Genomic DNA, 61,603 nt, shown 5'->3' on the forward strand with positions numbered 1-61,603 from the left:
TAAAATGGCCCCCTACTTATGTGTGCATGTCAAAATATACCTTTGCTTCCAAAAGACACTATCTTATGTTAATATTTGCTACAATAGTTCTAACACATATAAAATAAAAAAACTGATGCTCTTCAAATACAATGCTTGTTAAATTTTAACCATGAATGTATACTAAAGCAGCCTATGAATGGGTATACATGAACACTCAAAGGAGAGAACCATCCACAGATTACTGAAGCCTGAATAAGGTGGTCAGCCGCAGACTGGCAACTGGTGCAAAGCTTCCATGGGGAGGGGGGGCTAGCTGGCAAGATCATGACATCACTTCCAGTGGGACCCAGAAGTGACATCATCACATGGTATTGACTTGCTAACATTTGCCCAAAACTATTGTTAAACCACAGAGATTGGGCAAATAACTCAATGTTGGCTGGCATGATGACACCACTTATGGATCAGGCCAGAAGTCATGTCACCATGTCAACAACAATATTGATCCCTCTCTAATTCCTCCTAGAATTTTTCCCCCACCACGTACCTCAGTGGCAGCAGGGAGAGCCATCAGGGGGCAGGAAGCCAAAGCAGAAGTGACATTCATGCCTTTGGGCTGATCCATCTGCACAATTTCTTATTTGTAAAAATGCCCGTAACAGTTGTAGTTAGTTCACTTGGACAAGTGTTTCCCAACCTGAAGAAGAAGAGTTGGTTTCTATACCCTGCTTCTTACTGCCCAGAAAAATCTCAGAGCAGCTTACAATAACCATCCCTTCCTTTCCTCCCAATAGACACCCTGTGAGGTAGGTAGGGATGAAAGAGGCCTGACAGGACTGCTCTGTGAGAACTGCACTAACAGAACTGTGACCAGCCCAAAGTCACCCAGCTGCTTGCATGTGGAGGAGTGAAAAATCAAATCTGGTTCTCCAGATTAGAAGTCACCACTCTTAATCACTACCCCAAGATGGCAACCAGTTACACATAACCACAGTATTACTACAGAGTCCCAGAGGGGTTACATTGGTAGGGGGAGATTTAATTTTTAACAGAATATTAGATAGATGAGAGAGAGAGAGAGAGAGAGAGAGAGAGAGACTGGGGTGGCTTTCACCTTGTTTGGGCACATTGACCCACCCCTTCCCAAAATGGTCAATGATGTCCCTGGAGGGGAAGGGCCCCAGGCATACAAATCATGGTGGCAGCTGTCGGTGGCACCTGGAGTCCAGTGTGATGAGTCCTCTTAGCATGAGTTGGGGGGGGGGAGGTATTTATTTTTTCTTACTTTGGGTGGGTAGGTGGGCTGGAGGGAGAGAGAAAAAGGCCTACCTCAGCTTCAGACTCGGCAGAGCAGGCTGCTAGGCCACTTTAGGGCTTGGGGGTGGGCCTAGCTCTCATCTACTGCTGCGACCTGGCATTTCAGTCCCAGCAGCAGGCAGGGCAAGCTGCCAGTCTCCATCTAGGTGAGTCCTCTTGGGGTTAGTTGGAAGGGGGGTTGTTTCATTTAGTGGGAGAAAGAGGGAGTGACACGTCACTTACAGGAGCGTGGTAAGGAGGCGTGGCCAGCTGATACCACCTCAAGGTTACCTCAAAGCCTGCAAAAATTTTCACAAGTTATTCCACAGTTGAAACATTGAAAAAGGCTCACTTAGTCTAATGTCCAAGAAACAATTTCATCCTAAATTTAAAAACAAAATTTATGTAAGAGAATCATTTTTTCAAATCATCTGGAAAAATATGATCTCCAGATATACGTAAGAAATTGTCACAAAAGTTGGACCTTGTAATAACATCTATAAATATTGTTTACAGTGCAAAAGTAAGAAACACAAAACGCTGAAATCTGATTGAACACAATTTTCTTTAAAGAAGAACAGCAATTTCAAACTTAGTGACAGACATCCAAAATAGTTTTGAAGAACCCCTGAGTTGCGTTTCAGAAAGAAAATTAGTATCACAAAAAGTAAGATTTTGTATAATTGTGGTACCACAGTACCACCTTGTGGAAAGAAATATAATTCTTATTTCTTATGCAGTAATATTCTTGAAAGGGAAATTATGCCGAAGCATGTGTGCATATATGAACGCATCTTTCAGGCTTGCAGTATAGGTTCATGTAATGTTGTTTTGAAAAGGCCAGACTTTCATGCTCTATATATTGTGATTGTTTATTTGTTGTCTAGCTGTGATAAATTTGTTTTTAGCAATCTGGAAGTTCATTTTGCAGCCACTAATATAGTCAATTATAACATCTCCTGATCTATCTTACCACATTGGAAAGATGCTAATGATCTAATCAGTAAACTACTATAATGTGTTCTGTCTTGTTTTAATATCTGAATGAAATTTTGTGGCAACCTCATTAGCTGAACTATAAAATTTTGATTTATTGTATAGTAGATAATGGTTACGTATTTTATCTTCAAAAATGCAAATTGCTAAATTTTGGAAAAACAAGAATACACCTGCCAGAAGTACTTGGCATAGAATTTGGGAAACTTTAATAGCTGACAAAATAGCTGTACAAATTTCAGCTGTACAAAAACTTCTCTTTCATAAATAACTGTATTGAAAAATGGCTTCAGGCTTTATCATTTGTTGATTCAAATGGAAAATCTGGCATGAGGCCTGAAAGATTAAGATTTTATGAAATAAGTGGTCTTTTACTCCTTAAAACAGCCATATAAAATTCTGGAGATTTAAGAGACAGATGATGTATTATGTATTGTATGCAATTTCATTTTTGTTACAGTTTACTTACCTGATACAAATCTTCTCGTTGTATTGCAGCATCTTGAATTGTAAGCAAGAAATGTCCTCCTGTAACAACAATTTGTTTTGAAAAAATTAAGAGTAAAAAAAAAAATTACATTCCCAATTCCATCCCTCAAAAAAAGCCAAGAACTAAGGTTCCCAGCAGTGGGCAATGAGCAGTGGTAAAGGGACAGGGATGTGGTAGGAACCAACAACACAACAGCATTATGTCACTTTTGAGGAAAAAACAGAAGTGATGTGATGCCCCTCTAGAAATAAACATAAACCATAGATCCCTCCCTCAGCTCAGGAACCTAGCATCCCTAACAAGAACTGAGTTCATGGGAGAAAGGGGAAGAAGCACGTGTGGATGGGTTGGAATAACAAGGGGTCCTGACGAATCAATAATAGTAAGATAAATAGGGTAGTACGATAAATGCCATTTTACCAGGTGAACCAAGAGGCAGGTGATGTTAGTTTCTGCATTTATAGATTTTGGATGTTTTTCAAACCAGTGTAAGTTGGGCAGGTGGGGGAGGGGAATATCCATCTTGCCTCCTTTCCCTAGAAGACTTGTAATTAGTAATATTATTATTAAACTATTCTCTGTCTTCATGACTTATGAATGCACAAATTATAAAAGCAGCTCTCATGTTGAGCCCTTCAAGGCCAGATTAATAATATAAATAGATTGTAATTAAAATGTTACAAATTTTGTTCTCTGCAATAAGTGTATTTTTGTTTCAAATGTTGCCATTTAAAAAAATAGAATCAAAATTAGATAGAGACCCTCTCTGCATCAGTTTTGGTCCCAAGTTCAGTGCTGTCTGGAGGCAGGTTTGTTTTCGGCTTCAGCACAGCACCCTGGTGCTTTTGCGCACATTATGGGATTTCTCCAGCTATATGAACCAAAGAGCAGAAACTTGAGTGAATACCCTATTCCTGATTTGCAAGCCAAAGTAAAATGCATATTTTAAAACAATAGAAAAAAAACAATGGTAGTGATGGTTGGTAGCTACTGTCAGGAAAATGGGGCAGGGAAACCTGTGATATGAAAGCCTTTTTCTCTAAGCTGTATCAGCAGTCTCATTGGCACTAGGGAAATTATACAAGGCTGTCCCCATTTGGAACCCACCACAATTATGTACCACATTGTCTCACTCTCCCCTATCTTCTCACAGATTAGAGCTGCCAACCTCCCACTACCATTCAGAGTGAAAAATAAAACAACTTGTTGAGCCAAGGGCATGATGTTATTTCCAGGGCAAACCTAGGACTGATGTCAATTATGTCCCTAGAGGAGAAGGGACCTCTGTAGCAATTGCCGGAGGGGGGGGGATTGTTTTACCATAACGTTTTCAGTGATACCCAGAAAGGTCTGGGAATTCCAGGGGCCATTTCGCACAGAGCTCAAAGTTGCTATTTGGTTGCCGTTTGTGAAAGCGCTACTTCAAGTAGCGAAATGTAACTAGCCGTGCCCGTAACGCACAGCTGCGGTTTTTGCGGAATTTGGCACTTTCACTTCTCGCCACTTTCGTAACCCACAGGCTTCCGGTTCTCCGTCTTATCGCTACAAAGGAGGTCCCTTTTTAGCGCTTCTGGCCTCCCGTGCCCGTCAATCAAACTGCAGGCACACCTTTGACCTCGACCCTAAAGCCAAACTTGTCGGGGTTCCCTTTTTTTTTAAAAAACCCAGGAAACCCCGTAGCAACGCGTTATCGTCCAATCATTGGCGCCCTTGGAACGTGTTTTCTATTGTTTTCTAGGAACCAGATGCATTGACATGTTTGATTGGTTAATCCCCGCCCACAGTACACGCCCACAGGTTACCTGCTTATATGCACCTGGGCAGACACGCGGTCGGCCTCACTCTTTTGTTTGCGTAGCCTACTGCCCGCAGCACAGGTCAACGTTGCAATGGAGAGGCTTATTTTTCAATTGCTGGCTCACATGCTCGCGGTGGTCCAGCGCATGAATACCGCCTTGTCGCGTCGGACGTCTGCTATCGCGGAGTACCGAGAACGGGTGCCCGGAACGCTGACCAGCAGCAGAAGACGTTCTGTAAGGGTAACCATGGCGGCCAAGAAACGCTGGCAAGCTCTGGCAGAGGTCCGGTTCCCCAGACAGTTCTGGGTGGACGAACGATCCTCTGACTGGTGGGAGAATTTTGTGTAGACTCGCTGGGATGATGACCACTGGATTGCCAACTTCAGGATGTCGAGGGGGACATTTTTTGAACTCGTGGAGGCTCTACGTGGACGCATGGAGAGGCAAGTCACTGGCATGCGGCGCCCCGTTCCAGTTGAAAAAAGGGTGGCTGCCGCATTGTGGTACTTGGCCACCCCTCAGTACTTCCGGACAGTAGCCCAGCAATTCGGACTCGGAGTCACTACGGTTGGCGATATCCTTAAGGAGTTCTGCCTCGCCATGGAGGCGGAATTGTTCAGCAAAGTCGTGTGCCTCGGAGACCGGCTGGGAGCGGTGAGTGTCATTCTATCCCCTTTGCCCTTTAAATTTTTTTTCTTGTTTGACAGGTCAGCAACGAAGACGCGATACACCCCACGCTGACATGCAATGGCTTATATTCTTTTCTTTCCCTTATTCCAGAGTATGGACGGGTTTGCCAGGCTTGGATTCCCGCATTGTTTTGCGGCCGTCGATGGAAGCCACATCCCTATCCGTGCCCCCGGGGGAAGCATAAAAGAGTACGGGAACAGGAAGGACTTTTGCTCTGTTCTCCTGCAAGGAACAGTGGACTTCTCCGGCCGGTTTATCGATGCCGAGGTGGGGTGGAGTGGCAGGAGGCATGATGCCCTTGTTTTCAGGGAATCCAACCTCAGGAAAGCCATGGACGAAGGGGTCTTTGTTCCAGGAAACCCCACCGCCACCATTGAGGGCGTGCGTGTGCCGGCGTTGGTCCTCGGGGACGGAGCCTACCCATTACGACGCTGGCTCATGACTCCCTACAAGCGGCCAAGGACGGACGTGCAGAGCCACTACAACCTCAGTCACTCCCGGGCAAGGAATGTAGTGGAGCGTGCCTTTGGACGTTTGAAGTCACGGTTCCGTTGTTTAATGTCACGACTCCATGTACATATTGACAATGTGACTCCGCTGATAATCGCATGTGTGATTTTGCACAACATATGCGAGGACAAGGGACATAACATCCCCTTCCCTGAGGACGAACCTGAACCTGTAGTCCTTCAGGATACACAGGACATCCCTGAAGCAAGGAGAAAAAGGATATATGCTGAGGGGTGCAAGGTTCGGGACGCCATAGCCACCCACATCTACAGAAACAGGAGGCGTGTTTAATTGTTTTTCCTACTCTGTTGTTGAATAAAGTTTTGTGTTCTTTGTTTAACCTTGTCTTGTGCGGTTTGTGTACTTTGCCAGCAAAAAAACGGGGATTCTCTGGTCCAAAAGCACTTTGACAGCCCTAAATGCTAACTCCCCACTGAAATTGACAAACACAATACGGAAGCGCTGAATGGGGAAAGTTCGGGGAGGCGGGTAGCCAGGAAGTATTGGCGACCCCTGTCAAACCGGAGGATCAATCCACTCATGTTCCAAGGAATAATTTTATTGGTGGGCAGCTTTGATACATTTAAAAAACGGGGTGGTCGATCGGAGCAACGCACGTTCGTTCCCTAACCGTCATTCCGAAGATGCCGAAGCCACGGAAGGGCTCCTTCTGGCAGCGCGCCGAGGCTGAGGCACTTCTGGAGCTTGTGCTCCAATCGAAAAGTGTTGGCCGCCTTATGGCCAGCACCCACTGCCACACCAAGGGTGCTTACCTGGTGTTGGCTTCAAAGCTGAGGGAGAGGGGCTACGTCCGGACCTGGGAGCAGGTCCGGACAAAATTCAAGCGACTTAAGCTGGACTTCCTAAACAGTCTGGAACAGTGGGGGGGGATCCCGCAGCCAAGTGGGAGGACGGTCTTCCACGACCAGATGGTTAAAATATGGGAGAAGGCTGGGAAGCCCCCCCTGGACATGAGGAGGCATATGGGTGAGTGCTGCCCTCGTTGTGTTTTGCCCTTAAACATGCATGGAATGACTAGCTGCCTCTTTCCCCTACTGTCCCCAATGAAATTCGAGAAAGTATTTAGATGCTGTCAACCCCCTCAGACTTAGCCAGCCAGTACTGTAGAACCACTTTGGTTATGCGCTTAGACTCTAACTGTGGTGTGTCCACCAGCTGTGTTTCATCTCTGTTTTGTGTGCTTTTAATTATGATTTGTCTTTTTCTTTGCCCAGCCACACAATCACCATCCAAGCTGGCAACAGCACCTGAGCGTGAGGAGGGGGAGGAAGAGGGACCTTCCACCTCGGGACAGGCTGCAGGTGAGAGTTTTATGTCTGTGAGGGAGACCCATGTGTGTGTACCCCCATGGAGCCATATGGGAGCCTGATGTGATGCTTCCTTTTGGAGTGTGATCAAATTCTTTGTTTGATTTCTATAGCTGAAACTGTGGAGGCAAGGCTGCGTGCCATGGAGGCCAGAGTTACTTCCCTGGAGGCTCAAGTGGCAGAGCTGAAAGGGGAGATTGAGCAGCAAAGGCAACAGAGGGAGGCGGAAGAACGTAGGTTATGTTCCCCACTGCCCAACTCTTCTCACACTGTGGCTAAGGCCACTTAAAAGTGTATGCATGTAAACTAAAGAAATTTGAAAATATGTGTGGCACTAATGTGTACTTTTTCTCCCTCCCCACACAGTTAAGAAGAAGGAGGATGAGGACCTCTTCCGCCGCAAAGTCCGGGGGTCCGTGGGAAGGTTGAGCAGGAGAGTGAGGGAGATGGAAGGGGCTGGGCAGGGGAGCAGTGGGACCTGAGTTTTGTTTCCTGTTTGTGTTTTGGGGTAGGGGTTGGGGGGGGGCTCCAAGTTTCATTCCCTAATGTTTTTCCCCTGTTAAATGTATACTTTTGTTAAAAAAAATAGGTTTTCCAGGGGGGTGGGGGGTGGTGGTGCTGGTGGGGCTCCAAGTTTCATTCCCTAATGTTTTTCCCCTGTTAAAATGTTTTTTAAAATAAAATGTTATTGCAAATTTTATAACAAGATTCCAGTGTGACTTCTTAAACTCGCACATATTTAACCCCACACCACACTCCTAAAACTCCTTGAACTAACACCCCTCCAACCTCCAACCCACACAGCAGTACCACAATATAGACAATCACTAGAGAGGCCGCTTTCGGCCTTGCAGATTCTACAGTAGGGTACACAGAGACAGAGTCAAAAATATAAACTTTATTCAACAAACAACAAAACACAGATAACATGAAATAGAAAAAGTGGGCAAAACTAGGAGGGGGAGTACTTGTCTGCTGGTTTTATTTTTCTCTTTCCGAGAATAGTCCTCCTTCTTGTTTGGGTGGAGGCATTCTGAGAGGGAGTCGGTGGGGTGGGTGCTGGAAGTGGTGGTGTTGGTGTGGGTGGTGGTGGGGGGGGGCCGATTTGTGGAGGGTAGGCCCTTTCCATGACCACTACAGCCCTCTCCATGAGTCTCCTTATCAGTCGCACCTCCTCCACGCCTTCGCGTAGGATTTGGTTTGTCTCTCTAAGGACTGCCCTCAATTTTCTCCCCTCCTGGGCAATGAGTGTGAGCATGGCTTGGTCAGTGGCCGCGGCACGCCGTGACTCCTCATAGCAGTGCTCAAGGAGCCTCTCTCCCACGCTTGTCAAGACGGAGACGCGCCTCAGCCTGCCGCGTTCCCTCGTAAGCCTCTCCTCTGCTGGGAGCGCACCTCTAGGTGGTGGGCTGCCTGGAGCCAGGGGTGGTTCCTCCTCCTCATCTGAAAGAACCTCTGTTGGCAAAAAATGAGAAACAAAACTGTTAGTAACATCAATAAAGTCAAAACACACCATGGTGGACATGGTGTTCTTTTTTGTCCCCGTGTTTTCCTGCCAAGAATTTAAACAATCCCCGGCGAGCACATGGCTATTGTTTGTTTGCCCATGGTGTGCTTTTACTTTTGCCTACTTTCACAGCAGGACTCTCAACAATTAAAAGGGAGCACATGGTTAGTGCCTAGCGACATTGTCCCGCAGCTATGGCTCGAAAGGAACAGGTCATGCACGCTCACCATCTTGAATCTGTATCCGCCTGCGCCGGGCAGGAGGTCCAAGCACCCCAGGCTGTTCCTCCTCCTGTGTTCCGGGTATGAAATCTGCAAAAAAAGGAAAAAAAACAGATCTAGGACCAAAGGGTGGCAAAGCCAGCTTCAAAGCCTACACCAGCAACGCAGAGGGACTCTCTTCTTTCTCTTAGCAGTGCTGCTGCCCTGCACAAACAGAAAAGCACAAAGCAGTTAAAACAGCCCCCCCCCTATTTTTACTAATACTTACCAATGTTAGTTGATGCCCCCGAATCACTATCCACGTCAGGTGCTGCTGGAGACTCTAGGGGCCCCGTCCCTGGCAACTGTGTCTCTGTGGACAAGAGCAGAAAATAGTGAAAAATGAGCAAGCATACACCATGAACCACAAAGCAAGCTCCCAAAGTAGTGAGCCAAAGTACTGCAGAAGGCCTATGGGCGAGGCATGCAGCAAATATTTTGGGGCTGTTGGTTAAACATTACCGTTTCAAATACTAACCACATCAAGCACTCCACAGCCAACCATCTTATTAAATCTTTTAAAAATTAAAATTAAATTATAAAATTAAAACCGTTTCAAATAGTAACCACAGCAAGCACTCCACAGCCTACCATCTTTTAAAATCTTTTAAAAATTAAAATTAAATTATAAAATTAAAACCGTTTCAAATAGTAACCACAGCAAGCACTCCACAGCCTACCATCTTATGCGTTGCAACGAACACACGAGAAAACGATGCCCAAACGTCAGAACACACATTTGCTCAAAAGGAAATATAAAATAAAAAGAAAATCACTTACCGGAGGCAAGGGGCGTTTGCTCAGGAGCCTCCTCTGGCTCCCCAGGAACGATGGCGATCAGGTCCAGCGTTACCGATTCCGCGGCTCGTTGCTGGACGGGGGGTGGAGGGCGAAAGCTGGACGAGGTGCCCTCGCCCGGATCCTCCTCACCGGTTGGTTCCTCGACCGGGGCAGCCGGCTTCCGAACCACCTTAAGGCTCCGGCCGACGCGCTTCGGCCTGCCGGATCCTTCCCCGTCTCCGTACAGCTGGCGCTGCTCCTCGAAGTAGGGGCAGGTAACCTTTTCGTTGCCGGAACCCTTATTATGGTTCACGGCACGCATGTACTCTGCCCTCATTGTCTTGGTCTTCGACCGGCATTCAAGGCCGGTCCTGTTGTGGCCCAGGGCGCGCATCTTAATGGCCACTTGTTCGAAGACCTCCCTATTCCTGTGGGAGGACTGGAACGCGTCCTGGATTTTCTCCTCCGAGAAAATCCCGATCAGGTCCCTGATCTCCGCGTCCCTCCAAGTTGGGCCACGGCCGGTTGCAGGGACGGACGAGGCTTGAGAAGACGATTCCATGTTGCTTTCGCTAGTAGCTGAGCAAAATGGTGGTGGGAGGTGCAGGGTGCAACGGATCATATACCTTCCCGCACACAAAGACAAAGGGACTAGCCGGCTCCTGATTGGTAGAGGGCAGTAGGGGACACGCGCATTGGCCACATTAGGTCACATGTCACGTTCAAAGCTCCTCGCGCGGGAACAGGATCTGCTCCTAATGGCCAGATTGGCGCCCTTGTTGTTTGACTTAACGCATGCGCTTATTCGTTTACACGCGAGAAGAGCAGTTTGAACATGCAGCGGGAGCCATTTTAGGAAAATGCCCGCCATTACACAAACGCATGCCGGTGTTCAACCGAGAGCAAGTGCGGCAGTACTCGGCAGTTCCCCAATAATATTCACCAGCCACAGCATAAATCAACCAAACATGACATGTTACTGGCGTACGTTCGTTGGCACGCTCAGAGGAATGTTTTTTAAAATGAACGGGGGACGGCGACTCCGCTTGCCGGAGGTCTAGCTGCCAATGGAAGGGGTTGTCCGCACCCAAGCACAAGCACGCACCGGGAACCACACAAAGACCCACTACACATAAGCCGCCCCTCATGATATCACCTCGAATCATGTCTATTGAACCCCTGTAAGCTAAGCAGGAGACTGCGAGCGGCGACCGTTCGTTGGCACGCTCAGAGGAAAATTTTTTAAAATGAACGGGGGACGGCAACTCCGCTTGCCGGAGGTCTAGCCGCCAATGGAAGGGGTTGTCCGCACCCAAGCACAAGCACGCACCGGGAACCACACAAAGACCCACTACACATAAGCCGCCCCTCATGATATCACCACGAATCATGTCTATTGAACCCCTCTAAGCTAAGCAGGAGACTGCGAGCGGCGAATGTTCGTTGGCACGCTCAGAGGAAAATTTTTTAAAATGCTCCCTGTACGTTGACTCCGCTAGGACTGGCCGATGGTAGACGGGGTTTTAAGCTTTGGGCAAATTTTGGGAACGTGACGGTGTGTGCCACTGTGCTTGTGAAAAACTCTTGTGGTGTCCGGGCAGAATTTCCGAAAGTGATCGTGCTTGAAAGCCAGTCGCTGTCCCGTTGCCTCGTAGATCCCCGCTCGCTCGGAGAAAAAAAAAATGGCGAACAGTTCGCCGGAAGTTTGGAGGACAGGCTCGGGAGGAGGGACTTTGAAGAACCCGCAACAATGGTAACGCACAGGTCTTTAGCGCTACTGTTGCAGATTGGTTGCAGGAGTGTATCGCTATCCGGAGGGTGAATCCAGTTTTCTGGATTCCCCTAAAAGCGCTACAACGAAGCGCTTTTGGCGGTTCGGTTTCAGGATTGTTGCAGATCGTTAACGACGTCGTGCGTTATGGCAAATTAGTAGCGTTTTCAATCAGCAACCATTGTGCTATTTTTAAGCCGTGGGAAATGCCCCCAGGTTTTCTCCAAAAGTAACATCATGCTGTCACCACCCTACATCCCCCACCTCTTGCACTGTCATAAATCACAGCAGTGCCTGGCAACTGTACCACAGATCCTGCACAATGATATTTATTTCTCCCATTCCAGACTTGTATCCATATTCTAGAGTATCAGTACAGGGAGCCAGTTAGAGATATGTCCAGAGGTCATTATGTGGCACCCTTACTGATCACAGAACTGCATCAGCTGAGCTGGAAGAAAGGAAGACCTCAGGAAAGAGCTTCTGGGGAGGTGAGATTTCTTAGCTTTTTTGCCTTCCCAAATCTGCTAAATGACTGTGGGGCTTTAACTGAGGTTGCTTTGTGAGAGGACAGAGTTTGAGTGGGTGCTTGTAGCCTTCTGTAGAGCGGAATTTTTGTCTAGGTCTGTTTGGGTCTTTTGTCTGGTCTGTTGCCTGAGGTTGATTGCACTCCCCACCCTCTGCTGTTGCTGCTAGGAGGTTGAGACTGTGGACCTCTGAACTGTAAGGCTCCTCCTAGCAAGAGTTGTGGGACTTTGACACCAGCCAAAGGGTAGGAGTCAAAGTGCTCTTGGCCTGGGAATCATGGGTGTGTGCTTGCTCCATAGAGTTTGTGACTCCCGGGGAATTGGTTCATAGAGCTCATGGCTCCCAGGTTGCTGACCTCAAGAAGCTGAGTAAGAAAGAGAGATTTGGGGAAGAGACTGTCAAGGACTTATCAGAACAGTTACATCTCTGTGCTGACAGCACTTCTGCTGTGGTGAAGAATGAAAAGCTTGAAGTTGGAGGGCCCCCCTCCTATGAGATCCCTTTTATGGGTCACAAACTAATATCTTCTCATATTGAGGATAGCCCTGAGGGGCCTAGAGGAAGGTGGACATCTGGTAGGGGGTGATTCAATCATCATAAGTGTGCAGGGCTGTTTGACTGGCGAAGCCACAAATGCCTCCTTGTGTGTGTTGTAGCCTTGGAAGGCTGCCTGCCTTCTCTGCCAAGGCTGCACCACCACTGCCAGTCCCCTCCCTGCTCCCAGGGCCTGTGAAGCCTGCCTGCCTCCGCCGCCTGCCCCCTCATCACTAACAGTGGCTGGGAAGGCTGCCAGGCTCCTGTGCCTGCCCCCTCGCACCTATTGGGGCAGTCAGCAAGAGGCCAACCGCACACTCTTCCTCCATCCCCAATGTGCTCCCTGCCTTCTTTACTTTGAGGCTGGCCACCAGGAGCCCATATCCATTTCGCCCCAACCCCACCACCCATGCAGCCCCCCAGGCCTCAGTTGCAGGTGGCAGGGGCCTGAGTGCATGTTCTGCCTTCACTCCCATGAAAGCTGGCCTTGGCAGAGGGGCAATCATGCATGCTACCTACATTTTGCCTCACTAGCAAAGCCACTGCATGCCTCCCTCCACCCTGCCCACCTGCCACTAGACCTCCTGGGGGCCTGCTGCCAACTCCAAGCCCCACACCAGGTGGGACCATCTGGGTCCCTGCCCCCCCCACCCACTTAAAGCACACGAGATCCCTGCCCATGCGGCAAGAACTTCCAGAGTGCAGGGGTTGCTCCTGTTTATTCCCTGCCCCCACACGGGGCCAGGGCCATGACCCTCTGTGCCATCTGGCTGCTTGCCTCCCCATGGTGTGAGGAGCAACAAGGACCTGGCTGGGTGGCAGGGAGGCTGCTGCCTCTCAGCCCTGCATGCTCGTGGCTGCCCAGCCATGGGAGCCCTGACAGCAGGCAGCATGGAGGGTTACCACTGGTTCCTATCCTCCCATCTCCAGTACACGAAGAGCACCAGGTAGGGTGGTCTGGTGATGCCCACTTTAAAAGCAGTACTACCACTGCCATGGTGGGGGGGCAGTTTGGACTCTGCTGGCTTCTAGCCTGATTTTAAAGCGGTTTAGCCCCTACTTAGAAATAGAGAGAGTGACAAGTGTTTTCACTGCATGGTGACTTGCCTGGCTGGAGTGGTTTATGTACATCACATCGTCCAGATAGGTTGATAGACTGTGCTTCAGAGGAGTCTTCAGTCATGGTGCACAATTGAGATTGGGAAATGTAGTTGTGTGGTCCTGGAGGAAAAATGTAAGTTACTAGGCAGAAAGTGAAAGACCAGGTTGTCAAAGGTAGCTATAACAAATTGTCAAAGGCTTTCATGGCCATGGTATGGTAGTTTTAGTCCCTGACATTTTTGCAGTAACTGTGGCTGGCAGGCTCAGACATAAGACATGGCAAGTTGAGAATCTCTCCTTGTCAAAGTGTGGAGTGTGTGAACAGTTGCTGGGCATTTCTAAGGAGTGACATCACATGTCCTTCCCCTGTGACTGTTTCTGCACTAGCAATATTGTTAGGATTTGTACTTTTAAAGGGTCACCTTTTTCATCTGTTTCCACACTAAAATTTGCTTCTTCAGGTATAGTCCCAAATTGCCCCCCTCACTTGCCCTACAGCAAAGGAATCCGCAGAAAACCAGATTTCATCTTTTCACGCAGGGTCTAATGGGGTCTAATTCAGGTCTTCTCAATGCTGTAATGCATGCAATTGGGGTTTTCCCCATACCCACCATTTTGAGTCATTTGTGAACACCCCTTTCCTCAGAATCATCCTCCCTCCTTCCCTCCTCCCATCATCCCCTCCATTCAGAAAAATCTGGCTTTAAAAGGGGGGATGATTGCATTACAACACTGTTTCTAAGGGTTTTTTTAACAGCAGCCTTGCTGTCTTACACAGCAGAGTTATAATGTTATAAAAGTATAACATTATAACTCAGGGCTTTAAAAAATATATTCAGGACACTTTGGGGGGAAGGATGGAGGTGATCAAGGGTGCAGAATGGTGGGATTAAAGGGCAGAATCAAAATAAATATGCAATCAGGCATCATTTTGCAAAAAAAACTCACATTGTTTGAAAATAGGAATACAGCAAAGGGTGATGGGAGGCTGCCTCCATTGGACTCAGCACAGGAAGCATGTTGCAAATTTCAGCCTGGGAAATAAGGGGAGGAAAACCCAAATGAAGAAAGGCTAGAGTCAACTCACAGCATCCAAATGAAAACCAAAGTTAGACTAAAACAAGGTATGTCTCTTAATGAGGAAATGGTCTATCACTGTTAGATCTTTTGGACTTTACTCAGCCCTGGAGCATTTGGGGAAGTTGTAGAGAACTTTTTCTTCTAACCCCTTAGTCAGATTTTGTTTTACAAAGAGGGAAAGGGTAGTTGAAATGATGAATCAAGTTTTTCATAGAAATCAGTTATTTTACAGTTTTAAATTCTTAGTTACAGGCTTTTTAAATGTTCATGTGTTGAGATTACTTTTAGACTAAACATCCAGAAGAAGTTCCTGACAGAGTGGTTACTCAGTGGAACAGGCCTTCTCAGGAGGTGGTGGGTTCTCCTTCTTTGGAGGTTTTTAAGCAGATAGCCACCTCACAGAAATGCTGGTTCTGTGAATTTAGGCATATTGTTAAGTGGCTGGGCAGAAGGGATTGTGTCTATTATTGGCTCTTGTAGCCGTTTCTTGCATGCCTAGGGAAATGCCAAAAGCCACTTGGGGGTAAGGAGGCAAGTTTCCTCCAGGCCAGACTGGTCATGGATTCTCTTTTGTTCAGGGGGGCATCACCTGGGCATATAATTGGGGTCACTGTGGGTGGGCAGATAGTTGTGAATTTCATGAATTCTGCAGGGGGTTGATGACCCTGGAGGTCCTTTCCAACTCTATGATTCTATTATTGTATTAGAGGTTTCATTACTGTATTTGTCCTCAAAACACATGTTTTTCTTTATCTTTTTAAGTTCTACTGAGGCCTCCTGGCTCCTAGAAAATGGGCACTCTTTCCTTATCCTACCACTTTCTTCCTTCCTAGATGAGCCAGTATCCCTCTGCCTACTGAGGAGTCTGAAGCACTTTCTCACAGGCAGAAATCTGAGGAAATACACACACCAGATTTCTCCTTTCTAACTAGGCAGGACCCTCCATTTCCTACTAGAATTCTCCTTCTACTTTGGCTTGATTTGAGAGTTAACACCTCACTGCCCAGATTCACATTGCCAAATATCTGTCCTAGTTGTCCAGACATTATGTGAATTGGCTGTCCATAGAAAACTCAGTTCTCTGAACTAGAATTTCAGCTCAGAGCAGATGGTCATCTAAGGTTCTGTCAGTATCTGAATGAATTTCCCTCCAGCACACAGCCACAAATCAATTCCCACTCAGATGTTGCTGGCTAGTTCTCTTACTCACTCTGCCTAGTGAAGATTTTAACACTTCACTGACAGTTTTTACCTCAGCATCTGGAATCTAATTTTCTAAGTCTTGTCCATCACAGTAACGTTCTCAGAAGGGCTGCCAGTTCCACATGCAGGCCAGCTAGACAAGCACAGATCAAGGGTCTCAATATGTGCACAAGAAAGTGGTGCCAGAAGGGAAGGTTTAGATTTGATAGGCACTAGGGAACTTGTTAGGACAAGTTGAACATGTACTAAAGAGAGGGGATTCAGTTAAACCAAAAGGCAACCAGGCTGCTGATGAAGTGAAAGAGCACCTTTTAAAATAATCCCAGGGAGCCTGAAGTTCAGGACAAGTCAGTCCCAAGTGATTGTCAAGCGCAGACAAAACTCACAAACAAACTTCTATGGAAAGAAAGCTTTAATTGGAAGTCAATCTGGTCACTATAACATTCGAAGTCAAGACTGTTCGATACCAGGACAGCAAACAGTTATCAATACATTTCTCCCACCTAAACCCAAGCATTCCCATGGGAGGGAGGATCCCCTCACCCAGGTGCCATCACAGGCTTCCTGCCAAGGTGTTAAAGTTAGCACGGCCTTGGTCAGGCTGGCGCCTCGGGCTAGCTGATAAGATGTTTACAGGAGCTAGGCAACATTGTATCACAGCGGGGAGACTATGCAGTGTGAAAATGCAAGGATCAAAGGAGGGGGGAATCAAAGGAAAACTACAGGCATAAGCATTCTGGTTACATGGGAACGTTCTGCAAAGGCACAGCACTCCAAGATTGAGTCTCTCATGTTCATTGAAACTCAAGCATGGCAGAGAGCAGGGACTGATTCTGACAGTGATGATGTGAAAACAGTCTGTTTTGCACCTATTCTGGGGTGGTTTTCTCATGCTGAAAATGCTTAGGAAGCTGCCTAACTGGTGCCTTGCCCCTGAAATGCCCATTTTGACACTGGTACAAGGGTTCATGCCATCACTCTGCCAGCATGTGGCTGAGAGGCAGCTGTGTTGGTAGAAGTGTGTGGCACTCATACCCTGTACAAATGTAAATGCCCCTTACATTGGCATAACTCCAGGTTATGCCAGCATGAGAGTCAGCTTCCTGTGCTGATTGCATCCCCCTTAGGATTGTGCTATTAATGTCCTCAAAACAAAACATTCTATTGTTAACAGGCTTGTTCAGGTCTTCAAAACTGAGGGTTGTGGCTTCATTGATTCAATCCAGTTTATAGTGGGTCTTACTCTTTTCCTGTTGCCTTCAACTTTTCCTAACATTATTGTCTTTTCCAGTGACCCTTGTCTTCTCATAATGTTGAACTATAAAGCATTAAAACTATGTATAAAAAAACAACAGGAAATAAATAACCACTAGGGAAGTAATATGTGTTTATGATTTATTTATTATGTATCATATAATCTGTGTAGTATAGCTAGGTGATGCAAGGATTGTCTAGCAGCCAGGCAAGGAAAATTTGGAGATGCTTTGCCATTGACTACCTCCACATCATAACCTCTATTGTGTTACCAGAAATCACATACACACGTGTCCCATGACACATATATATTCAGAAGTAGGGGGAAAGCTTTGCAAGAGGTTGGTAACATAGTGAAAATGGATCATTTGCCAATGTCTTTGAGGTGATAAAACCCTTAAGAACTCAAGGTGGACAACAGGTATATAGTAAAAATAATAACAATCTTTATTAGAAGGAAAATAATAAAATATATCTAGCACACTAGCAATCAGGCATATAGGGAAAATAGACTGGGAAAGGGGGTTTCAATATAATTACCGTTCCTGTAGAGAGGATGGTCAGAGATCAGTGACACAAACCAGCATGAAGAGAAGCTCCAATGGGTCCTGAGTTGGAAAGCACTCGATTTGACTGTGTGCAGGCACTATTTGTACATGTTTTTGGGAAGGGGGCTAAATGTGGTAGCCCATGTGAGCACATGAAGGAATTTTCCATGGAGCAGGATGTTGGGCAATGCTCTGGCCAGGTCCGGAGACGGCCATTGATGGGCTTAGAAGAAGAAGCGTTGGTTCTTATATGCTGCTTTTATCTACCCGAAGGAGTCTCAAAGTGTCTTACAGTCGCCTTTCCTATCCTTTCCCCACAACAGACACCCTGTGAGGTGGGTGAGGCTGAGAGAGTACTGATATTATTGCTCGGTCAGAACAGTTTTATCAGCGCCATGGTGAGCCCAGGGTCACCCAGCTGGCTGCATGTGGGGGAGTGCCGAATCGAACCTGGCATGCCAGAGTAGAAGTCCACACTCTTAACCACTACACCAAACTGGCTCTTTACCCAGTGAAGCAAAATGTAATGTTCCAGAGCCATTTACTATCAGGAAAGTAGAGAGGGAGCATAGACATTTCCTCCCTGAATGTAACAATGCTGATTAAAAGTAGGCTCACGTGAACTTCAAAATTATTTTTTTATGATATCTCCGTCCATGGAACTTCTAGCATTACACAGAATTTATCTCTAAAATTTTATGGTGACTTTAAGTAGACAGTGTCCTGAACCTCCTGTTTTACATTGCATGGTCAAAACCTGGTCTTGTTTTCTTTAAAGTATTAATAACTAGTAACACAAAGGCATTAATGGGTCTAAGAAAAGGGAGCCATCATGTCTCAATAGGTCTAGCTGCTGGGTTTGGGAAAGAGATTTCCCCTGGCAGAGGAGCCAGACATAAGTCATATGCAAGACAAAGAGGTTTGCCTAGGAGCCCCTGGACAGAGGTTTTAGCCAGGCCACTGAATCAGCAATACAATGGGGGAGAGGGGTTAGGAGGAGAGCAGTATTTGAGTCAGGGGATACCTGTGTCAGGCAGAGGCTGCCATTCTGAACCTGTGGCTAAGAACAAGCTCTTAAGATGGGGTCTGACCTGGCTTGGCAGACTTTAACAGGCTTTGGCTCAAGGCTAGACTACTGAGCAGTGCCACTGGTTGTTAACAACAGTATGCCAGTTTGTGAGGCAGGGGTCCTGACATACTTAACAATTGTTCCTTGGAAGAACTCTATCCAAAGACTCAGGGATCTCCCATCCAAATATAATATGTAACAAAATAATATGTCAAGAACCTACAAAGGTCAAATTAAGGGAAATGAACTTATGCCTATGTAGGGTAGGACACAATTTTTTTAAAACATAGTATTGATATTTAAGCTAAAAACCCAAGGCTTATAGCATAGCCTTGATAAAATCAATGCATATATGTATACTAATGCCTCCACTGACCAGTCACGTGTTACCGTCTTTATCAATTTTCTGGCATCAAATAAAACCAGAATAATGTGTAACAAATCAAATAACACTAACACTAACAACGAGAATGAACTTCTGAAGAAGTCATTATGGGAGATCTCTACACCCTCCTTCGCCGCACACACACCCCTGGAGGTTGGCAGCACTAAGCATCTTGGAAGAGTACTATGGGATGAGGCCCTGGGGCATGATCATTGCTATCAGGAGCTCCTGGCAATAGAAATATCACCAGTAGGACTGTATAGTCTTTGGTTGCTTTTATTAAAACAATTCTTGTGTTTGAAAATCACTTCCCTCTTTGAGCATACTCACCTCCCAAATTCCTAAAACAATCCGCTGCCTCTGGCAGAACAGTCATGTTCAAAAAGACAAAATACAATTATCAGCAAAATGCCTGGGGAAATAAATGTTTGAAAACGTAAAAGGTTATTGCAAGGACAAGCAAAGGATGCTACAACTGAAAACGCCTGAAAGCAAAAGCAGATGAAGCCATGCCTCTATAGAAAATCTCAAATGTAAGGTACATTAATATGGGAGCAGGAGATCTCTTTGGTCCCTACCACAAGCTGTTTATAAAACTGAGAAAGTTCCACTTGTAACCACCTCCTGCAAAATAGCAGGCCTTCCAGAGGCCCTGTGTGCCTGATGAGTTTGCCAGGAAACCCGGGCATGGGATTGCTATCTGTTAATTCCTTTTACCGTTGGATGGCCATAAAGGGGGCAGATTTTCTCCACATGCTGTGCCACGCTGAGTTAGGAATAAAGCTGTGGCCTAATTCTTTGCCAAATATGTGGTGTCCTTATTACAATGCGTTCAATGTCCTGCAGTGGAAGCAAGGTACATTAATACGAAGCAGATCTCTTTGGTCCCTGCCACAAGCTGTTTAACGCTATAAAACTGAGAAGCACCACTTTGACTTGGGCCCACAAGTGGATAGGCAGCCAGTATAATTGTTTCAAGATTTGCCCAATACAGTCAGTGTAACTAGCATTAGTCACAAGTCTGGCTGCAACATTTGGAGCAAACTGAAACTCTGAAGTCATCATCAGATGTGGGCCCTACATGAAGTGTAATTGTTGTTGTTAGGTGCAAAGTCGTGTCTGACCCATCGCGACCCCATGGACAATGATCCTCCAAGCCTTCCTGTCCTCTACCATTCCCTGGAGTCCATTTAAGTTTGCACCTACTGCTTCAGTGACTCCATCCAGCCACCTCATTCTCTGTCGTCCCCTTCTTCTTTTGCCCTCGATCGCTCCCAGCATTAGGCTCTTCTCCAGGGAGTCCTTCCTTCTCATGAGGCGGCCAAAGTATTTGAGTTTCATCTTCAGGACCTGGCCTTCTAAGGAGCAGGCAGGGCTGATCTCCTCTAGGATTGACCGGTTTGTTCGCCTTGCAGTCAAGGGACTCGCAAGAGTCTTCTCCAGCACCAGAGTTCAAAAGCCTCAATTCTTTGACTCTCGGCCTTCCTTATTGTCCAACTTTCGCAGCCATACATTGCAACTGGGAAGACCATAGCCTTGACTAAACGTACTTTTGTTGGCAGGGTAATGTCTCTGCTTTTTAGGATGCTGTCTAGATTTGCCATAGCTTTCCTCCCCAGAAGCAAGCATCTTTTAATTTCTTTGCTGCAGTCCCCATCTGCAGTGATCTTGGAGCCCAGGAAAATAAAATCTGTCACTACCTCCACTTCTTTCCCATCTATTTGCCAGGAATTGAGAGGGCCATGATCTTCGCTGCCTTGCCGTGGCAAGGGGGCTTGCGTAGCTCAGTGAAGCTATGAGCTATGCCGTGTGGGGCCACACAAGACGGACAGGTCATAGCAGAGAGCTCTGACAAAAGATGATCCACTGGAGAAGGAAATGGCAAACCACTCCAGTATCTTTGCTATGAAAACCCAATGAAGTTTAATAAAAAGTTTCAAAAAACAAAGATTTTAGTGTACACTCCAAACATTGGCAGGATTGGATCTGTCATCTGGTTTCCCTGGGGTGTCTGCCAAGCGGAGAGGCATGCTTCATCAGAGTTACCTAACACCCTCCTAATAAGCCAAAAGGACTTCTCTGTATGGCTCTATCCGAAGCAGCTAAGCATGCTTAGCATACCAGCACAACACCCACAGGCCTCCCAATGAAACTCATGTAGCTGTTCTGCACGGGTAAGAATGTTCTGTGCACCGGCCGCACAGCTAAATTCTCTTGTCTAGCCCACATCAAATATAAACTGGTCCAGAGTGTGAGTTTGGGAGTTTATCATCTGTTGCCCAATCCTCAGCATCTGTACCAATGAAAAACAGCGTAGCAACCAGTTGTGGGTTTTCTGGACTGTGTGGCTGTAGCCACTACCAAATCATGGCCACATGGCCCAGAAAACCCACAACTGGTTGACTTTGGTCCTGAAAGCCTTTGACAATTCCATGTAGCAACCACTTCATAAATCAGGGGTAGTCAAACTGCGGCCCTCCAGATGTCCATGGACTACAATTCCCAGAAGCCCCCTGCCAGCGAATGCTGGCAGGGGACTCCTGGGAATTGTAGTCCATGGACATCTGGAGGGCCGCAGTTTGACTACCCCTGTCATAAATGTTGCTTTCTAACAAAAATAAGATTTCTTGCCCAAATCTACCCATTAGCAACAGATGTCTTTTTTTTTTGTAGTGGTAGTAGTAGTAGAAAGCCCTTTACTATTCCAATGATGTCGCTTATTCATTCAAAATAGTTTGCTTTCTCTGTTAGGCTTCCAGACGGGCATGGCAAATGGAAGCTGTGTCCCAAATGCTTTAATTGGCCAGCTCCCCCTGATTTGCAGTAAGGTTTGTTGAAAGATCACCCTCTGAGATTCATGAAAGAGTGGGGATTTAGACACAGTTGTCCCAAGTCCTATACTATGAGCCTAAGTAGAGATGTATTGTTGCATTTCCATTGACTGCAATGGACTTAGAACTTTTAACTCTGTTTTAGCCACAGTCCAATTGCTATATTTAACTGGATTTCATTATTTCATTCCAAGGTACATAACACTGGGTAAATTAGTAGCAGACAAGCTATAATTCACCTTCTTCAGATATTACATTCTCCATCTTTTGACATTTCACACTTACCTTTTACTGGGATATTATAACTGACTTTTACCATTCTATCATCTCTGTGCAGAGAAACTTTAAAGTTTGATTTCACTGTTGAACTTGAGGAAAGATCAAAGGTTGCTTTAAAAATGTACTCTGGAAATGAAATATAAAATCATAGCGGCAGGAAGCTTGACCACACAATTGTGTGTGAATTGCTTAGACAACATGTTCACGGATTTCTTGGGCTTGAATCTCAATTCATGATGTGGCAACTCTGTTGGTTCAAACCAATTATCTCTTTCTCAGTGTGAAGCTGAAATTTCTGTTCAATCTCACAAAATGATTTACTACTCACACAACAAACAGAACACATTTCTCAGTAGCTAGTGACCCATTTGAGGCTATTTTTAAAAGAGTTTAATACCCAGTGGTTTCGATTGTGTTATCTTGCAGGTAGGGAATATGAAAATCAGCACAGTGTACTGTTTGAAGACTTTGTTTTGATGATGAGATGAGTTCTGTTCTTTAAAAAAAAGTTTCTCTTTCACTTTTCAATTAAAAGAATGTGACACAGAACATATGAAAGTTATTTGTGGTACCCATTGAGAATACAGCATGAAGACCTGCACAAAAATGCATGTTTTCCCCTCAAAATTTATCATTGTAGACTTTGTTTTCTAAACTTTCTTTAAATACAATTCTTACCTGCCACAGGACATCTAAAGATAAGGTGCTCTTTCTCTGGGTTACACACAACAGAAATAATGATAAGGATCATGATAATGATAATAAAGAGGTTTTGATATAGTTACTGATCTTGAAGAGTAGAGAGGCAAAGATCAACAATAGGAACCAGCGTGAAGGGTGTTCTAATGGATTTGAATCAGAAAGCACAAGATGGCTTTGTGAAGCCACAGTTTATATATGTTTGGGGGAGGGGCTACGTGATGTAACCCAGGTGAGCACATGATGGAATTTTCCATGGACTAGGATGTTGGGCAATACCCTTGCCAGGTCCAGAGATGGGTGTTGATGGGCTTAGACAAAGGAGTTAATGAGTCTAAGAAATGGAACCATCATGTCTCAATAAGTCTAGCTGCTGAGTTTGGAGATTTCCCTTGAGAGAGGGGCCAAGTATGAGCTATATGTGAAAGACAAAGAAGTTTGTCTAGGAGCCTTTGGACAAACAGGTTTTAGCCAGGCCACTAAATCAGCAATAAAATGGGGTGGGCGGGAAAGGAGGAAAGCAATTCCTAAGTCAGGTGGTACCAGTGATTCCCAACCTATAGTGAAAGACAAGCTGAAGAGGGGGGTCCAAGATGGAGTTGGTCCAAACAGTGTCTTGTCAGGTTTTTACAGGGTCTGGCTTTGGTACAAGCATAGATTATTGAGCAGTACTACTGGTTGTGGAAAGACAGGGTGCCAGTCTGTGAGGCAGGGATCCTGCCATTCATAACACCATGTTATTTTTGAAATAACAAAATGTACACCATACAATGCTAAATCTACAGTGATAGACATAACATATTTCAGCCTGAAAATGGGTCTTCCTCAGAGATCTAATTCTGAACACACATATGATACAGTGGAACATGTAGCCAGCAAGATTAAAAAGTATCAATTTATTCTCTATGAATAACAAGCCCAATATAAATGGAACGGATGGAAGATGTCCACTTATCAAATGTAAATCTCCTTTTCCACGGCTGCTAAAGAATTCTGCTGTGTGTCAGTAAAGCTGATGTTCTGTTGCTTCTTTACTCAAGTATTCTTTCATGTCATGGCTCACATATTCTCCTCCATTGTTTGCACAAATGGCCTGTGATTTTCTCTGGAACCTGCTGCTTAGCATTGCAACATATATCTTGAATACTTTTCTCTCTTCTATTTCCCCCTACTTTTGAGTCCTTTTTGTATATATTGTTTAACTGGTGATATTTAAACCATTCACATTATTTCTCCAACTTCAATTCATCCCTCAAGTCTGAATTCTTAATCCTTATCAGTCAACAAATCTTCATAAGTAATCCACTTACTATTTAATTTTTTTCTACTCTAGAAACCACCTCTAATGGAGATAGCCATAACAGAGTTTTTGGTTCCAATTTGTCTTTGTATTTTTTCCAAACTTTCAATAAACTATTCCTAATATAATGATTTGAAAAAAATCTGCACGAATTCTATCTTTCTCATGCCATAGGTATGCATGCCACCTGAATCTCCAGTTAAATCTTTCCAAATCTAAAATTCTAGCATTTTTCAATAATATCAATTCTTTTAACCAAATTAAACATGTTACTCCATAATACAGTTGTAAATTCAGTAGGTTTAATCCTCCTCTATATTTGACATCTGATAAAATTTTGTAGCTGATTCTTGGTTTTGCCATATAAAGTTTGTTGTCTTTTTGCCATATTTTAAAACAGTAGGATTATTATTGTAATTGTTTGAAAAAGGTAAAGTATCTTGGGTAGAACCATTATTTTAATAACTGAGATTCTTCTGATAAAAGATAAATGCAGTCTATCCAAAATTTTGAAGATTTTTCTTTACATCCTGCCACATTTTGAAATAATTATTGTGAAATAAAGTAATATTTTGATTTGTTAACCATATATACAGGTATTTAATCTTTTTTCTATCATAAAACCAGTTTTCCTTTGAAGGATTTTCTTCTTATTCTAGTTCATATTTTTATCAAAACTTGTTTTGTTATTGATTTTTAAATCAGAAATCATACAACAATTTTGAATTACCTTCAGCAGGCACTCTATATTTTGTATTCGAGTTATGAGTGATAACTCTCATCAAGGAACCAGCTTCGTAGCATGCTTGGCTACCAGTAAGTTGCCATGGCCAGTTTCAACTCAGAGAACATGGGGGGGGAGCAGGAGCAGCCTTTGTGTGCCTTCTGGAGGTGGGGGGCTGCAGGTCCCTCTGCTGGCTGTCTGGGACCCAGGGTACCCAGGAAAAGCCTCTGCCCTGGAAACACCTATCATGGAGAGGAGCAGGATATCAAATCTTGCCCCAGAGGGATGGACCAGAACCAATGGGATGAAATAAATTCAAAAGAAATTCCATCTAAACATCAGGAAGAAGTTCCTGACAGAGCGGTTTCTCAGTGGAATAGGCTTCCTCGGGAGGTGGTGGGTTCCCCATCTTTGGAAATTTTTAAACAGAGGCTAGATAGCCATCTGACAGAGAAGCTGATTCTGTAAAGGCTTAAGGGGGTGGCAGGTTACAGTGGATGAGCAGTAGGGCTGTGAGTGTCCTGCATAGTTCAGGGGGTTGGACTCGATGACCCATGAGGTCCCTTCCAACTGTATAATTCTAAATCCAGCTCACCACATTAGATGCCACTGCTCTTAACCACTATACCAAGGTGTACAAATTGCCATTGCTTTAAAAAGATGTAGCTAGAGCATAGGTAGATGATGTTGCAGGAGGATGGTGTAAGTCTTTTCTGACTTGCTCACTGACTGTTATGGGATTCTTTTCCTTTAAATATGGACCTTCTGGCCAATGGCTTCTCAGAGCAATCCAAGGAGGGAGACACTCGGGTATTTCCTACATGGAGAGGTAATTGTCTTCTGTGTTCTCTCTCTCTTTTCTCTCTGGGTAGCTATGTAGCACAACAAAAATAGAGTCCAATAGCACCTTTATGACCAACAAAGATTTATTCAAGGCATGAACTTTTGTTTATATGCACTCTTTCTCAAACTAAATGAAAAACCATTGTAACTGTGGAGATATAAGGAAAATGCAAATTATGGCAAATTAGTAAACTATCATAATATCCAAATTAAGCCATATGACAGTACAGCACATCATCAGTGACTTACAACCTCTACTGGATAATGACAGTTCTCTTTCCCAAGTACTAGGGGAAAAACCTTCAGACACCCCCCAGTCTCGAACTCCTCACCCACAACAATACTATAGCTTGCAACAAATCCAGATGCCAACTTTGCCACCACATATACTCCAATGACACAATCACTTGACCTAACAACATCTCCTACACCATCAAAGGCTTATTCATAGTCCCCGTCCCAAGCAGCCCTTTCCTCCAGGAAATTAATCTCTGCAATCTGTAGAGGACCTTTCATTCTGGGGGTTCTTCTGGTTCCACCTGGAGGCTTGCATCCCTGAACAGTGGCAGGGATGCTGGCCTCCAGCTGAGACCTGGAGATCCCACTTCTGGGATTTCTTGAAGCCTTGAGAATGTTTCAGGCCTTTCTCAATGGTTAAAAAGGTGAGAAAAGCTGACATCACTATCATCACTTCACTAACATTATAAAGTTGAAATTGCCTGCAGCCCACCCACTCCCTACCTGATTAGTCCTGGGAGTATGCTGCCAGTAGGGAGATACCACTCTGTCAGTGAGGGCCAATCAGTTCAAACTGCACTCTGTCAGTGACAGCCAATAAATTGAAATTGCATGCAGACAACTCAATCCCTACCTGATTGGCCCTCCCCGTGAGTGTGCAGCCAGTAGGGAGAGAACACTCTGTCAATGAGGGCCAAAGGTGGAGCTTATCTGTCCTCTTCTTTCTCTTCCCTAGTGGGTCTATAATTCTTGGCACCTTGGTTTCTTTGTCATGTTGGGGTTTAACACCATGTTTGCTTCTTTCCAGGTGTTATCCCTTTCACTAATATCCCATTAAACATTATTCACATTGACTGTACTAAAACATCCTTAAAAGTTTTATAATAGCCAGCTAGCAAAACATCAGGTCCTGGTGTTTTATTAATTTTACTTTTTTGTATTGCCTTCATAATTTGTTTTTGATAGATTCATTGAAATTGTATAATTGATGTTTTGTGAGGCCCCATAAATGTTGATTAGAGAGATATTCATCTATTAGATTTTCCTTTGCTGTTTTTTCAGTATTTAAACTAGGATATCTGTAAAATTCTTTCTTATGTTAGTTGATCAAAGGGCATTTTTCTTCTTTCCTAATCTTATTATTTTACTATCCTTTTTTAATCTCAGTTGCCAAGCCAGTAATTTCCCTGGTTTATTAACTAGTTGTCTGTACTTTCATTATCCAGTTGATCAGTTCCAAAATGGAATGGGAAAACTGGTTTTTGTTTTGGTATCTAGTTGTATGTAGTTTCATTATCCATTTGTAACTGATCAGTTACAAAATGGCAGGGGGAAAACTGTTTAAATCACAATCATGAGGTTGAATAGAGACAATGTGCATATTAATAGTTTGTTTTCTAAAAACATTGCAAACTTCTTCAGGGCCTGCTGATCAAAAAGATGGCTAAATCCACAAAACAAATTAGTATTTCCATCTTTTACCTCCCACCCCTTCCCGCAGGAAACAAAATCCAATTTCCTCTATTCCTCCTTTTTGCTGTTTCCAAACTGGGAGGAAAGCTATGGAGAAATTGCTCTATGACATTGGGTTGCCATCTCCTCCAATTGGGTTGCGGCAAACTTTTGACAGGTCCAAATTCAAACCGTGCTGGAGGCAAGCCTCCACTCCTCGCTTCCTGCCAGTTAGGCAAACTTTTAAAGGCCCAGGAGCCTCCCCCAAGCGGGGGTGGGGGGGGGGTGCGTGTGTAAATGGCAGTTTCTCCCCTCGCTGGCCCTCGCATGCTCCGGCTAAAGGACCGGAGTGGTTCAAGAGAGGCTCGCCGTCTTCCTGCACCTCCCCTCGGGCAAGGGAAAGCGCCTCCGCCTCGGAGGGCTGCAGGCCCGGCCCGGCCCGGCGCGGCGCTCCGTCCCCCATTCCCCTGGCGGCCTCTGGGAGGCGGCAAAGGCGGCAGGCGGCGGGGGCGCTCCGGAAAGAGGGAGGCGGCGGAGGGCGGAAGGAAAGAGGAGGAGCGGCAGCTGGTGCTACGGCGACAGCTTGGGCCAGGCCATGGCCGTGGTGGGGCTGCCTCAGTAGCCGCCGCAGGAGCCGGAGCGCGAGAAGGAGCCCGCCGGGGAGCGCGTGCGGCCTCCTCGCTGCCTGGCAGGGGCCCCGATGCCCGGGGCGGCGAGCGGCGCGGCCTTGCCCGGGGCTGGCCTTTGAGCGGCTCTCCCCGTCCTGCTCATTCAGCCCTCCGCCGGAGGGAGGGAAAGAGAGGGGGGGCGGCCGCCCGCGCAGCTCCCAGGCGCCGACCGAGCGGAGGCCGCGGCCTGCGAGAGGGCAGCGAGGCGCGGGATGTCGCGTCAGGCCCCCGCGGGCCGGCCTGCCAGGCGGACCCGCTAAAGCCGCGGCGGAAGAGCCTCGCATGAGGCCTTTCCGCGGTTCAGGGGGTGACCCCGCCAGGCCCTCCTTCCGCCGCTGCGGCTGAGCCTGGGAGGGCCGGAGGAGCAGCCCGGCGCCAGGAGCCCCACACAGGTCCCCTCCCCTCCCCGCCGGGCCCAGCCCCTGCCCCTGCCCCAGGCGCGCCCCCGCCGCCCGCTCACCTACAAGCTCGCACGAACTCCGCCGCAAGTGAAGGGATGTCTTCTGCCAGCTCTGCTGACATGATCGAAACCTCGCCGGTACTCAACTTCGAAGAAATTGACTACAAAGAGATTGAGGTGGAAGAGGTGAGTCCTGAACTCTTAGTGGGCGCGCAGGTGATTTCCGGGGAGGAACACCTGGCAGGATTCGGAAGACATCCCCCCCCCCTTCGCATTGTTTCTACGGGCCCACATAGAATTGCAACCTTGGTGCCTCCAGGTAAAGTTTGGCAGCAATGCCATGGATGTCTTGCCCCGAGGATTAATTTCAAAGAGGTACTGGGGTTCACATCTACTTGGAAGCTGTTTTTCCCTCCCCCTTACCTACAGTGTAATTGTATTTATTCGTTGGTATTGGAGTGGTTCTTAGGATATGTTCAAAGTGCTCTTTCATAAATGCCAAACTTTTTTTTAATTAAGATACTGCCATTAAATCTTGTTAAGCCATAAATTGTGTTAAGATCTGAGATCATACAAGGTATGTCAACCTATGCACACAACAAACTGTGTCCCATATTAGTGTGTTGAAGATTTCAACTGAAATATTATAGGCTTAAGGGTGGAAGGTAAAAGTCACAGTATTTGAAGTACCAAATGCCAAGTAGCATTTTGGGTTCCCTTATCCTATTGGAAATGAGGGGGGGTGGATCACCCACTAAGGAAACCCCTCCAGGGCTGTCAAGAAACCCCAGGGTTTAGCAATTTTCTGCCTGCCAAAGGTGTTTCAAGCAAAGTTCTTGTCTCACATGGGCAAGAAAGCACTGTTTACATTACTGCTTGCAACAATCCTGCCTTTGTGTAATATGCATGTACATGCAGAAAAGCGGATTGACTGCAACTTTCCAGTATACATGGTGAAGTGGGCACATGATGATGTCTTTCTGAATTTCACACATTCTATGAACTAAAATATATAAGCCATGAAATGAAATTGTTCTTGATTCATCTAGTGCTTCTCATTGTCAACCACATTTGTTTTTGTGGGGAAAGAAACATAATTACTCTGACTATTGATTTATATCGAACTACTTATATCTAGAAGGTGCCTTATTCAGTTATCCCAGGGGTCTCTAGGGTGCTTTCCCATTAAACAAGCATCCGTCAACTGGGTGAGAAGGTCTGCCATGTTTTCATATAGTGAAGCCAAACATTCTTTGGATCAGGGTAAGTGATGTTGTCATAATGGAGGTTCTGCTCCCTGATCAGCTTGGCCAGAGAAAATTCAAGGTGTCGCATTTGGCTTTATAGTTATGTTCATTCTAATACTTATCCTTATGTTTATGAACCCTGGTTTCCTAAGCATGGGAGGAAAAAAATACACAGCCACCGTATTATTGTGCTACTTTTTCCACAGCAGTGCAGGATATTTGAGGGTTAAAAGACTACTTCTTCTAAGACCATACTTGTCTCCTGACAAATGGCTTGTACAATTAAGTGAAGGAGGCAGAAAGAAAAATAAATGGGCATAAGTGTTTATCATCACACAGTCATTGGAGTTATGCCTTTTGCCAACATTATGTGAAAGAGTTGTGATGCCTCTTAGGTCTGGGTTCTAGTCTGTTGTGACTCAAAATATTTTTTGTCAGTAATTGAATTACTGTACAGAATCAGCATGTAGAAACATAGGATCCATTGTTGTGGAGAAAAGGTGGGATATTTGAATGTAGGATATTGATGATTTAAAATGGTGGTCAGTTTTTGCAATCATGAAGTCTACCATAGATCCCTACAGACAGTACAGGCCTCATTGAATTGAAATTTTATGGCAGAAAAATCACATGACATCTGTCATGTGAGACAAAAAGAAGAACCCAGAGTCCTGAGCTCATGAGGGGTCCACATACTGAGCATCTTGACTGGGGGTTTATATTTGTTTGGTTTAGTAAATTGCAAGTTGTACAAGCCTGTGTTAAAACCTGAACAGTGTGATTTCATTTTTCCTCCTAAAATCATAATACAATAATGGTTTTGGCCCATGTAAATCATTTATGGAATATTTATCTCAAAGTTATCTTGTGTTGATCCAGGTTGTTGGAAGAGGAGCCTTCGGTGTGGTATGCAAAGCAAAATGGCGAGGAAAAGATGTGGCCATTAAACAAATAGAAAGTGAATCTGAAAGAAAAGCCTTCATTGTAGAGGTACAGTTTTACATTACATTTTTTAATACTGGCAGATTTCCTTTTTGCCACAGTAACACTATCTTGTGTGGGAGTTTTAAGTAATGCCCCTAAATTATCATATTTGCTATTTCTCTTAGAATATATCCTAGAAACAATCTGCTGGAGTTGTTGGTATTGGACTTAAAATCTCTGATGCTGGTTGACCTTGGGCCTGCCACATTCATCATAACTTATAGTCTAGTTGGAAATGCTTTTTATTAACCTAAACACTTGTAAGGGTGCTTATACCTGTCTGGTTGTATCATAACATGTATTTAGGTGTGTTCTTGATCTGAATTTGAAACCCTTCAGACCTCTATCTCCCCTGGAACATCAATATTAGTGGCTCTGACCTTGAATCAACCCCAAGTCTCCAGTTGGTACAGCATGCCACAGCCTGGTTATTTTCAGGAGCTAGACAGGGCACACACATTGCTCCCACCCCTCAATCATTCCATTCACTGCCCATTATTCCATTTGCTGCCCATCAGCTATTGGGTTCAAGTCATGGTACCATACATGTCATGTACAATGTCCCACATGACCTTGGACCTCATATCTGCAGGGCCATCTTTCTCCTAGGTTCCACCATGCTAACTCCCACTCACGTTTCAGAATTTCTGCAGGTGCCACTCTGCCAACAGGCAAGATAAACAATATACCATATAAGTGTTTTCTTGGTTGTGGCCCACCCACCCCCACCTGGTGAAATGGCCTGTTGAGGTCAGGAAAGGTCCCATCATTCTGCAAATTATGTAAAACAAAGTTGTTCAGGAAAGCTTTTCTATAAAAATAATCGGGCTGTACTATAGCAAGATAGTTCAGGAAGTAATTCTATAACGGGAAGGGGACTGTGTATAGAACATACCAGTTTGCTGCATATTCTTAATATGTTCACTCAGATTTCAGTAATCCTTGCCCTAGTACATATCTCCTTCATGTTGATTGTGTTGTGATTTTGTACAAATTCACTGTGACATAAAAAAGGTAAAGGTATTCCCTGTGCATGCACCGAGTCATGTCTGACCCTTGGGGTGACGCCCTCTAGCGTTTTCATGGCAGACTCAATATGGGGTGGTTTTCCAGTGCCTTCCCCAGTCATTACCGTTTACCCTCCAGCAAGCTGGGTACTCATTTTACCAACCTCGGAAGGATGGAAGGCTGAGTCAAACTTGAACTCCCAGCCTCATGGGCAAAGCTTTCAGACTGCATGTTTGCTGCCTTACCACTCTGCACCACAAGAGGCTCTTTCACTGTGACATAAGTCTATTGAAATCAAATTTTGACCAGCCTTGAGAGTTAGACACTATTTGTAGTCACCCCACTCTCCCATTCTCTGGCATGCACTGAAAACTCAGATTAGGATTTAATCTCTTGTTTATGTCATTCTGCATGTTGATGTTGTTGTACGTCATTATGCATAGCAAGGGTCACTATAGCAGTGAACCAATGAAAAGTTGCCCTTGAAGAGGGAAAGCACAGGGATCATAGTCAGTCTTTTTTATTAAAGTCTGTTATTGTATGTGAAGCTCAGCAGCATCTAAAGACGAAGAGTTGGTTCTTATATGCCACTTTTCGCTACCCGAAGGAGTCTCAAAGCAGTTTACAGTCGCCTTTCCTGTCCTCTCCCCACAACAGATACCCTGTGAAGTAAGTAAGGTTGAGAGAGCCCTGAAATTACTGCCTAGTCAGAACAGCTTTATCAGTTCTGAGGCAAGCCCAAGGTCACTCACCCAACTGGTTGCATATGGGGGAGCGTGGAATCAAACCAGATTAGAACTCGTGCTCCTATCATTACACCAAGCAGAGGACCGGTCCCCTATACTGTGTTAAAACTATTTTTCTAATTCCATACCAAATATTTCATCATAGCAGATGATATGGTAGTAGAAGATTATATTCATATATGGAAAAATCCAAAAAAACAGTGATATCCAAGTATTTGGCCTTTATATTCTAACTTCTTTATTCCAGCTTCGACAGTTGTCACGTGTGAACCATCCTAATATTGTCAAGTTGTATGGAGCTTGTCTGAACCCAGTAAGTTGTACCATTTTTAAGATTTTGAAATCACAGTAAGATTGTGGCTGACATAAGCTGTCAGTTGCCTTTACTGGTGTTGTTTAAATTGGATATTTAAACTTTTTAAAACAATTCTGGGGGGAAACCTCAAGCTTTATATGAATTCTACTCTATTTAAAGATTCTAGCACCTTGCAATCAGGGTTGCATAATAAACATTACACATTTCTTCTGTTTTGGCTATTTTTGTGCAGTATGTTTTTAAAAGGAAATGTGCATTATAAAAGCTGAGTTTTTCTTACCTTGTGTGCTCTGCTCAGGTATGTCTTGTTATGGAATATGCTGAGGGAGGCTCTCTCTATAACGGTGAGTACCTCTTGTTTTATGACAAATAACTTTTCATTTTACATAAGATAGAAAAATACAGTAATAAAACATTACACAAAATAGAAATATATAAGTACAATAAGGCATGATTATGAGTACTAATGATTATACAGTTTGTAATATCCCCCCACACTGTAACGTCCCTTTATGATTTATTTTGCAAGATAATTCAGGTATGGGCAAAAAAGCTAGTGTAATGTTATGCCAAGTAAAAATGGTTGTATAATTGGTTTGCCATGACCATGCATTTCACAGATCATCATTTATCACATTTCCCCAAAGCTGCCAAAATGATACTGAGTACCTGGATTGCAAATATAGGTTGAATTGTACTGATGGCAAGCAACGATTGATCTCTTTACCACAAGCACTGAAACATGGCATTTCTGTTGGCAGAAGAAAGTAAGCTTTCTAACTTTCACTTAAGTGGTGCACTTTATATGACCATGGGCCTTATTTTTGTGCCCAGTCTTGGCATTTATTGCTCATTGGCACCGAAAACAAATGGTTGAGAGCAGTTTTGTTACTTGAGTTACAATTCAATTGGCCTCACCATGCTCTTAGATGAATTTCCAATTAGAACAAAGACTTCCTGCTCCCAAAAGTAGTGTCGCCATTGTTTTATCTGCTGTAATATACAATGAAGTTCTTTTTAGTTTGTACCTTTGTTTTCCAGTCCTACATGGTGCTGAGCCTCTGCCTTACTACACTGCTGCACATGCAATGAGTTGGTGCTTACAGTGTTCCCAAGGAGTGGCATATCTTCACAGCATGAAACCGAAGGCTCTTATTCACAGAGACTTAAAACCACCAAAGTACGTTTTCAGCAGTTACATAAGCCGGTCCCCTAAATTCAGGAGGTCTACTAACCATTCAGGAGGTCTACTAACCTATTTTGTGTTCCACTTAGAAATCACTTTAATGTATAATGTCTGTTTTTTAGATGGGATGTAAGCAATGATAATTTGCTTGTCATTGAACTATTCAGTGTCAGAACTATGAACCTTATGCCCATACTAGGGGCAAAGCCTGTTGCATTCAGGAATACAGCGGGCGCTAGATTGGGGGGTGGGGTGGAAGAACTCTGCAGATGGCCTGTCTGTCCCCCCAGAACCCGGGAAGGCTGCAGGCAGCTGTTATGGAACTCACCAGCAGGGGCAGCTCTCAAGCAGCAGAGATCTGCAGACTCTGAGCCTCAGAGGGAAGTGAAAGGAGGAGGGGGCGGTCAGGGGTGGGGGATAGAAGGCAATTGACTGGCTGCTGGACAGACAGGCAAGCCAATTGGAGGAGGAGGCACTCGGGTGGGGCAGCCGCCCTGAGTGGGTGTTAAGCACTGAGTGGCACTTAAGCCATGAGACAAACTCCTCCTCCAAGGCCTTGCCAGAAATATATAGTGGAACAGTTACCATTGTTAAGATTTTTAAGAGCATCACAATTAATTGGCAGTATGTAATGCTTAAATACTGAGTACTAGTCTATTGACAATACAACAATAAAAGTATAGCCAATAAGAGGATTAATTTTAAAAATATGTGTATAAAAATAATGCTGTTTAATGATGAACTATTCATAAAACAGTCCTAGGTCTGTCGCTTTGTCTACGCTTTTTAACATTTTTAGTGTAATAACTATCACATAGTTTAAAACCTATTCAACTTTTTTTTCTCTTTAACAGTTTGCTCTTGGTGGCAGGGGGGACAGTTTTAAAAATCTGTGATTTTGGTACAGCTTGTGATATTCAGACACACATGACCAACAATAAGGGAAGTGCTGCTTGGATGGCACCAGAAGTATTTGAAGGTAATGAACTACCATTCAATACATTATATTACTGGCATTGCGTGAGCATTATTATTTCATTTTATGGTAAATTCTGTGGTGAAATTATGTTTTGAAGAACCACTACATCAAGAGCCAGCTGGCCTCTAATTGGCAAGTGGTGGCCGCTAATATCATGAACCAGGTTTGACTCTCCATTCCTCCACATGCAGCCTGCTGGGAGACTTTGGGCCAGTCACAATCCTGTTAGAGCTGTTCTCACAGAGCTGTTTGTCTCAGAGCAGCTTTTTCAGCCCCACCTCTCTCACAGGGTGTCTGTTGGCTTCCACACATGCTCTATATTGCAGTTTCAATGCACTTTAGTGACTATATGCAAGTGGATTTTGCCATTTCACACAGCAAAATCCAATTGCACAATGCATTGGAAGTCAATTGAAAGTAGGTTACTAGTGTGTGTGAAAATGCCCTATGAGTAGGGTTTTCTTAGTGATTGATCTGTAGCTCTAGAACTGCATGCATTTGAGGCCTATGTGATGCCAGACACCAGATAAAACAGTTGTCAGCTGGAGAGCCTGGGTTTTCAGGAAGGTTCTTCCCCACCCTCAATTGCCACCTTGCCATAGTACCTTCTGAATTGCCCCATTCTCTCATACTAGTTTAAAAAACCTGAAATTGTTGCAATATATTTTGGATTTTATAACCCACAGTATGGGAGGTTAGTTGCTGTAGTTCCATTTAGCTGCTTAAATAAGGAAAACATACTTTATAATTGTAATGTTTAATATACTTGTAAGCTTTTTTGTGCACTGAGGGGGAAAGGTATACATGAATACAGTCATCAGGCTTTCAGATTACAGTTGAAAATTCTTTAGTACAAAGTGAATCTGATTTATCATCACACCCATAAAATAACCATCTCCAAAAAAGTGGTGTTTCTAGTTCTGTCACTTTGTTAATAGTCAATGAATACAACAACTAAAACCACACACACTGTACAACTATTTTTTTCAGGTAGCAATTACAGTGAAAAATGTGATGTATTCAGTTGGGGTATTATTCTATGGGAAGTGATAACTCGTAGAAAACCTTTTGATGAGATTGGTGGTCCTGCTTTTCGAATCATGTGGGCAGTTCATAATGGTAAGTTGAAATTTTGTGAAACAGCTGGTAGCTAAGAAGTACTTCTGAATGTTCTACCATCTCACCCTACATGTGGAAGCTCTTTTTATCAGAAAAATGGGGGAGCAAGTAAGAAGGAGAGTATCCTTCAGTAGAGGGATCCCAAAAGTGAGAGTATTTTGTACTCCTTAATAATTATTTTGCTGCTTAAAAACCATTCCCCCTGCCTGTCCAACTTCCTCTATAATTTGGAGGAAGTGTTTTTAAAAATGTCTACAGTTTTCACATTTGGTTTGATTGTCATTTTTCAGAATGCAACAGGTGATATCTGTAATTTAGTCCTTGCCATATGTGCCAAAATGTTAATGATTTTGTGATATCCATCTTTAACATGAACACTATTATATTTACTCAGAAATTGTTTTATGGTGAATAATCATTTGTCAATTAAACAGGGTTTTCAAAAAGAAACACAAATTACCACTTTTAGAATGCATCAATATCTGATACTTAGCCCAGCATAGAAAAATAATCCTCTGTGTGATGCTTGGTTTCTAGTTCTTTTCTTATAAATTATAATAAAGATGTGTTGTGCTTCTGTCCTTCATCTATAGGCTGGGAAAGTAATGTTTGAATATTTTACAGGAGTGCTTGAGGAGTAATTTGACAATCTTAAAAGCACAGGTAAATATTTCATTGAGCGTTTAGAGGAAGCATAACATTAGTCCCTTTGCCATTCAGAATTCATGTTCTCCTCCATAAACTGGTCATAGTGTTTCAACATAACATTGCAAATGGGTAAAATAATTCCTACATTCACTCCTGTGAAATCTTTCAATATGCATGTTATTGAGCAGATGAAAGATTATAAAACTATTATTGAGAGCAGCAGAATTTGTTTTTCTAATTCATCAAAGGTGATTTGTTCAGTGTAGTTGAGACTGTATAATAGATTTTAGAAATATATATAATTCTTAAAACTATTAATGTACATAATATACTTTAAAAAAACATAGATGTTTCATATGCTTTGGCTTATAGGTACTCGGCCACCACTAATTAAAAATTTACCTAAGCCTATTGAGAGCTTAATGACTCGTTGTTGGTCAAAAGATCCCTCGCAACGACCTTCCATGGAGGAAATTGTCAAAATAATGACACATTTGATGCAGGTATAACCTTTAATCTTAGATAATGTCAGAATGCCATAATATAGCTCTTTGAAACAAGAGAATACAAGACATGGAAAGTTCTGGGAAGGGGGAGAAGACCAGTGTGGAAGAGTAAAGTTAAGTGAAGGCAACATGAAAATAGTGGGTTTTATATTTTTAGAAGATCTAAAAGAAGCTTTAAAGCATAAGACAAGCCAGCAGGGTAAAATAAAAGCTTGAATCAGAGGTATTGAAAAGGCTTACTTTCTACCAGTTAATAAATGCTAAAAGGGATTTTGGTGGTGATTTTATGAAATGAAATTTCTCAGTCAGATGTAGGAAAGGGAGAGATTTCTTTCCAGTCACAAGGTAAACCTCAGATTTCTGGAACATCCTGTGTGGGAGACAGATGCCATAGTGTGCATTATTTTGCACTGTCATAGTCACTAGGATAAAATGTTTGTTGTTCTGCTTTTGCCTCTTGCAGTACTTTCCAGGAGCTGATGAACCTCTACAGTATCCTTGCCAGTATTCGGATGAAGGCCAAAGCAACTCTGCCACTAGCACAGGTACATAAGTGGTTGGATTGTAGTGACAATGATGATGATGCATAATTTAAAAAACACATGCTGGAAATGTATCCCTGGGGAAAAAACAATTCAGAAATAAGTTTACTGAGGAAGTAAAATATGAAAACAACGTTTTATACCTAGGAACTCGTTCTGAATAAAGCTTTTTGCCATCGCCAGCTTGGCATTTCTTTCTGTTTATTAATCTTCTGCTGACGGGTCGTCTCTGCTTGTACCAACTGGCATTGGGAAAGCAGCCCATCTCCTCCATGGACAGGTCTGAGCTGCTGCTGGCTGCCCCCTGCCAATGCCCTCCTGCTCTCTTGCCACCATGCAGTGAAAAGGCGGCCTGCGCAATTTGCTCCACCTGTACCACCCCCCCCTGGAGCAGTCCGGGATATGCCGCGATCTGCCCCGACCCCCTTCCTGCATTTCTTGGCAGTGGGCCAGGAACCCTCACCCCACAATGAGAGTTGGCAGGGAGCCTGTCACTGGTTTCCAGTCTGCTTTTTAAGTGAGCTTCACCCTTAGCAACCTATCAAAAGCTTACCATGCTTCCAACAGCCTGCCAGGCCTCTGATTGGCCCTCATTGAGAGGGCACTCCCCCAATGAGGGCCAGAGGCTCTTCACTGCTCCAACTTTCTTTCATGCTGCTTTCAGCACTTGCTAGGAGGAGGGATTGGCAGGAGGTCAGCGCCCAGCTCTGACCACACTCAGTCCCCCCACCCCCTTTCCTAGCCTCCTGGCTTTCAGGAAAAGGCAACACCTGGCCCCCAGCCTGTTTTTAAAATGGGTCTTTCTACTAGTCAATCATAAAAACTTTGTCTTGTTTCCTGGTGATTGTTTTTTTTCAATTCAACTCAGTTTTCAGATGCTAGATTACACCTACTTCAGTAATGACACGGTCTGGTGGGTACTTTTTAAAATGTTTCTAAAACCAAGAAGCTGTAGGATGCATTGAACAATAAATGAAATTCATGGCTGATTTCTCAACTAAAGTACCATACTTGTAATATTTATAGGTTCATTCATGGATATGACTTCAACAAACACCAGTAACAAGAGTGATGCTAATGTGGAACCAAATGATTTTCAAGGAACTGCTACCAATGATACTATTAAACGCCTAGAATCAAAACTGGCCCAACAGATGAAAAATTCAGCAAAGCAGTCGGTAAGAATGCTCATAATAATGTTAAGGAAGCTCACTGTAAGTACATAGAAATCAGATCAGAAGAGCTTCCTAACCTTTAAATGGTTGCAACACTACGGTCTTACCCAAAGTTAAAATGCATGCATAAACATAAATACAGCCATTAAAATATTGGGTTGGAGGGAGAGATCGGTGAGGAAATGCAAGCAAAGGAAGTTACAGTCCCTCAGGTATCATCAAAGTACATTTTTCAACTGTTTCAGAAATTAGGTTTTTAATCCTTCTAAAACTATTTTTCTACAGGGAGAACCTGGCCGCTTGAGTTTACCTCCATCTCGTGGTAGCAGCGTGGAAAGTCTGTCAGATGTTCGTGGGCGGCAACAGTCTACCCTTGTTTCTGGAGAAGGCAAGCGGATGAGTGCTGATATGTCTGAAATAGAAGCAAGAATTGCTGCTACCACCGGTAAAAAAACTCTTAAGTTTGCAGTGAAAGTAAGATGGAAGTAAATAAGAACTAAAAATGAAGGAAGCAATAAACCAGAAGGGGTGGGGTGGTCATATAAATCCGATCACAAATAAATAAAGATTGGGTTGCATCCAGAAAACTGCAAGTGGAATGGGCTGCTCATGCCTCCCTCTGCCTGCTGCTGCATTTGGCAGACACTGAAAATTGTCCCCTGGGCACTCACCATAATGGGGGTGAGGGGAGGTTGGAGCTGTGCAGTAGTCAGGACCTAGTGAAAATGGCAGCTGCCCTATTCTGCTGTCAGTAGGGGGACTATATATTCAGATGCTAAGCATTATATTGCTGTTAATTAAGTGGACTTCAGTCCCTTAAAATTCATTACATTGCACATGTACTTAAATGTGCATTCATATTGTATTTCTTGCAAGTTTTTTTAACTAGTCAGCCACTCTATAATTTTTGGAACTGAACACTGTAACGCAATCATTTCTGCATTTTAAGACACGATTCAAAGACTGGAATTATTGTTACATGAGGCTATTTGAAATGTGTATGCAGTCATGGAATGGGATCTCAGAAGGCATTCTTTTAAATGTTTTACATTTTAAATTTTATTTTCAAGGCTTTCTTCTTGTCTTCATGTCCAGCATTTAAAAAGGGAATGTGAGAATGTTAACATTAGTGGCATAAAGTATGAGTACAGATTTGTGAGCTAATTTTGTATTCTGTTCATGGTTAGTGTGCATTTGTGGAAGTGTCCTTTGGGATTTGTAATAGAAGAAGAAGAGTTGGTTCTTATATGCCGCTTTTCCCTACCCAAAGGAGGCTCAAAGCGGCTTACAGTCGCCTTCCCATTCCTCTCCCCACAACAGACACCCTGTGGGGTGGGTGAGGCTGAGAGAGTGGATGATCTAAGGCAGGGGTAGTCAACCTGTGGTCCTCCAGATGATCGTGGACTACAATTCCCATGAGCCCCTGCCAGCATTTGCTGGCAGGGGCTCATGGGGATTGTAGTCCATGAACATCTGGAGGACCCACAGGTTGACTACCCCTGATCTAAGGGATGCTACTCTGCAGTCATAATAATAGTGAACCTGAGTACCCACATGTGGAAGTGACAGATTTCCTTCTTCTGTTGTGTTCATCATTTCAAAACAGCTGTTAGGATTGGAAAGAAGATGCTGACAGGCAGAGTGGGAGCAGGTCAGCGTAGACATAAGGGTTTGATGCACACCCTCCCCCCCCCACACACACACACGCAGACATCGGTTCATAATAGAAGATCACTGTTGTCTGTGTCCTCAAAGCAAAGCCTTTCTCTGAGACTGGAAAATATGGTTAGGGCAGGGGCAGGAGGATGCTTAGAGTATATATATAATGCGTAAACAGGAGGAGATGTCTCCGTGAGGTCAGAGTACCTGCTTCCACCCATGTTTCTGCAGTGATTTCCTTCTTGGAGTCAGGCAATGAAAAGTGTACATTGATGCTCCTATTTCAGAAAGAGAATTTAGTCGTTTTGTGCTTTGCAGATAATTTTTCATACTCTACTGATTTTGAGAACTACTTGTGCTCTCCAAAGAGTTATTAAAATTCCCTTATAAGTGTTAAGACCTATGTATGAAGTTATTATTACTTGAAATTATTAATAATCTACAGATTGGGGTTACAGGATTTGGTTATTTGTGCGTCTAATTGAGCTTTACAGTTTCATCAGGTTATATTTCACAGGTGTTCACTTTTACAACCTTGCTGTTGCTTATTTCTGATGAAATATTGGCTAGATGCCTATTATGTTCTAATTTAAATGTAACAGTCATAATCCAAAATTTTGTCAGTTTGTACGTAGCTGTTGCTAAATGACTAAAATGATTTTGACACTCCCACTCCACTTTGTTCAGTAACTATGAGGGGATAACTATGGTAGGAGATTTGCAAACACTGGTTTCTTTCACAGCACCATTCATTATGGGCTGTGTAAATGAAAAGCTGTTGGGACTAGAATAAATGGTGTATTTAAGGATAGATTTGTTCCTTCTATTATTGGAGTACCGGAACACAAAATGCTACTTGTACAGTCTTATGCAAGTAGTTGAGAATAGGCTTTTAAAGTAAGCTTGCTAAAGCAATATCCATTCGCTCTGTCAATCCAACATCATATGCCAGAAATAATGCTTTTAGTTAAGAATTGGTTAAAACAAATCCCTACAGAGTATTGGAGGATTTTCAAACATCATAGTGAAATCATTGTCCCAGTACAGAAATACATGCTGCATAAAGTATTCACAAAACTGTTCCTACCAATGAGTTTTCACTTGTTCTCATTATGCCACCATTCTCTTCCTTACATGATTAGTGATACTTGTAACTATATCTAATGCATAGTTCTGCATTAAAAATACGTTTCTGTCAACTAGTTGTACTCTACCTTTTAATTTCTTAATTTGTGTGACTGTATGCTGAAAATTGGTTGAGCTGGCTTTTTCTCAAAATGGTAACAAATCCAAGCTTCAATTTGAGAGCGGGGAGGAGAAATTAGGGTATGTTAATATTAGAGTGTCAATATTCGTGGCAAAGATCACCAAATGCTTTGGTTTTTTTCATTTTGAGAAGGCTTTTTTGCAAGCAGGCAGACCATAGCATTGAGTATACACGTAGTTAACATGCACATTATAACGTACAGTGAACAGTTATGTCTTGTCTGCAGGGTTTCAATTTTTCCTCCTTTGTTACCATTGTACTTGCTGATTTATATTTTGGTTTCTAACTACAACTAATTATGTTGTGCTGCGTTAACACCATTGACACTAGTTCTCTATGTTGCTTTTAAAGAATGCTTTACTGTTTTCAGCATGAATGGAAAGCTCTGCAGTACGTTCTGCATGACTTGTTTTGCATGTACTGTGGTTTAACCAGATGAAGTTAGGAAGTGCAGTTCTGAATAATTTATGTGTTGCTGTTGTAGTTGTTTGCATGTGTATTGTATGTGTGTGTGTGTTCTTTCAGCCTTTTCCAAACCTAAACGAGGCCATCGTAAAACTGCTTCATTTGGCACCATTCTGGATGTCCCAGAGATCATCATACCAGGTATCACAGACCAACTAAGTGGGTCCATGCCGGAAGAATGATCAGATGTTTAAATACTTCTTGCTCCTGTTTATGAAATGATTTTGCCCTTTGGCACTGTTTTGTTAAGGGAATGAGGAAATGTTTTATTCCCAGTCTCCAGAATTCTAAGAGACAGAAGTATTCAATAAGACTGGCTACTTTTCCAGTGTAGAAAATACCTGCTAGCATTCATTCTTTTCATGCGAAAGTAGCAGTGTCTTAATGCAGCAGGTTTTCCCCTCTTAAACATCCTTGTATTTAAGAAAATGTGTTTGCAGTTTTTACATTTGCAATAACTGAAAAGTGTGATGTTATATTGATTCAGTCATTACAACAGTTAAGTCCATCCAGATAAAAAAATATGGTTATCATAAATAGGAGGAAAATATTTTAATGCGTAGGTTTTTGAGTAGTTCTGGGACAGTTGTCAGGATTGACTAAAGACAAAGAGTATCAATGCATCTGACAACTAGGTGTTTTAATTAGAATTAAATGTTTTATGATTTTGAAGGGAAATTATCCAACACTTTAAGAATGCTGAAGTAATAGTGCACAGTGTATAAACTAAACTAACTGTGCAGTCTTAAGCAAGTCTTTTCAGAATCCTACTGAAATATAATCAACCGACTTACTCTCAAGAAAGTATTTTAGGCTTGGATTATAAGATACAAATGTATTTAAAACAATTTTTATACTACAAATAAAACTGAGTGTAGGAATTTACAAATATTTAGAAATGCAACAATTATTTGTGAGTAAAATGTATTGCAAATTACATTTGCCTATCCCAAAGATAGCACAATTGATATACTGTAGGTAAAATAAAATAGTATATCTCTTAATATTTCCGATAAATGCAAGTACATACATCGCATTTGTATTCAGTAATGAATTTCATTATGTTGGTTATTTTTGTGAGCTTATGAACTTAGGCAGATGGTGAGTGGGTAGGCTGGAATCATAGAATAATAGTTGGAAGGGACCTCATGGGTCAAAGTGACGTACCAGTGTTTGTCTCTTGTGGCCCATCTTTACATATCCAGGGAATTGCTAATTGTTGCTGTGGGATGGTAGGTGAATTACCTCCAGGCCAGGCTGGATTCTGGAGAATTTAGGTGTGTGGGAGGGATCATTTGGGCATGAAACAGGGGTCACTGCGGGTAGGCAGGTAGTTGTGAATTCCTGACTTGTGTAGGGGATTGGACTAGATGTCCTGGAATCCCTTCCAACTCTATAATTCTATGATTAAGTCAGTTACCAGTAATACCCAGATCACTTAATAAACAGAGACTACTCAAATTGTTCACTAAAATCCTATAGTAATTGAAACTCGGAAGTGGGTTAGTAACCAAAAAAACATACAGACTCTTTTTTTTTGGGGGGGGGGATCATATGTTGTGTGGTGTGATTAAGACTGATCTACGAAATAGATAAGAGTATAACTTTGTTTCTATAGATTTATCACCCAAAACAGTACTAATGAAAACCTTTCAGTTAGTAGTAATTGTTAGCCTAACATTTGATAGATTTTATATACAATCACTTGACAACTTTCACGGTATCCTGACTAAAAATGAAAACAGTGTGCTAGCACTTATCATCTTAGATTTTTCAGATCTCTACCAAAAGATACTATCTCCGGTAACACAAATGTTTCTGAAATGATGACAAGTGCCACAGCCTTTGAAGGAGGGACAACTGCATTGTCATTATTGAAATTTTGTAGGCTAGGTTATATCTCATCAGACACATGTTAATAAAATATAAAGTTCTTCGACTCGCGTAATATTGAGTCACCAGAGTTGAACTCTCACACTTGAACAGCTGAAAAAAAGGTCATTGACCATTTATGGATGACATTTTAACTCTTAGACCACAATCCAAATGCCACTTTAGATACTTGTGTGTGAACACCCCACAGAGTTCTCACATGTGTTTCCCTTCTTTTTAATGAGGTTTTCTTGTTTTGTGTTGATGCCATCTCTGGAATTTTAGGAGCAGTTTTTCTAGCAAGACAGAGATTGTTTTTAAAAATGAGAACTCATAAAATCTGTCTTGTGTATGTAATTCCTCGTATCACCTTTTGGCAGTGTTCATGTCTACCTTGGAAGAAACCCTGTAGTATAATTGTTTCCACATTCCATTTTAACTGGTTCAAGCATAGGAATATATAGGAAAGCCATCTCATGTTTTCTTCACATAACAAGGGAAATGTTCCTTGGAGCAACAGGCTCAGATTCTGTTGCAGCTTTCTATATAAGTTGTTGCTTCAAGCGGTTCTCATGTTACGTCTTTTTTCATGGACGTCTTGGATAATCTAGAGCTTTTAATTTCTATGTATATTTTTAAAGAATGTTAATTAGCAATTTACAATTGTGGTGGCTTTTGCCTTTATTCAGTACACTGTTAAGATCCTCCATAAGTCACTTCTGGTTTTCCTTACCCTTGAGCACAGTTCAGCAAAAGTGAGGTGTATCTGATATGATCTCAGTAGAGTGCTTAGGTAGGTCTCACTGATTTCATTGGAGTTTAGATTCACCAAATATTCACTGGTTTCCTTGTGTGACGTTTATTTTAAATATATATATTTATGTACTCAAAATTTGGTAACAGAAGCTAAAACAATGCATCAGAAATCTTCACCAGAAGACAAAATCAGCAAATATAAAAATAGCTTCTGTTAAAACTCCTGATGCCCTGAGAACTTCTGAATACTCTTCTCAGAAGATTCTACAGAAACTGTCAGTACCTTTTAGAAGTGCATTCCTTGGAAATGCTATGGTTTAATGTTGGTAGAATGTTGCCAAACTCCAGTTTCATTTAGTTCATGTTTTCTTATCTTTGTTTCTGTGACAAATGTAATTGTGCTTTGTCACATGCCACAAATTTTCAAGGAACCAACTAACTTTGATTCTTTGTAATTCCCTGTACTCAATTTCTATCCAGATACTAGATATCAGTTATGCAGCAGGATATCCTCTAGAATTTTAATGCCATGTTTTTTCCTGAAGTTAAAAGTGATATTTTAAAAGTGCTTTTTAAAAAACATAGTGAGAAAAAAATAATCATTTGAAGTGTGTACTTCCATGGCCAGATTCCTAGTTGTGTATTTATGTTAATACTGGAGCAAAAAGTATTTATTCTGCTTTTTGGCTGCATTTGAGCTGCTTGCTAAATGCTTGCAAGAATGAATAGCACTAAAAATGTGTTAGCCTAACAGCTTGCTTCTGCTTGTGTTGCTGGTTTGAAGGTTTCTGAATTTTAAGTTTGATCTCCACAATGCTACAGAGCATAACCTTCCTGAAAAGGGGGCGGGATTCATATTTATTTCTACCCCACACTGATTATTTCAACTTCTTAGATTACCATGGTATCGTATTTCAGCCATGCATGTGCTGAGTATTCCACATTTTATTTGCAAGTTTATTTCAACTGAGCTAATTTCAAAATGGAACTGTTGAATAAAATGTGCACATGATTGTTATATAAGAGCATCTTGAGGGCCATGCCAAATTGCAAGTCAAGGAGCAGGTTTATCAACAGTATAAAAGCTGCTATGAGCTGAGTTGAACAACTGAATTGCTGCCTTCAGTGAAAAAACTTTGATGATTCTCAGATAATGCTCTTTCTTTATGGCATATTGCTTTACATGTACTATAAGCAATTGTGCAGCTCCTCAAAGCCATTGCAGGAGATCTTAGGAGCAGAGACCTTGCCATTCTCAATTCATTGTAAACAAATCTTGAATAGCCAGAAATTCTGAATCATGTTGTGGGTCAAAATATCAGCAACATAGCTGAGGCTTGCAGAGAGCAACAGAACTTGCCCACTACTGCTGCGGCCTACTGTGTCCCTGAAAACCTGCCTCCTGAAGCAATATAGCAGGAGTCTGGTTTATATTCATGATAAAGGATCCCATCTCAAATTGTGCTTACTTCCCAAATTACTTATTTCCCGTTACCTTTAAAAACCTGGTAAAGCTGCCAATGAACTCACAAATTCTCATAGCTCCAGGAAAGACAATGGGTTGGATCCAGCATTTCTATTGGTGCAAAGAGCCCAGTCCCACTCTTCAGCAGGAACCCAAAATGCCCCCTGAAATCTTATTCCCTGGGGGGGGGGTCTCTTCTAGAAGTAGAATTCCATGTGGCATTTCAATCTGCAGTGAGAGGGAGGGCTGAGAGGGCTGCACTGGGCATTCATGGAAATACTGTGCTGGATCCAACCCATGATGCTTAACAAAACAGGAGAAATCGTTCAGGACGATCATTCATTCCTTATGCTGTGTAGATTAGTCTTCTTTCAGTATTATGGCACTGATCAGTTGGTCATTTTTTTCTAAGCTAAAAAATAGTAAGGCTGAATTTGAGACATTCAGCAAAAGCAAGGTGCAAAGTGCAAACACAGAATGATGAATTGGGAAGTTTATGTCTGTGCTTATCATTGTTGGAGTGCTTGCTGTAAGTGCTACTGCTGGTCTTGGGTTTTATTTTTATTTTTTAAGCTATGTAAAGCAACCTTCAGAGTCCAAGAATCCTGAGAATTTTGTCAGCTGTTAATCCTAACTTGTTGGTGTTTCCCCTTGGATAGTTGAGCAGACTTCCCAGAACCAGTGTTGCTTTAAAAAAAAGTCATTGTAGTGACAGAATACTTAAAGAAACTATACACACCAAACATGATGTCTTCTGTAGGAAGCTTCTTGATAGATTTGCAACGTTTACAGATGTGAATTTTATTGTAGCATATCGCATCAATGGTTGATCATTCTTAATTTTTTTTGGGGGGGGGGAATTCCTTGCTAGGGTGGGACAGAGAATAGTAAATTCTCAACAAAACAAAACAAAAAAAAGGAGAATCACAATTCTTTGGGGGTTGTGTTTGCTATGAGAGGCAGGGAAGAAAGACTTTTAAAAAATGGTACTGCTGATTACTAATTTCGTTGATAAGTAGAAAGAACAGAGATTGCCAGCAGTATCCTATCTTAGCTGCCTTCCCTAGAAATCCCCATAACGTAACCTCCTTGAAATAGATGTCGTCATCAGTGCCAGCCCCCAAGCATTAAGCACATGTGACAGAAGATGGTGAAGGAAAGTGCAGAAGCTATTCATGGGGTAGGAGTGGTTATTGTATTAGGATACGCTTTCTGTTGACATGCCAGCGTGGTGTGTGTGTTTTTTTTACTTAAAACTTTGCAGCTGTCCCTCTGCTGTCCCCCTCCTGCCCACATACAAACTCTCTCTCTCTCTCTCTGGATCCTACAAATTCCAAGCTGTTTCTACAACAGTCGCACCCTTCTTGCTTTGTTTGACTGCATTTCAGCATTTTTTTTCCCTTCCCTTGTCAGCGGGCAACGGACAACAGAGGCGCAGATCCATTCAGGACCTTAGCATTGCTGGCACAGAGTCCAACCAGGTAACAACATCACCTTTTTGTAAAATGTTCTGAGCAAAGTTTTCATTATTAATTGATGCTCTTAGTTTTCGAAGTAGCTTGTATGATGTACCAACTAGTCAAATAGGTTACCACAAAATTTAAAGCCCTTGAATATTTCTGATCCAAATACATGAAATATCTGTGGAAGTATGATGGGAAATAGAATGTTTTCTCTCTCAGCTTTTATTGCATTAGCAAGAAAAATCTCAGCCTCGTATCTTAATTGCTTGCTATTCTGCTTTTACTTGTCTTTTGTAGTTTGCAGTCCCAGCTTTATTTCCAATATCTGCAGTTTTAGTTTTATTCATTGCTTATTAGATACATCAGTCTATCAAATGCATTGATTTACATTGTTTAACACACCTGGAGTCTCAATGACAAATGTTACAAAGAATTTACAGATAATGGCTCTAAATAAAATTGAGTTTGGTGGAAATTCATTCCAGGTGAACCATGCATAAGAACAGGATGTAAATTTCATTGACACTATTCTTTTGAAATATTTATTAAATTTCAGTTACACATGCCAGTTATATGATTTCACTTGATTTTGTATTCTTGGTGGTTAATTACCAACTTCATTCCTTGCTATTAATCTCTTCTGCATGTGAATATTTTTCCAAAATTGTGTTTAGGAAACTTAGCTATGAAGGCATAGGCCCACACTTGCAATTATCCAGATGTTCACTTTCACTATCTGAAGTTGTATTTTTGAGAAATGCAGAGATGTAAAAGACATATCAGCATCCAGATTATGGCTCCTAGGAGAAGGGTTGGAGGGAGAAAAACTATACTCCTAAATTTTGTGTTTCCCTGTAAAACAATTTGAATATCACTTATTTTTCCTCAAAATTCTACTTGTTTGCATAAAATGACCTTTTATTTGGCAAATTTTATTTTTTTAATGTTTGGCATATGACTAATGTCAGACTCTGAATAGCAGCACCCATGTACATGGAGGAGCTGTACAATTATCTTGAATGTGGGTTTTGGAACCATAGCACTACTCTTGAATCAGATCACCAAAGGCTAGAGAACTAAATCAAACACTTCCTTTTGTCCTTCTTTGTATCTTACAAAGTGTGCATGTACACAAAAGTTTATACCTTGAATAAAACTTTGTTAGTCTTAAAAGTGTTACTGAATGCAAACTTCAAGCCATTCTTACATGGTAATTTTGAGGAGGTAAGACAAGCCTTCAAATGCTAAGATGCTGATTCTATAACTATTCCAGCAGCTTATGTGTAAAGCATAGTCATTGTTATAGGGGCAAGAATCAGAAAGTGGCACTAACATAATTCTACAGAGTCCTCGAGAACTACCCACCAGTCACACATGCTGCTTATTACCAGGAGCGGAAGGCACCAATCAGCATGCACCTGTAGTTCAGTTATCACAAAATCATTTCTACACACACAATCCATTAAACAAGCTGCCAGGAAAAGACCACAGCATATCAAAACATGCACAAGTGGAAAGCAGCTCACATCTGCATTGGTTCTATAGCTCTATTCAGATAATTCTTCAAACTGTCTGGCAATCCAAGGTATAGCCTACAAGCAGCTTCATTGAAGGGAAACTGCAAAGCCTCCTTAATGACCACTATTCTTGCTTGTCAGTTGGGCTGATTGCCTGTTTGGGTTATTTTTTCAGTTGCCTTCTTTACTAGGTTCCTCATCTCTTCCCCTCAGGATGGCAACACAGTTTGGTTTATCATTCTGATATTTACATTTAAAGAGAACTGTGACTTGCTTGGAACTTTCCCCTTTCCCCTTAGCTAGTGAACTAAGAGCAAAGTAAACGTACTCAACACTGTTTGGGTGTTTGATAGAAAACCCATTGCCTCCTTTCCATTTGTGAAGAAATCTGAAGGAGGCAGTGAATACTTTACAATGGTTAGTGTGTTGAACTAGGACTAGAGAGACTCATGACCTGATCAAATCCCTACTTGGTTCTGGAACCCATAACATGCCTTGGGTTGGTCCACCGAACCTACCTAAAAGGTTTATTAGGATGATGCAGAAAAGGCGCCTAAGTTCCTTAGAGGAAAGATACAACTGGGATGGATGGCATAAGTAATTGGGAAAGGGTAAGTGACAATTATGCACAGTATTGCAGCATCTAGTGTGAACTGACCTATATGGGGGTGGATATTACTTTGTTTCTTTTTCTGCCAAGTTCCTGGGTCTTTAATGGGTATAAACATCAACATGTTTAGTTTTGCCTGCCACAACGTTTTCATGCTGGAAGTGTCACACTTGTAGCTTTACCTATCTATTGCACTTTTGAAAGGTGTAGGGGCATAGATGGGCCAGACAGTCTACCACATATAGGAACAGCTGGTTTTCTGGTGGTTATTGTAGACCCTATTTGTGGACTCTGTGATGCAAAGATAACAATTTTGCCTCTGCATTTCTCTACGTGGATGTCCTTTCCTTTTGGACATATAAGGGGATAGTGAATAGTGATGTAATTGGTAACAATGCTCATTGAAAAAGGTTTGTTTTCCAGTCTGCCCTGAGTACTTTTCTAGTTAATCCAATATCATTATCATTATCATTCACCTGGTGCTCCCTCCCCATGTCTACACTTGGGCATTCCAGAATACTAATGCATTCAGTTCAGGAAGTACAGTAGAACACTGTCTGAAGTACCTTTTCTACTATCATGTGCTTGATGTTCACCCACAATGATTATAGTACTCTCCATATAATTTTATGGATGACGTTTAGTTGATCTTTAAAGCACAGGACCTTATTTTCCTTCCTTCTTTCTTTGCAACCCTAGTAGAAGAGTTGAGCTCCCTACTGAATTAGTAAGAACAGGAGTTAGGAGGCCAGTTGTCTAGAGTTTTTCTTTGTGTTTTATTTAACCATCTCATTTGTTAATGTGTGAAATTTGTCATACCCTTCTGTTTTTCCCTTGCCATGCTCCCAAACTGTGTCATTATCTCTTTCTGTATCTCTTTAATATCAGATTTACAGAACAGGTAAAATATTATTCAGGATACAGTAATATTACAGGTAAATGTAGAGAACACTATTAAAATTATAGCTCAGTGAACAATTTAATATACAAGCTATTTCATCAGGTCATAATGGGATTGTAAAGTACTTTATGTTCACACAAATTATGGAGCCCATTAGTCATTTCATCAGTGTTTTGATAATGCTGGTAAAGAAGCACCCATACACTCTTCTATTGAAAAAATAAGAGTAGTTAACCAGAAGGTTACATCTGTCCTAGATGTAAATAAGACATGTACCCCAGTAGCTAGATCTGTTCTGCCCAAGAAAGGCTGCAACTGGCTAACTAATCAAAGCTAATAAACAGCACTTCTGGCCACAGATGCACCTGCATATCCAGCAGAAGGACCAGATCCAAAACCACCCCCAGACTTTTCTGTCAAGGGGAGTGAAACCCCTTACGGTTTACACCATAAATCCCTGGTCAGACCTTCCACGCAACAGTAGCACTTCCATCTTATTGGATTAAGCTCAATTTATTAGCTCACATCCATTTAAAATTGCCTCTAGGTGCCCGTTCAAGGTTTCTAAAGCCTCCATGGGATCTGCCAGAAGTGCAAAATAGAGCTGAATGTCATCTACTGAATGGCAGCTTTGCTCAAATGTCTAGATGGCCTTGCCCAGTAGTTTCATGTGGATGTTAAAGTGCATATGGATAGGATTGAACTTTGTGCAGTCACAGACCAAAGGCTAAGGGGTTGAGCAGACCAAAGCCACTGGAAATTAGGCTTCCCAATCCCAGCCTAGATAAGTGGTCCAGAAGGATGTCTTCATTGATGCTATGGAAAGCCACTGGGAGGGTAAAGAGAATCAGTCATACTCTTATGCATTTCCTAGAGCAGGTTATCCAGCTGGGTGACCAAGGCTGTTTTAGTCCCAGAACCAGGCCTGAAACCAGATTAGAAAGGATCTAAACAGTTCACGATGAGCCTCTTGTGGCGCAGAGTGGTAAGGCAGCCGTCTGAAAGCTTTGCCCATAAGGCTGGGAGTTCAATCCCAGCAGCCGGCTCAAGGTTGACTCAGCCTTCCATCCTTCCGAGGTCGGTAAAATGAGTACCCAGCTTGCTTGCTGGGGGGTAAACGGTAATGACTGGGGAAGGCACTGGCAAACCACCCCGTATTGAGTCTGCCATGAAAACGCTGGAGGGCGTCACCCCAAGGGTCAGACATGACTCGGTGCTTGCACAGGGGATACCTTTACCTTTACCTAAACAGTTCACGTCACCCTAAAATGCTGGAAGTTTTCCAACCACCACCCATACGGTATCCTTGCTCAGGAACATAATATTTGCAGCTGGTCAGTAATTATTGAGACCTCCTGGGTAGGATTCTTTAAAAGTGGATGCATCACAGCCTGTTTAACACTAGGGAAACTAGCCACATACACAAAACAATCTTTCCCCCCCCCCCCAAGATTTAAGTAGCCACGAAGGGCAAGAGTCATACAAACAGGTGGCAGGCCTCACCCCTCCAAGGATCCTGACCACATCCTCAAACTGAATAAGTTAAGGAGTATCCCAAAACAACAACTTCAGGACCCTAACACAATCTAATTCTGTCAGTTGTTACTGTAGAGCTCAAGTTGGAATGGATGTGAGAGGTTTTATCTGCCAGGTGCCGAAAAACATGGTCACAGCACGCCACCAAGTAGTCGACCTCCTTCTGTAGATCCAAACAGGCCTCTCACCAACTTAAACAGTGCTATTTCCTTACACTGTGTAGGCACAATGCTCTGCTTAGGCATCTAGTATACTTTCCTCCAAGGATCTCTGGGTAGTGTACAAGGGTCTTCACCTTCCGACAATATAGGCAGGGGAAAGAGTAAGACTCTTCCAATCAGTGGCTAGCTTTTGTTTGCATTGGTGATAAACCCATGGAATTGCACACAGTATACTGATAAACAAGTTGGCTAAATCTGAGGATACTAAGAGCACTATCCTTATGTTACTGGTCCTGAATTGTTTTTAACTGTGTTTATATGTTTTAACTGGGTATTAAACCTCTGATGTAAGCCATCCCAAGCCTGCTATGCAGGGAGGAGCAGTCTAAAAATTAATCATCAATCAATAAATGAAATTTAAAAACCAAAATGATAAATGCACCTGTAGCTTTAATCAGTGGGTTCCCTCTATGTCCATTGTTAGGTAACCACAATATTCCATGCCTTGTTCTGTCAGTAAAAGGCAGGACTCTATCCAGGACTGTTTTGGTCTTTAAGGAAGGACTCATTGGGGCTCAGTCCAGCTAGAGTTTTCCAGCTCCAGGTTGGGAAATTTCGGGGATTTTGTAGCGGAGTCTGAGGAGGGCAGGGTTTGAGAATGGGAGAGGCTTCAGACAGATATTATACCATAGAGTCCATCCTCCAAATCAGCCATTTTCTCCAGGGGATAGATCTTTATTGGCTGGAGTTCAGTTGTAATTCTGGGAAATCTCCAGATCTTCCCTGGAGTTCAGCAACCTCAGGCCTTTAGCAACTATGGTTGCCAACCTCCTGGCAGGGGGAATTGTAACTGCTCTCTAGATTGGTGATCCCCAACCTGAGGGCTGCGGACCACATGTGGTCCTTCGACTAATTCGAGGTGGGCCCCGAAGGACGCCTTCTCCCCCGCCCCCCGGTCCTTTACTTCATCCCCCCCAGCCCTTTACAACACACGTCATTGTTGTGGCGTGTCTGTATCTTATTTTGAAGGGATGTTTAAACATTACCATAGCAATCAGAGAACATTATGGCAGTGGTTGAGAGGAGAGGAGTAAACTACCCCCCCACCGAGCCTCAGTAAAAGGCGTTGAGTTGTCCCCGGTGAGTGGTCCCCGGCGTTGAGTGGTCCCCGGTGATAAAAAGTTTGGGGACCACTGCTCTAGATGATAGAGATCACTTTCTATGAAGAAAACTTTCCTTCTCAAATCTCACCTCTTTCTGCCACTCCACCCCCCCCCCCCCAGGTTCTACCCCAAACACCTAGAAATTCCCCAACCTAGAGCTGGTGATCCGGGGGGGAGGGGGAATTACTGTTGTTGGGGGATAAATTAGAAGTCCAGGAGCTCTGAAGGTTTGTAACCCTAGGAAGACAGGGGGGAAGAAGAAAAAGGGGAGATGCTCTGGGGGCTTTCAGGAAAGGGGAAAATGAAATACTGGAGAAGGGGGAAATGATATGCCTTCATAAATCCTTGCAGGAACTCACTTTTTGGTGTATATTACAGATGAACCCTTTCAGAAAGGAAATTGTTTGCAAGTCTTTATCTGGAGTCATTGCTCCACATTTTTCAGCATGAGGAAGAAGTATAAAATCTCTCATTAGTCATTTCACTTTGGAAATGGGTGCCAGAAAAGCAGAGGAAGCATCCCAGTCTGCAGCGCTACACTAGCAGCTATGTTCTACTATGTTCTACTCTACTATGCTTTGCTTCATGCTGTCATAATGTGTTTGTTTAGTTTTTTTAAATTCAAGCACACAGTTATTTCTCTTGTAATCTTGAATTACCTGTCCAAGTTTTCTTTGTGTTGATCTTACTTTTTTCCTCAATAAAATCAGTCCAGTAGCACCTTTAAGACCAGCGAAGATTTTTTCAAGGCATGAGCTTTCGAGTGCAAGCACTCTTCCGCAGACTTGCTTGCACTCAAAGGCTCACGCCTTGCATAAATTTTTGTTGGTCTTAAAGGTGCTACTGGACTCTGATTTTATTGTGCTACTTCAGACCAACATGACTGCTCATTTGAATCTTTACTTTTTTCTTGTGTTATATCAAGCAAGGCTGATCTGGAACAGTAACCCAGACTGATTTTTGATAGATTTTTTGCCATTACAGTCAATATCAGTCTACTAAAGTAACATTTTTTCTTCATGATTCAGTACTGCCTTAAGAACATCTTCCATTTGATATTCCTGTTGTATCATTTGGAAATCTCCTGTGTTAACTTTGAGCCCACAAAAAACATGGCCATGATCAGACTACATACTGTTACTTCAGTTAGATTGTTAAAAGCAGCTGGTACTATTGTTTGATTTCATACCATTTGAAATTAATGTTAATTTCAGACTGTTTGAGATTAACAATTTTTATGGAATAGTTAATATAGTATTTAAATGACCGTAGCAGGACACGTTCAAAAGTACTCTGAAAATAAATTTGGAGGGGAGGGGCAGTATAGAGGTGGCAACATCCACATAACAGCTGGTTTAAAAAAAACGTTTTCTTACAGGAAAGCAGAAACAGCAGTAGATCATCTAGTCCTAGTGTGAGAATGATCACTACCTCGGGACCAACCTCTGAAAAGCCAGCTCGGAGTCTTCCGTGGACACCTGATGACTCTGCAGGTAAGTTCTCGTGGATGCTGGGGGGTTTCACCAGTCATTTGATGATCTGTTAAGCAGCTGTGTGTAACTCTAAAGTTAGAAAGTTAGACATAACTAGGAGTTTAGTCATAAACACCAGTGCCGCTTGCCTGCTTCCCTGCCCAACCTCCAGGACATAATCCAGCATCAGGAGCAGCCAGAGGACGAAGCCCTCACTCTTGGACTCCCGCTCTCCCTGTAGTGGGAGGCAAGCAAATAGCAACAGCCATGTCAGGTTCTCTATTGCTTCCTCTCCCTCCTTCCTTTGAGTCCATAATCTAAGATGAGCCCATAATAGTGGGGCAACCACCTTTACCTTGTACATGTATTACCAGTGCTTCTTACAAAGTTCACACTCTAAGACTTTTATTGTCAGTTTTCTTATGAAGCAAGTAATTGGAGTAAAACTTCCATGCATGAGATGCTTTGCAAAATATTTTAATCTAGAAGAGTAAGCAGTTTGTACATGACAAATGGGATGGGCATCTTTGTATGACTTACAGGGACTGTACTTCTCACTGAAACAATTGCTGATATTGACCTAGAGCAGAGGGTAGGGTTTGTGAGACCACCAGTATAGCATGAAAAAGGTACTCAGGCTTTATAGCCTGAATCATCTGGTAGAAACTGACCAGAATGTAGCAGAGCTCAGCCACTACATTCTACTTGCCTTCCTCCATGTTTTCATCCAATAGTAATTGACCATAGGAGTGTACGCCTGTATACAGTGTGCTATAATAGTAAGATAATACTTTGTGAATAGGATTGGAAAATTAGACATAGAAACAGACTAGCCTGGAGGAATAACTTACAACGGTAGCACAGTTTGTTGCATACATAGGCCAACAAACATTTTGTTTAATTCATTAGAGGCTTCTATCCTTCTGCATAATGCTGCAGAGCCCCCCAGGTAATTTTCAATATAGCATAAAACAACAGTAAAACCACAATACAACACAAGATTGGGAATTAATTGTTAAAGTTCTAGTAACTGTGTGAAGCTATTACATTTTAATATTTGAAGTAGCCAATATGCTGCCTTGCTTTCTAAGGAATAAAAGAAGCCCTTCATATAATGAACCTGACATGGTTACATTCTCACTATCTAGCTGTTCTTTGTGGTTAATCAGCCAGAAACTGCTTTGCCACATGACCAATTGGTGTAGACAACTAGCTTTATTTGTGTATATACAATAAGATATAAGCAGCTCAAACTATCCTTTACAACCTCCTAATGAAATCATTGTTAAAGTGGGTACTTGCAAAGATCCAGCATGTTTAAGATCACTTTGAACAGTTGGCACTCAGAATATCTGTGTATTTTTATAACAGATACAAATGGGTCTGATAACTCCATCCCAATGGCATATCTTACATTAGACCACCAGTTGCAGGTAAATCATTGTACATTTTATTTATACATCTCTTATATGCTATGCACTATGCCATGATATTTTGGTTATTTCTTTGAAGGGAGTTGTTGGTTTGTCTTTTATACTTGTCTGTTTTTGAGACTGTGTGTGAGAAGAAAAAAGATGCTTGGCTGAATCTGCTTGGCGTAAGGACACGATGTAGAAACTGTATTCTCCAACATTTACATCTCAATCTGTTGATCTGATGTTATCATTTACTGTTTTGGTACATTAGCTTTTAAGAAATCAAGTGGTGATTCTCTAGGACAGGGGTAGTCAACCTGTGGTCCTCCAGATGTCCATGGACTACAATTCCCATGAGCCCCTGCCAGCATTTGCATTTGCTGACGGGCTCATAGGAATTGTAGTCCATGGACATCTGGAGGACCACAGGTTGACTACCCCTGATCTAGGATGTCCTCAGAAGTGCATCTTGTTTTAGGTCCTCCTGCCCCTTGTTTATCACTGAAGAAATAGCCGGTTACCAGTGCCTTGGCATTAATACATCTATGTGTCATCACAGAGGCCTGTGGACTTAGGATGCACAACTTTAAACACTTTGATCTGTTTATTTGCCAGCATATAGTTGATCTGCAGATTATCTAGAATAATGTGAAATTCATTCTGTGACAAAGATTTTCTTCTAGCAAAACAGGCAAATGTCAGGCTTGAATCAGTATGCTTTCATAGTTTTCCAGAGCATAGGATAACTTTTCTGAAAGTTGATATAAAAACACTGCAGGCAGATTTTGACAACCAGCATGCTTGAGATATGCCGTGATTTGTTTCTAACATGTCTGATATTATTTTCAGCCTCTAGCACCATGCCCAAACTCAAAAGAATCTATGGCTGTGTTTGAACAACATTGTAAAATGGCACAAGAGTACATGAAAGTTCAGACAGAAATTGCACTGCTGTTGCAAAGAAAGTAAGTAAAATGCATTCTGTTCTCATAAGTGGGGATAGCGTTTTAGACCGTACAGTCTGTATTCAATAAAGCATGACACTCAACTGTAATTTCATGAAGAAGTGATTGTCCTTCTGGAGTCCTGGCTTATATCAGTAGCCATCCCATAAAAGCCAATGTGGTGAGTGGTTTTCTGACTAGGAACTGAGAGACACCTCCCCCCTTCCCCTTGCCGTGGAAGCTCTCTGGGTCACTTGGGCCAGTCACATATTCTCAGCCTAACCTTAACTGTATAGTTTTGTTGTGATAATTAAATGGGGGAGAGGAGAACAGCATAACCAACTTTGGATTACCATTGGAGAGAAAGGTGAGATATCAATTATAAACAATTATACTTGAAAATCGGAAGCAGATAAAAGATGATGGAAGCTGAGAAGACTAGGGCTGTGGGGGCTGCTAGGAGAGAAAAAGGAAATAATTTGGAGGGAGGTGATAATGAGAAAGTGAAGTACCCCCTGCATATATATCCTTGTACCTGAGCTAGGCTCAGCCAGCATTGCATAACTCAGCCAAAGTTTTTGTAAGGAAAGGCTGCTGGGGAGAATGAAGGATAGGTTGGATGGGAATGAAGCAGGAAAAATGGGAGAGGCTCTTCAGAGAAGGAAATGGGGAGGGGACAATGGAGGGCCCTGCTAGTCATCAATATGTCTAATTCTCAGTATAGCCTCATCTGTGGATACTTAACTCTGAAAATTGGTACTATGCCTGGCAAGGTATAAATTTCAGAAAAGATGAAGGCAAAGACGTTGTGTATAAATATAATCACCAACAATAGTATTTAGAAAATCAATTGAGTATATTAACTATATACAGACAGAAGACAATTCCATAATAATACCCAGATATGCATAAAGCTACATACAATCATAAACAGTTATCTATTTAGAACAAAGGAGAGGGAAAGCATAATATGCACCCCAAAATCCTCAGTAAATGAAGTACTATTTCATGAATTGAATATATAAACTTATAGCAGATACAGTCATGTGTGCTAGGAGGAAAGGTAGAGAAAAAGGGGCCAGAAGAATAGGAACATCAGCAAAGCATCTTGAGAATCAGTGTATTAAGTGTATCAGCTAGCGTCCTGGAAGCTAATAAAAAGCGCTGTCAACTGGCATCCTGAAAGCTCTAGAGTAATTTATGAGTAAGTTTTCTGTTGAGAAAGTTCAGAAAGGACTAGGCTCCTAAAGAGATAGATTTTCAATTGATCTGAAAATGGAAAAGGCTGCTTTGCTTTCCCTTTTATGTTGCATACTACATTCAAAGCCCATTTGTGAGAACGGGCTTTGAAAGTGCCCCTGCCGTGGCCACCCAGCAAAGAGGTGGCATTGCCCCAGGGTGCAGCGTTTCTGGGTCTTATGGGAAGGCCTGCTGCCCTCCTCCCTTCCCCTGCCGGCGGCGCGGCCTTCCCCTCAGGCCTAAAAGCACACCTGGGGCCTCTTCGAGGTTTCGCACTGTGCATTGTCTGCACACAAACTCGATATTATGAGGGCTACATATATGTGGATTTACCAGCTAGATGGCTGATTATTCATTGGCTGTTGTGATTCCCCTAGTCATGCAGGGTCTCCTGATGTTCATTTCATGTCTTCCTGAAGTGTGATTCATTATATTAATGAGTAACTGTTGAAAGCTTGCTTCTGACTATTTGTCAGATATATAAATCATGGATTTTTCTATACAGAATCCTAATTTATATCATTTTTGTTTTAGGCAAGAACTAATAGCAGAACTGGACCAGGATGAAAAAGACCAGCAAAACACATCGCGTCTGGTACAAGAACATAAAAAGCTGTTAGATGAGAACAAAAGCCTTTCCACATATTACCAGCAATGCAAAAAACAGTTAGAAGTCATCCGAAATCAGCAACAAAAACGTCAAGGGACGTCATGATTCAGTGGGACTTCAAATTGACAATGATGCACAGGAAACTTTTCTTTCTTTTCTTTTTTAAATATCCTATAATACGACAACTCCTGAGTGTTTCCTTATTGGTGTGTGCTGAATGTGTAGATTTACCTGCTGCTCTTCCAGCATCAGTTCAATATCCTTTTAATTTGGTTGGACATTGAGTTGTGTGAGAAGGGTGAGAGCAGCAACCTGAATGATCAGCAGCACTAAATATAAAGCAAAATGCAATGAACTCTGGCTGTTTGCATGCCCTTGTGTGATGGCTAGCCTTTAAAAAGTGACTAAGTGGCTGCTACATTGTAAGATCTTCTGATGTTAATGCAATAAGAGCAATGTAGAAAACTTCCAATTTTTTTTAGAAAGTTTTTGTTTGTTTGTTTTTTCTTCCACGTCAGGCCATTGAAAAGATTCGGTCTTTTTGCGGGGAGGGCGGGCTACCTTCCACCAAGCTCAAGAAGTGATGGAGTGTGAACAACTTTCTCCCCTTTTGAATAGTCCCTTCTTCCACATTAAAATAAATGGAAATCTAAGCTGGTTCACTTCATTTATATCCCACTTATCTCCCCAATGGGGACTCAAGTTGGCTTACATAATTCTCCATTTTATCCCTCAAAACAATCCTGTGAGCTAGTAAGATCCACGGCAGTAAGAACCCCAGCTAGTAAGAACCCCAGCAGGGTTCCATGACAGAGTGGGGATTCGAACCTGGATCTCCCTGATCCTAGTCTGACATTAATCACTACACCATGCTGGCTTTCTGTGTTAGCATGTTTGATAATTCTGTGCATTGACTAAAATTCTTGTAAATATGCATTCATTAAAAACAAAACAAAACACTGCATTGTGTCTGTTTTGAGGCCCAAGCAAATAGGGATATAATATAGTAAACATTTTATTCAGGTCATGTGAGCAAACTGGTCCTAAAGACTGATGAAGCAAAATGGGATTCTTACTTACCGAGGATCTTTAAAAAAAAAAAAGGTTTCTGTCTGCCTTACTGTATCCACCTTGTAACACAGACATATTCTTTTAAATCTCTTGACATTAAAGGAGAGAGGATAAAGCTGTAGCTCCAGACACTCCTCTCCCTATTCCTGCTGTACATCTCTCTAGTCTCAGTTGCTGTAGCAACCAGTGTTTTAGGTTCATAGCATAGCACATGAGGGAGGGAGCAGAGAATAGAAGCTGGTGGAAGGACTCTCTTCTCTCCCACCGTCATTGGAAAATTATAAAGAAATCTGTTGGATCGTGGTATAACTATCTTTTGGGGAAGAAAGGATGATATGGGGGTAGGTCCCCCCCAATTTGATAGTGAGGAACAGGAAAAAAAGACATTATGAATGCCAGTTATACCTCTGCTGTCATTTTTTTTTCTTTTACAAGAACATGGCCTATAATTCAAAGAGTGTCCTCAGGCGTGACTTGGCGCTTACCTCTGCCCCATGGGGTTTCTTTACTGAGAATATCAAGCTTCCTTATTATATCTGGTAGTGCTTTTAAAAGTACTTCAGATTTGAAATTCGGTTTTCTCCATAGGGCCAGGGTTCACTGTTCTGGAATCACAGAATAAACTCTTAAAACGGCTGCCGTGCTTGAAAAATGCATATAATACTTGCTGACATAGGAAGACAATAACAAATAAGGCAGAGACTGTACATATTGTGTAGGTGCTTGGAACCACTGAGATAAATCATGGCTTGGTACAGACAGAAAAGATAAAAACATGGGTGTTTTTCAATGTCTATATCATGGTTTTACCATATAGGCTTATTTATATAAACATAATTTTCTTCCAGGGAAGAGTGTACAGGATTGCAGCATTTGTATGCCCATATGTTTTTTAAGCACTTGCAAAAATTTTGAGTTATTGAAAAACAATTTTTTTTTCTAAAAGAAAGCTGCTTGTCATCTAAATATACATGTTGAAACTCTTGAGCCAATAGATTTGCCCATTTTTCAGGATCT

General features: G+C 42.6%; 2 protein-coding genes and 1 long non-coding RNA gene across 6 annotated transcripts in view; 1 reads left to right on the forward strand and 2 right to left on the reverse strand.

Moving 5' to 3' along the window:
- Window positions 1-20,198, reverse strand: part of LOC143820857 (uncharacterized) — a 22,213-nt gene extending 2,015 nt beyond the window's left edge. The window contains exons 1-4 of one of the 2 annotated variants that reach the window (XR_013225567.1): window positions 13,579-20,198; window positions 2,744-2,802; window positions 1,522-1,577; window positions 1-679 (exon numbers count right to left, since the gene is read on the reverse strand). The exon at window positions 1-679 is cut by the window's left edge and continues 2,015 nt beyond it. This is a non-coding gene — a long non-coding RNA (uncharacterized LOC143820857). Of the gene's footprint in view, window positions 680-1,521; window positions 2,611-2,743; window positions 2,803-13,578 lie in introns of both variants that reach the window. The other variant, XR_013225566.1, reaches the window with a different exon arrangement.
- LOC143838214 (uncharacterized) lies at window positions 7,739-12,859 on the reverse strand. The gene is made up of 4 exons (XM_077339647.1): window positions 12,828-12,859; window positions 9,088-9,302; window positions 8,826-8,909; window positions 7,739-8,546 (listed from the first exon to the last, which is right to left on the reverse strand). The coding sequence occupies exons 1-4, from the start codon at window positions 12,857-12,859 to the stop codon at window positions 8,044-8,046; spliced, it is 834 nt and encodes a 277-aa protein (XP_077195762.1). The 3' UTR covers window positions 7,739-8,043.
- Window positions 20,199-27,936: 7,738 nt separating the features above from the next.
- Window positions 27,937-60,168, forward strand: MAP3K7 (mitogen-activated protein kinase kinase kinase 7). Of its 3 annotated transcripts, XM_077304204.1 has the most exons (17): window positions 27,937-28,730; window positions 30,671-30,781; window positions 32,777-32,842; window positions 33,144-33,189; window positions 33,887-34,025; window positions 34,886-35,010; window positions 36,001-36,129; window positions 37,150-37,280; window positions 37,747-37,828; window positions 38,852-39,003; window positions 39,286-39,445; window positions 42,452-42,532; window positions 47,898-47,965; window positions 55,214-55,328; window positions 56,679-56,740; window positions 57,572-57,687; window positions 59,440-60,168. In XM_077304204.1, the coding sequence occupies exons 1-17, from the start codon at window positions 28,641-28,643 to the stop codon at window positions 59,618-59,620; spliced, it is 1,854 nt and encodes a 617-aa protein (XP_077160319.1). In that variant the 5' UTR covers window positions 27,937-28,640; the 3' UTR covers window positions 59,621-60,168. The 3 variants fall into 3 exon arrangements, with proteins under 3 accessions (XP_077160319.1, XP_077160329.1, XP_077160336.1); XM_077304214.1 differs by lacking the exon at window positions 42,452-42,532 and having other exon boundaries at window positions 27,943-28,730; XM_077304221.1 differs by lacking the exons at window positions 27,937-28,730; window positions 30,671-30,781; window positions 32,777-32,842; ... (8 more) ...; window positions 42,452-42,532; window positions 47,898-47,965 and adding an exon at window positions 53,157-53,276.
- The last annotated feature ends 1,435 nt before the right edge of the window (window positions 60,169-61,603 follow it).

This window comes from Paroedura picta, chromosome 1 (assembly GCF_049243985.1).
Source record: "Paroedura picta isolate Pp20150507F chromosome 1, Ppicta_v3.0, whole genome shotgun sequence".
Lineage (NCBI taxonomy): Eukaryota > Metazoa > Chordata > Lepidosauria > Squamata > Gekkonidae > Paroedura > Paroedura picta.

Coding starts and splice junctions, on each gene's coding strand:
- LOC143838214 (XM_077339647.1), bottom strand. CDS start 12,859: ATGGATATGGGCTCCTGGTGGCCAGCCTCAAA. Junction 8,910..9,087: donor GGGGGCATCAACTAACATTG/GTAAGTATTAGT, acceptor CTTTTTTTGCAG/ATTTCATACCCGGAACACAG. Junction 8,547..8,825: donor GCGGATACAGATTCAAGATG/GTGAGCGTGCAT, acceptor TTTTGCCAACAG/AGGTTCTTTCAGATGAGGAG.
- MAP3K7 (XM_077304204.1), top strand. CDS start 28,641: ATGTCTTCTGCCAGCTCTGCTGACATGATCGAAACCTCGCCGGTACTC. Junction 32,843..33,143: donor ATGGAGCTTGTCTGAACCCA/GTAAGTTGTACC, acceptor TGCTCTGCTCAG/GTATGTCTTGTTATGGAATA. Junction 34,026..34,885: donor AGAGACTTAAAACCACCAAA/GTACGTTTTCAG, acceptor TCTCTTTAACAG/TTTGCTCTTGGTGGCAGGGG.